Source organism: Humulus lupulus, chromosome 7 (assembly GCF_963169125.1).
Source record: "Humulus lupulus chromosome 7, drHumLupu1.1, whole genome shotgun sequence".
NCBI lineage: Eukaryota > Viridiplantae > Streptophyta > Magnoliopsida > Rosales > Cannabaceae > Humulus > Humulus lupulus.
In genome coordinates, this window is record NC_084799.1 from 95,230,231 (window position 1) to 95,302,319 (window position 72,089).

General features: G+C 37.9%; 3 protein-coding genes and 1 pseudogene across 3 annotated transcripts; 2 read left to right on the plus strand and 2 right to left on the minus strand.

Annotated features, from left to right (window-relative positions):
* The first annotated feature begins 5,706 nt into the window (after nucleotides 1–5,706).
* LOC133791989 (uncharacterized mitochondrial protein AtMg00810-like) lies at nucleotides 5,707–6,021 on the plus strand. The gene has a single exon (XM_062229897.1). The coding sequence runs from the start codon at nucleotides 5,707–5,709 to the stop codon at nucleotides 6,019–6,021; it is 315 nt and encodes a 104-aa protein (XP_062085881.1).
* Nucleotides 6,022–8,368: 2,347 nt separating this feature from the next.
* Nucleotides 8,369–9,852, minus strand: LOC133789789 (uncharacterized; annotated as a pseudogene).
* A 226-nt stretch (nucleotides 9,853–10,078) lies between these two features.
* LOC133791990 (glutathione S-transferase T3-like) lies at nucleotides 10,079–11,113 on the minus strand. Its single transcript, XM_062229899.1, has 2 exons — nucleotides 10,255–11,113; nucleotides 10,079–10,131 (listed from the first exon to the last, which is right to left on the minus strand). Exons 1-2 carry the CDS (start codon nucleotides 11,111–11,113, stop codon nucleotides 10,079–10,081), a joined length of 912 nt encoding a protein of 303 aa, XP_062085883.1.
* Nucleotides 11,114–32,809: 21,696 nt separating this feature from the next.
* On the plus strand, nucleotides 32,810–36,897 carry LOC133789790 (putative respiratory burst oxidase homolog protein H). Its single transcript, XM_062227527.1, has 14 exons — nucleotides 32,810–33,288; nucleotides 33,405–33,570; nucleotides 33,683–33,731; nucleotides 33,837–33,950; nucleotides 34,057–34,869; nucleotides 34,990–35,085; nucleotides 35,175–35,290; nucleotides 35,367–35,469; nucleotides 35,578–35,669; nucleotides 35,753–35,912; nucleotides 36,004–36,144; nucleotides 36,250–36,378; nucleotides 36,462–36,540; nucleotides 36,639–36,897. The coding sequence occupies exons 1-14, from the start codon at nucleotides 32,919–32,921 to the stop codon at nucleotides 36,746–36,748; spliced, it is 2,538 nt and encodes an 845-aa protein (XP_062083511.1). The 5' UTR covers nucleotides 32,810–32,918; the 3' UTR covers nucleotides 36,749–36,897.
* The last annotated feature ends 35,192 nt before the right edge of the window (nucleotides 36,898–72,089 follow it).

The following is a 72,089-nucleotide window of genomic DNA, read 5'->3' on the forward strand; positions in this document are numbered from 1 at the left end:
CTCATGAGTCCCATATCCTAGGGTGCTGAGCCCCAGTATGATTTATTAATCATGTATTAGGGCAGTGAGCCCTAGTATTATTTATTAATCATGTATTAGGACCCTGAGCTCCAATATGATTTATTAATCATTTATTATGGCGATGAGCCCCAGTATGATTCATTAATCATGTATTTTGGGCATTGGGGCCTGGTATGCTTCATTGATCATTTATCTTGGGCTATTGGCCCCATATGACACTGTAGTCATTTATATGAATTGTATGCATGCATGAGTAGGGTTATTACTACTAGGCATGCTTATTATGATTTGGTAATATGTTATTAACTGCTTATGAGCATGGTTAAGTTTTCTTGCTGAATCTTGGCTCACGGGTGCTTTGTGGTACAGGTAAGGGGAAAAGAAAGCTGGACCATCCCTGAGTTGGAAAGCTTCGATGACGATGTGTACATATGCAGCTGCTCGACCACCGCGATCGGGGATTCTTAGAGGAACTAGGGTCAAACCCTATTTTTCTGCTTAGGTCGGCTGGTTGGAACTTTCAATTGTAATTAACCTTTTAAATGATAGTTTCGGATCCCATGTATGGAAGTAAACATTTTTAGTGAAACAGTTGTACCTTTTGAACAAAATTTGTAACCCTAAACTATTAATCACTTTTAGGTACACGATTATGGCCAAATGACTCATTTAGCAAGTTTAGCACTATTTAAAATACATATTGTAACGATCCCTGAGTAGTAGGGTGTTACACCAGTATTCTCTTTTATTCTTTAAATCACATATCTTTGTAAAACTTTCCAAAATTGACCTAGTCAACTCTAAAAATCCTAATTGATAATTAAATAAATTAATTGAGACATTCTAGATGATTTACTCAATGGTGATGCGGAGACCATGGATCCATGAAATCAAGCTCCAATAAGTTACGATGAATTTATTTACGAATAATTTCACTACCTTATTCATTCATCGTGACTCCACTATAGACTCGAAATTGAACTCTTAAATTCATATAACGTATTTTCCAAACTCCGTATTCACTTCACCCGGGATCAACCAAGCTGTACAACGATGTCAAGACAATGTACTGGTGGTCGGGGATGAAGAAAGACATAGCAGATTTTATAGCAAAATGCCTTAAATGTCAACAAGTTAAGGTCAAACATCAGAGACCCACTGGAACTTTGCAACCACTGGAGATTTCTGAATGGAAATGGGAAGATATAGCGATGGACTTCGTGACGGGATTATCAAGGACCACCAAGCAGCATGACTCTGTTTAGGTAATAGTACATAGACTCACAAAATCTGCTCACTTCTTGCCAGTAAGAATAGTTTATAACGCTGAGCAGTACGCAGAGCTTTACGTGGCGGAGATAGTGAGACTGCATGGAGTTCCAAAGACGATAGTCTCTGATAGAGGATCGGTTTTCACATCAAAGTTTTGGGAAGATCTACAATGTGCAATGGGCACTAAGTTAAAACGAAGTACGACATTTCACCCTCAAACCGATGGTCAGTCAGAACGTACCATACAAATATTAGAAGGTATGCTGAGGGCATGTGCTTTAGACTTCTCAAGATCATGGAGCAAGTATCTTCCATTAATAGAATTCTCTTACAACAATAGTGATCAGGCAACGATCGATAGGCATGGCACCTGATGAGATGCTATATTGACGGAAATTTCGATCACCACTTCATTGGGATGAGGTTGGTGAAAGACGATATTTAGGACCCGAGGCCATAAGAGAAGCAATTGAGGCAGTAGAAAAGATAAGACAACGAATGGTTTCCGCTCAAAGTCGCTAGAAAATCTATGCCACTGCTAAAAGGAAAACTGTTGGGTTTTCAGTAGGCGATCAAGTCTTTCTCAAAGTTTCTCCGATGAAGGGGATTATGCGTTTCAGAAAGAAAGGAAAGTTAAGCCCGAGGTTGATAGGTCCTTTTGAGATATTGGACAAGGTAGGGCATGTATCATATCGGTTGGTTTTACCACCATCATTAGCTGAAATGCATAACGTTTTTCATGTATCGATGTTGAGAAAATACTTATTAGATCCATCCCATGTGCTCGACTAAAAGGCTCTAGAGTTAAAACAAGATTTCAATTATGAGGAACGGCCATTACGCGTTCTAGAGCGGGGAACTAAGGAGTTAAGGTCCAAAAGTGCCCCTATGGTTAAAACTTGTGAAGCAATAGCACCGAAAGAGAGGCTACATGGGAATTGGAGGAATATATGAGGGAGCGTTATCCCGGGGTAATTGGTAAGTAAATTTCGACGATGAAATTGTAGCGCCTCAGATTTTTACTTAGTTAGATAGTATTACCTTACTCTGTAGTATTTAAGTTTTCGTGGATATTGGTTCAAAGCCGGGAATTAGTTAGAAACTCGTAGAGCTAGTTATAGATTTTATAAGATTAGCCTATAGTTTAGAAATATTAATTTTATCATAAGGTTTGATTAATGAAGTTAGTCTTAGGAATATTATTTATTATAACCTAAGGTTTAGATAGAATAATTAAGAATGTGACTTTTGTCACATGTATGTTTATTAAAAATGTAAGGTTTTAGATGAATAAAAATAATCATTGATAAGTCTTGGAAGTCTAGAACCTTCCCTCAGATGCTAGGATCTCGTACTACTCAGTCAAAGTAGTTTAAACAACTTTAAGTGTGCTTAAAATGTGCAAAAACGTGGTTTAGTATATCAGTGTAAGCCGATATATCGCAACTATAAGGGTTGATATATCGCCTATGCTTTTATGGAAAAACACGTCGACTTTGCATGAACGAAACCACGGACTCTCGGGATTATGGTGCAAGCGATATATCGGCTCCAATGGCTATTTTTGAAATTTCGTAACTTTCGAATCTAGAAACATCCATCAACAACTTGGACTTGTTCCTGAACATTTTTGACCGAGTTATGGGCATCTGTTGAGCGAAAAATGTTATTTTTAATCATTTTTTTCATCGAAATATGAGTTATTTCCACTCCTTGAACTCTATAAATAGGACCTTGCACTCAGAGCCTTCAAGCTGTTATTTTCATTCTAGAGAGAAACACTAGGGTTTTGGGGTTTGAAAGGAGTTTTGGGGTTAAAGCTTTCAAATCTAAAGCTTTTCTAAACACTTGGGAAGTAAGCTTTTGTTTGATTTCAGTTTTTGAGGTATAGATCGATGCTCTAAGCTATCTAAGGTACTTTTAATCTTTAGGTTTAGTTCATTTCCATTCTTCTTATTATTTCCTTTTATTTCAAAACCTAACTCGTTATAATGACTTTTTGTTAGGTGTTCGATTTCTTTGAAACTCAAGGTTTTTGGTAAGTCTTTATTCTTATGGTTTAGATCTTCTCTTCATCTTCTTTTCTCTAGAAGACTTATGGTTTCTTTATGTTTGGTTTTAGGAGTTTCCAATCCTGCACTTGTCTTCAATATCCCAAATTTGGTAAGGAAAATTAGGTAGTTTAGTTTATGACTTAGTTTATGTTTTGTATGACCTAACATTTCAGGTACAATAAAGGGGTAAGTGTGTCTGGACCTAAGGTGTTCAATGATGTATGATGGACTTATGTCCGGTAGGCTCGGTTGCCAAAATTTTATGGCTGACCTAAGTTGATGTCCGGGGCTTAATTGCCACCCCTGTATAAGCACTTATATTTTTATTATATCTAACTTGTTATTATGACCTATAGCTATGATTATGACTTATGACCTATGACTTATGACCTATGACTTATGACTATGAACTATGATTTAGAATTATGACTTAGGTTATGATATGACCTAGGGTTTTATGATGTTTTAAGATTAGTATAAATAAGTTTTGTTATGACACTTGTGAAATTTATGACATGTTTGATTATATGACTGACTCTTGTTTGTATGTTCCTTATTGGGCTTAGAAGCTCACCCCTTATGATGTTGTTGATTTAAGCAATTAAGATAGAAAGGTCGGTGGCAAGTGGGACCTAGGAGCTACGTAATGTACTCGTGGGGACCATATAGTCGAGGAAGATCAAGCGCACCTATTTATTTTTATTAAAGAATGTTTTCTTTTAAAGTTTTATTTGATGTTGCTCATTTTAATATGCTAAAGACAATTATTTGATTTTTGTAAAACCATAGATCCATATACATATTTTTAAGTTTTCATTAAATAAAAAAAAAAAACAATGCTTATGATTATGATCCAACGCTGTGTTCTGGATAATTTATGAGAAATTAGGGTGTTATAGGACTTTTCCATACTATGACTGTTGAGGAATATAGGTATTTTATTACCATTGTAGATGATTGTTCCAGAAACACTTGGGTTTTCTTCCTCAAACACAAGTCTGAGGCCCAACAAGTCATTCCTTATTTCATTACTTTTGTCAAAACACAATTTAATGTTCAAATTAAGGTTGTTTGGTCTGATAATGCCAAGGAGCTGCAATTTCCTCACTTTTTTCTTTCCTTAAGCATTGTTCATTACCACTCTTGTGCTGAGAGGCCTCAACACAACTCTATTGTTGAACGAAAACACCAACACTTACTCAATGTTACTAGAGCACTTCTCTTCCAATCTCATATTCCTTTATCTCATTGGGGAGATTGCATTTTGACTGCCCCTTACCTCATAAATAGAATACCTATCCCAAATTTGCAACATAAATCCCCTTTTGAAATTCTTCACCATAAGCCACCTAATTATCAACATCTTAAGGCTTTTGGTTGTTTAGCATATGCCTCCACTTTTCCTAGCTATCGTTCGAAGTTTTCTTCTAAAGCTATTACATGTGTCTTCCTTGGCTATCCTGTAGGCATGAAAGCCTACAAACTTCTTGATCTCGACTCAAATCGCATTTTTTACTCATGTGATGTTCAGTTTCATGAATATTTGTTTCCATTTTTTACTCCTGAATTTTTCACTCCTTTGTTACCTTCTTGTGATATTCTACTGCATACTGACGTGCCTAACTCAACTAATGATCATCGTTATTCTACTGTTTTTTCTCTTGTTTCAACAGACGTTGTTCTTGTTACCACTTGGTCATCTAGGCCAATCTGCAAGCCCTCTTATCTTACAGATTATCATTGCAATCTTGCTACTAATGTGTCTTGTGATCCATCTCAGGTTCCTACTTGTGCACCTCGGTATCTTCTTGCCACTATTCTTGCTATCTCCAGCAATAATGAACCTGAATTTTATCATCAAGCAGCTGGTATTGTTGAATGGGATTTGGCTATGACTGAAGAGCTTGCTGCTCTTAAACGGAATCAAACTTGAACCATTGTTAGTATTCCTCCTGACAAGCATGTTGTGGGGTGCAAGTGGGTTAATAAAATCAAACATAATGTTGATGGTTCGATTGAGCATTATAAAGCCCGCTTAGTTGCTAAGGGCTATACTCCACGAGAAGGACTTGATTACAATGAAACTTTTGCTCTTGTTGCCAAACTTGTTACTATCAAGCTTATCCTTGCTCTTGATGTAGTTCATGGATGGTTTTTGCATCAACTTGACGTCAACAATGCATTTCTTTGTGGAGATTTGCGTGAGGAAGTGTTTATGACTCTACCTCAAAGGTATTGTCCTAAGGAGGAGTTACCATTAAGACCAACTTGTAAATTGAAAAAGTCCTTATATTGACTCAAACAAGCATCTCGACAATGGTTCAAAAATTTCTCAAGTGCTTTAAAAGAATAAGGTCTCATGCATTCTGCTGCAAACCATTCTCTATTCATCAAGCACTTTAATACAAGTTTCATTGCTCTTTTTGCGTATGTTGATGATGTTATTGTGGCAAGAAATAACTTACACGAAGTTGAGAACCTAAAGACAAGGTTGAATTCTCAGTTCAAGTTAAAAGATTTAGGTAATTTGAGATATTTCCTTGGCTTAGAAGTGGCTAGATCAGAAAGTGGGATTTTTATTTCTCAGCGCACATATACTCTTCAATTACTTGAGGCATTTGGCTGTCTTCAATGCAAGCCATCTAGTACACCTATGGAACCTAACTTAAATTGAGTTTAGAGAAGGGAGAGTTACTCACTGATGCTCAACAGTATAGAAGAATAATTGGAAAGTTACAATACCTTACCATCACAAGACCTAACTTGTCCTACTCAGTGAACAAGTTAAGTCAGTATTTATCATCACCAAGAGTTCCACATCTGAAGGCTGCCCAAAGAGTTATGCAATACATCAAGAGCAACCCTAGTTTAGAACTGATGTTTCCTACTAAATTTTAGTTGCAACTTCGGGCTTATGCTGATTCCGATTGGGGCTCTTATCAAGATACAAGGAAGTCTACCTCAAGTTTTTGTGTTTTTCTTGGTAGTTCCTTAATATTCTGGAAAAGCAAAAAGAAAAATATTGTTTCAAGATCATCAACTGAGGCCAAGTATAGAGTCATGGCTAATGTGACTTGTGAAGTAGTTTGGTTGATTTCTGTCTTAAAGGAACTTAATACTTAATCTGACACATTACAAAGTTGTTGATCTCTATTGTGATAATCAAGTGACTATTCATATTGCAGCCAATCTTGTTTTCCATGAGAGAACGAAATACATTGAAATTTATTTGTCACTTAGTAAGGGAGAAAATCCAAGCTGGAATATTGCATCCAAGGATCAAGTAGCAGACATATTCACAAAGGCCTTATTTTTGCAACAGTTCCAGACTTTAAAAGACAAGATGGGATTGAATAGCATATACAATTTATCTTGAGGGAGAGTTTCAGACCTTGAATTGTATTAAGGGTGAGTCAATTTAGTTAGTTAGTCAATCGGTTAGCTTAGCTTAGCTGTCATAATAGATGTTAGTTAAGGCTGATCAGCTAGATTAACTAGTTGATATTCTCTGTTAAATACTTATATTGAAGAACCATTCCATTCAAGAAAATACAGTCAGATCTTCTTCTCATATCTCTCTGATAATATTATATATGTGAAATTCATTACTAAATTGTACAATCAATATAAAATGGTGTTAGACATCATATGTTTCTTGTAGCAATGCTATTAAGTAAAGACTTCAATGGGCCATTCAATTAATTTTTTTTTTTAAGAATATAAAATCCCTTGTTCAATAATTTTTGCTAAAAAAATGCTTGGTAAATTTGTGAACGTTAAATTATTGGGAGAATTAAGTCTAAAGTTACAGCTTAAATTTGAAATAGTCAACCCATCATTAGTTTTAGTGGAAGATAATCTCACATCTCCTCTAATGAATTCTTTCAAATACTTGAAACGTTATACTTCAAAAATATCCACACCACAATTATGTTCGCATAAAGAATCATTGTGGTTGTTGTTATTTATTTTCTTCTATGAAACTTATCACCTGTAAGTGTTTCTTTTTTAATTAGGAGGTGTTTTTACTATATGATTTGAATTATTCAATGTATTATTAGATATTTCTGATAAAAAAAATTCAATTATTTTTATAACTATTTAATTTTTGATAATTTAATATAAGTATTAATCCTACAATCGTTGTTTTTATTTTATTCTCAAATAATTTTTTTTTTAAAAATAGAATAGAAGGTAAATAATAAATTTTATAAATAAAATATTTCTAATATTTAATTTTTGTTCATCGTATAATTGTTTTTGAAACATATCTGCGATAATAAAAGATATACGAATTATATATTTAATTAATTGATTATACCTATCAATATTAATAAAAGATTAACATATAGGTTATTACTGTATCTTTATTTATTTCTATCTATATGTTTCTTTTTGTAAATTGAGCTATATTATTTACCTTGTATTTTCATCTACATGACACTTTATCAAATATATTCAACTAGCTACCAATGCTATAAAAAAAATTCTTTACCATTAATTGCTAACTCGGAGGATTTCACAATGTACAATAATATCAAATTAATTAATCATGTGTATTGTCTAATTGTCACATTATGTGAATTATACGTGAGTTGATATATATTCAATGCATTAAAACTTACCACAACAAAGTTTATAATTAACTCATTTAGTGATCGGTGATTGGCCATAACTCACATGATTGATTGAGATTTGAGAATGGTATCTTATTTTTGTTATGATGAAGTGAATTAAGGCGGAGTGTACCTCCCTAATTGATGGACAAGTAAGAGCATCTCTAATGCAAACTACCCCAATATTGCCTAAAATATCTAAATCAACTAAAAAATATAATTTTTTATTTTCTCTCTCATCCACATTATTTTTGGCAACATATTTCTTAAAAATACTCTAATGCAAGCTACCCTAAAAATTGTCAACCATGGACCCCACATATTATTATTTAATATATCATTTTATAATTATAAATATTATCATACTAAATTTTTTAAATTCATATATTAATATAAATAAATAGTACATGATATTTAAATTAGACTAAATTTAAAAAAAAAACTTATAAAATGACATAATCGTAATTAATCAATCTAACATAATTAAAAAAAACTAATTAAAATAATTTCCAAATTTTGACCATATGTGTTCCACCAAGTCTGCTTGAAGATTGCGATGAATATTTCTATCACGAATTTCAGCATTTCTTTGCAGCATTGTCAGGAAGTCGGAAATAGGTCCATGCAATACTTCAACTGTTGGGGTGTCTGTAGGGCCGTCATCATAATTAAAATCAACCAAACTCTCATATGCATCTCTTTCATCCTCGACAATAATATTGTGCAATATGATGCATGCATACATAATATCTTTGAGAACATCTCTTTGCCAAAAACGTGCTGGTCCTCGTACAATAGCAAAACGAGATTGAAGTACTCCAAATGCTCGCTCAACATCTTTACGTACCGCTTCTTGGCATTGAGCAAATAATTTTCTTTTCTCTCCTTGAGGTAGTGGGATAGTTTTAACAAATGTACCCCACTCTGGATAGATACCATCTGCTAGATAATACCCCTTGTTGTATTGTGTGCCATTTATTGTAAACTCAACTCTTGGAGCTTGCCCTTGTAAGATTTCAGTGAATAATGGGGATTGATTTAACACGTTCAGATCATTATTGGATCCCGGAACACCAAAAAATGCATGCCATATCCAGAGATCTTGTGATGCAACTGCTTCGAGCATGATTGTTGGCCTGTCGTGATCACCTCGCGTGAATTGTCCTTTCCATGCAACTGGGCAATTTTTCCATTCCCAGTGCATACAATCAATGCTTCCCAACATGCCTGGAAAACCATGCACCTCCCCTATTTGAAGTAAGCGACGAATGTCCCCAGCATTGGGCCGTCTTAAATATTCGGTCCCAAAAATATCATTCACTCCTCGAATGAAATTGACTAGACATTAAATAGCGGTAGTTTCACCAATTCGAACATACTCATCAACATAATCGGCAAGCGCTCCATATGCCAACATTCGCATAGCAGCGGTGCACTTTTGTAATGGCGAAAGCCCCCTTCTACCGACTGCATCAAACCTCGTATGGAAATACTCTGAATGATTTTCTAGAGCTTGCACTATGCGTAGGAATACATGTCTACGCATTCTAAATCTTCTTCGAAATTGATATTCTATATACACCGGTTCATCAGAAAAGTAGTCATCGAACAAACGTTGGTGTCCTTCTACATGACCTCTATCAATGTGGGCTCTCTTTCTTCCTTGTCTTGTTGAGCTACCCCCATCCATGAGCGCTTTGAAATATTGATCATCATGATCGTCAGTACACTCTGCAATTATGATATCCTCTAGACTCATATTGTCGTATGGATTCGGAGAATTTGGCGAATCCATTGTTGAACTTAGAGTATATGATATTTGGGAATGAAAGATGAATGAAAGAGTAAAATGAAGGATTGAATGGAGAGTTGAGTAAAAGGAATATTGAAATTTGGTATTTATAGACATGGTAGCCGTTTTAATATATTGTCGTTAAAATATAGCCGTTTAAATATAGCCGTTAAAATATAGTCGTTAAAATATAGCTGTTAAAATATAGCCATTGAAATGTAGCCGTTAAAATGTAGCCGTTGAAATGTAGCCGTTGAAATATAGCCGTTGAAATGTAGCCGTTAAAATATAGTCGTTGAAATATAGCCGTTGAAATATAGTCGTTAACATATAGCCGTTAAAATGTAGTCGTTGAAATATAGTCGTTGAAATATAGCTGTTAAAATATAGCCGTTAACATAAAGGATAATTTATTTAAATAAAATAAAATACATAATAATGCGGTTGATAAAAATACATAGCAATTACAACTTCAGGATATTATTCTTAATATAAGTACACAAGTTTTCCTGATCTTTCTTTTGTTCATGAGTCATATGCAACGTGTCCATGATGAGATAATCCATGTATTTTGTCATCCTATTATCTTCTGCCTCTTTCTCCTTTATCGCCACCAATTTCTCCAATGCAGATACTTTCCGTTCACTAATCTCTATAAATGTAGCATGTGTGTCTTTTTTTTCCTTCCCTTTTCTCTTTGCTGCCTTTTGGCCAGTAGGGCGCACTTCACGTACTTCATCATCACTGATGTCTGCATTGGAAGAAGAAGTAAATGCCCCTGTATCTGACACCTTTGTTCTCTTACCACCTTTTGGTTGGTACATTGTATTCCATTTCGGCTCATCCTTTAGCAATCTCCAACAGTCCACAAGCAGAAAATTTGAGTTGGTATTTTCAGATTTGTACAATTGATGTGCATTCTCAAGAATTTGCTCATCAGACCAACCACTGTGATGTGCTAATTGAACTCGTTTATAACATCCATTTAATCGCGCCACCTTTTGATTCATCTTGTTCCAATGGTCTTTGCATTGCCTTCCAGTCCTTGCTTGCTCACCTTCTTGGTTGGTGTTGAAGTAATCTGCGATTCGAGCCCAGAAATGTGTAGAAGTCTGGTCATTCCCCACAATGGCATCCTTAGATGTATTAAGCCATCCACTTATCAGAAGTATAGTGCATTCCTTGCTCCATTTGACTTTACATTTATGCCTTGATTCATCTTCATTGTGTAGAACTACATTTTCCAACCCTTCAACACTATGTTCAGGTTGGGTTTCAGAGACAGATGTCGATGATGTTTCACGATTCAAATCAATACTAGACTTTTCCATACTTGGCCTATAATTTCTTGAAACCATTTCGGGTTGGTGTAGGGAAGGCATATGAAATGCATATGGTAGTGAATTTGTTGGTGTGAAGAATGGAGCTTGTTGAGGTGTCTCAATAGAGCCAAAATTTTGGTAAGGGTAGGAGGACATGGGATAATTTTGAGAATTTGGAAAACTTTGGTTAAATTGATAATATTGAAATTTTGGATTTTGATGATTAGTAGAAGGAGTATTTTGAAAATTTTGATTGAAATAAGAATATTGAAAATTTGGATTTTGGGGATTGGTATGTGGAGAAAATGATGAATTTTGAAAATTTAGATTTTGGGAGTTGGTATTTGGTATTTGGAGAATTTGGAAAATTTTGAGAATTTTGGGAATCCATTGGTAAAAAAATAAATTTTGTGATATTGATAATTTAGAAGAAAAATGTATGAAATGGTGTGAAAATTAAATGAAATAGATGAGTATTTATAGAAGAAATTTTTTTAATATATTACCATTTTTTACCACCGGATACATTTTCCTATATATAATATATTACCAACGGATACATTTTCGATATTACCGTTTAATATATTACCAACGGATACATTTTCTTATATGTAATATATATATGTATAATTAAAAAAATAAAAATAAAGATAGCACTGTTGCCTCTGTGAGACAACGGTTGCTTCATAATTGATAAGCTACTTTTGTCTCCAATTGTAAGCTATTTATATATAGCTACTCGGGAAGCCACCCGCACCGGAGCTGGCCTAATAACCAGACCGACACTTGTTACTTGTATATACCGTGTGTAGTGTAAAGTGCGAGCAAAGAGCATAATCTTAACCAAAATAAAATTAATAAGCGGCTAAGAAGAAAAAATAACTATAGTATAATCTGTTTATATGCCAGCCATGCACGCACACTCATCAAATTCTGTTGACTTTTATAACATAACATAACATAAATACCGAAGTATATTTAAATCTATAAATATATATATTTATACATATATATATATATATATATTTATACATATATATATATATATACATTTGTCTATCTGAAAGATGCCTTGCTAAAATTAAAGGGTATAAACGTGCAAACAACTCACTGGTCCAAAGAATTTGACCACATTATATATTATTTATATTTTCTCTTATTAAATACAACAGAAATCTTTTCTGTTGAGTATAATTCAAAAATATTACACATTACTATATCCTTTATGCTTCATGTGCCTCATTTTCCGTACATGAAATGCAATGTATGGTTCGCAGAAAAGTGAGAAATGTAAAAAGTCAAGTCAAATTAAATAATGTTAGTACTTTTTCTCATATTTTAAAGAGAAAAAAAAATACAAAAACAAAAAACAAAAAAATATAGTTAGGTTAGCTAATCAACACGTTAATGTCTTAATTATGGTATCCATTCATCAGCAAATTATTTATTTATATATTTTTTGATCATTCCATGCGGTGTGGGTAGAAGAAATTATTAAGGTAAGTATTTTAGAAGTAGGGAAAGGCTAATAATGAATGATAAGATGAAATTAAAGTACCTGTAAACACGATGAAAGTATTAAATTATATTGATGCAGAAAATTTTACTACATGATCAAGTTTTCGGGAAAATACTATTTTGACCCTTATATTTTATCTGAATATGTAATCGGTCTTTGCGTTTTATTAAATGATTTATATTTTGTTAAAATATTTTCAATTATAAAATTAATTATTAGGTCATTATAGATGCGGTGGGTTGACAGAAGTAAAGAAAGTAGTCGAGGAGCTGAAAAAAAAATATTATATTTGAAAATATTTTGACCAAAATTAAGTCTATAATACTATTTTAATCTATTTGTAAAATATGTGATTCAAATTGTTATTTAACAAAATACCAGAATCGATTGCTAATTAGAAAAACACAAGAGATAAACTGATGTCATCCGTTATAATATTTATGCTACATAATATTGTCATAATATTATCAGTCAATCTCATTTTTTAATAATTTTATATTAATAGGTCTAACATATTTCTAACTATTTATACAAATAAATTATATCCTTATACACAGCCTAAATTAATTGAAGAAAAATGGTTAGACTCACAAGAACTAATGCTTGTGGTAAAAATATGAGTTCGGTAATAACTAATTGTGAGATGTAAGGATATTTCTTAGTATGTGGGGAAAATCTTAAATAATAAATTGACAGTTACGGTGGTGTTTGGTAAAATTTTTGTTTTTTAATTTTTTAAACACAAAAATAAAATTATTTTTTTGTTTTGTTATTTGATTTTAAAAAAATAAAAATGTGTTTGGTAATCATTTTTATTTTTTATTTTTGAAAACAAAAAACACAAAATGCGTTTGGAAACTTTTATTTTTATTCAAAAAAATAAAGTTTCCCAAACCTTTTTATTTTACATTAACACCATATCCCACTTTCCCTAGAAACAAACATCTTCTGCATATAACATGTTCTAGTATTACATGATTGGCCTAATGTGCTGATGAACAATATTGATCATAACAACAATTAAACGACCAGTACCAATGCTAACAACCATGAAACACAGCAAGACCACGACCGCGATCATGAAGAACAATTCCGCGACATCCATTCGCTGACTCCACCCACACGTCGCTTCCTCTGTTGTTGGGTAATCGTGCCGGACGCCGGAGAGACATTGCCTGGGAGACGAGCAGCCACCGTTTGTCGTCGATTCATTGGGTAGCGAAATAGGAGCCCTCAACGAAAACTTCACGACCATGAGTAGGGAATTCAGTGCGTTGGTTCTTGCCGGCTCCACCTTCGACGGAGAATGAACGAAGAATGAAATTGAAAGACAAAGAAGAATGAGAAAGTGTGTACCAAATTATAGCACGAAGTAGAGAAGAAAGAGACGTCATGGAAGAGGAAGAAGAGAGAGAGTCGTAGATCGTGAAGAGTAATGTCGAGAAAAAAAAATCTGTTCAAATTTTATTTTGTTTTGAGAAATCTATTTTAAAAAATTTTAGAAGTAAGGAATTTTTGTTTTCAAAATTTAATACATTTTAATTAAAATTTTAAAAAATAAAAAGTAAAAATCGGTTACCGAACACAATTTTTAATTTTATTTTCAAAATTTTTATTAAATAAATAGAAAACTGATTTTTTAATGGTTACCCAACATGGCCTATATTATAATTGAAGATGTTATATCATGGATTATTGTTATCAGAAAATTTGTAATTTTGAGTGCTACACACACTAATGTAAATATGTCTTATATTAGTTAATTTATTATGTTGAGTTTATAATTATATTATATATACTGTTGTGTGGATACATGCATGTGTTTCTTTTAACATTAATACGTCTGTGTAGAAGAGAGAAGCATCTATGATGTGGAGTTTGGAGAAGGAAACCAAATTCTCAAAAAAAGGAGCAATGTATGTTTATTTATTTTTGTCTATATTTTTGCAGCAATATTAGATGAATAATTGTAGACACAAAAACTTGGTGAAGTTTTATTCTCGACAAATCCTAAAATATATTCTTTAATTACATTAAATCACTATTTCCATACATCTTCTAAGTATTTAGTACTATTTGAATAGTAAGACATGATTTTGGATTGGATGTTAATAAACTGCCTTCTTCGAGACAAGGCCAATCTCCCCATCAAACTAATTGCTCATTTCATTCATGATAAAAACCAGTAGTTACAATTATTCTATTTATATGTCTATGCAATTGACTCAAGTTCACAGCAGTTGGTTACAAACATCTCACTCACTCTCAGTGACCCAGCTTCAGCACGTAATCCCTCAGCCAGCCGGGTCTCACACGTCTGCGCCTGCTCCGAGCCGTCCCTGCCTCTACTCAGTCGAGTGCAGCTCCTTCTCCTCCGTTCGGCTTGCTACTTTCTTCAGGCACCTCTTCCCGAGCCGTTCCACTTTCTTCCAGCTGGGCTAGTTCTTTCTCTAGCCTTTTCCTTTGTTCTTGGGCTGCCTCCAAGTTGAGTTGTATTGGGCCTCTCTAACACTACTCCCCCCCCCCCCCTCGAAATCGACCTTGTCCTCAAGGTTGTCCAGCTTGTACATACTAATGAAGGTCTCAAAAATTTCCCAAGTGGCGTCTTCTGGGTTGCTCAAAGACCATTGGACTAAAACTTTCTTTGTCGGTGTATTGTTGATCATTTTGAACTCGAGTGGCAATGATAGCTAACGGAAGCATCACTGGTTTGTTAGCTACAGTCATGTCTGGTAAAGGGAAACAAGTTGGTGGAGGTGTGCCTTGATACGGTTTCAACGAGGAGACGTGAAACGTGGGATGAATCCGGCTACCTTGTGGCAGCTTCAAAGTGTATGCGACTGGACCAGCATATGCTAGAATTTCAAAAAGGCCAAAGTAACGGGGACTGAGTTGCACATTGAGCCGCTTAGCTGCCGTTGACTGTCGATATGGCTGGAGTTTCACCAACACGAAGTCACCCAGTTGAAACTCAATATCTCTGTGTTTTTTGTTAGCTTGCTAGCGCATCCGATGCTGTGCTTGCTGTAAATTGTGCTTGAGTTGCTGTAAAATTTCATCCCTTGTCACCAAATCATCTTCTACAGCTTGTATTGTTGTAGCTCCTCGTGTATACGAAGGAATGGTAGGTGGTGTGCGACCATAGACAGCTTGAAAAGGTGTTATACCAATGGTTGAATGGTAGCTGGTATTATAGTGGTACTCGGCCCAAGTTAAGAACTTACTCCACTGTTTTGGGTACTCGGTTGTGAATGCTCTGAGGTGCTGCTCAACATAGCGATTGGTGACTTCTGTTTGGCCATCCGTTTGAGGGTGGTACGCTGCACTCATTTTTAAGGTGGTGCCCATCAATTCAAACAACCTCTGCCAAAAAGCACTTGTGAATATAGGGTCTCTATCGGAGACAATGGTGCGGGGCATACCATGGAGACGGATCACCATATGGGAAAAAAGATCAGCCACCTTAGTCGCTGAATAATGGGTCGGTAGAGCGCCAAAATGAGCGTATTTTGTGAACCGATCGATCACTACCAATATATTCGTGACACCAAAGGAATTTGGCAGCCCCACAATAAATTTCATGGCCAAATCCTCCCAAACGCGTTCCGGTATTTCGAGAGGTTGTAGCAAACCATAAGGAGCTGTTGGAGAATACTTGATGGTTTGGCACACCAAACAGGCTAAGACAAATTTGCGCACATCTTTGCGCATACCAAGCCAAAAAAAACTTGCTCCTAACCGTAGAAATGTCCTGTCCGCCCCTGCATGACCCCCAAAAGGTGTTGCGTGAGATTGAGTAGTGACTGCTTGAGTGAGGAGTGTTGACTGACGAAAAGCTTGTTGCGAAAATAAAGCAGGCCATCTCGAATTGAATATTGTGTTGCATTTAATTGGCCATGTTGAAGCTGGTCATGAAGTATACGGATATCCGGGCAAGTTATGTTTTCTTGGCGGAGCTCTTCCAAAAAATCAAAGCGGCAAGTGCTCAAGCCTAAGTGGCACGACACTAAGGCAGCCTCGTGTTGGCGAAAGAGTGCATCTGCTGCTGAATTCGTTCTACCAGCCTTGTACTTAATGGAAAATTGAAATCCCACTAGTTTCCGAATGAAATGTTGCTGCTCGGGAGTTTTAATAACCTACGTGAGTAGTTCTCTCAAACTCTTGTGATCGGTGCGGATTGTAAAATGTCTACCCAAGAGATATTGGTGCCATTTAGACACCGCTTCCACGATGGCTCTCATCTCTCGGCTGTAGGTGGATGCTCCCATAAAGCGAGGCCCAAGTTTCTTGCTGAAATAAGCCAAGGGGTGTCCCTCTTGCATCAATACACCCCCAATGCCCACATTAGAAGCATTGGTTTCAATCACACACTCCTTAGTAAAATCTGGCAGCCGCAAAACAGGGATCTCGGTCATGGCTTGTTTTAAGAGGACAAAGGTCGTGGTTGTTGCCGGGGTCCAATGGAACTTGTCCCGCTTCAACATGTCAATCAATGGTGCCGCCACAGTCACGTAATGGGCCACAAACTGACGGTAATAGCCTGTAAGACCTAGAAATCCACGAAGTTGTTTCAAAGTAGTCGACTGTGGCCATTTAACCATGGCTGTAATCTTTGATGGATCGGCTTATAGCCCCTCTGAAGAAACCAAATGCCCCAAGTATTCTATATTTTTCTGGAAGAACTGACATTTGCTAGCCTTGGCAAAAAGCTGATGGTGATGCAGTGAGTGTAACACTTGCCGAAGGTGTGTAACGTGAGCCTCCTCTGTCTCGCTGTAAACCAGAATGTCATAAAAAAAACAATAACACAATCTCGTAAAAATGACCGAAAGACGTGGTTCATGGCGGCCTGAAACGCCGAAGGAGCGTTCGTAAGACCGAAGGGCATAACCACAAATTCATAATGGCCGTTGTGGGTGCAAAATGCCGTCTTGTGTATATCTCTAGGGTCCATACGGATTTGATGATAGCCTGCTCTAAGATCCAATTTAGAAAAAACCACCGCCTTCCCCAACTCATCAAGGAGTTCGTCAATGGTCGGAATAGGAAATATATCCTTGATGGTGATGCTATTGAGTGCTCTATAATCCACACAATAACACCAGGACCCATCCTTTTTCTTTACTAGTAGCACGGGTGAGGAATAGGGGCTGGTGCTAGCTTGAATAATGCCTGTTGTCCGCATTTCATTAACCAACTGCTCCATCTCATCTTTCTGAAAACAAGGGTACCTATAAGGCCGTACATTCACTGGAAACGATCCTGGCTGCAAGCGAATCTTGTGGTCCACTATTCTATAGGGCAGTAGCTGTTTGGGTTCATCAAACACATCAGAAAATTCAGAGAGAAGTCCCTTACCCAGCGATGGAAATGTAGCTTCTAGCTCGGCCAACTCAGGTGCCCTCTGGTTTGTGTCCTCCATTACAGCCATCAGTCTATACAGCCCACGGACCTCTCCATCACGCAAGAGTGTGGTGAACTGAGAATAGGATAATTGGTGCGGAGACATGTCCTGTGATCCGGCCAGCTTCACTACACTACCTTGCCAAGAAAACTCCATCATTAAGGCTTTATGGTCATGTATACAAGGGCCCAGAGTCTGTAACCATTGCATACTCAGCACAACATCGAGACCGTAGATTGGCAGGATGTATAAATCAACAACAAACAGATGCCCCTGCAAAACCAACTCAACATCCTGACACAGTTTCGAACATATCATAAAATTTCTGTTACCCATGTATACTTTGAACCGTTTCGTTTCCTTCCATGGCAAGCATAACTGAGTAGCCAAAGATTCCTGAATGAAATTGTTATTGCTGCCGGTATCAATCAGCACTGTGAGCTTTTCTTCCCCCTGTTTGGCCTGTATTCGAAAAATCCGAGGATTAGCTGAGTTTGATAAGGCATTCAAGCTAACCTCATCGACATTATTGTCTTCCCCATCAACCGTCTCTTCCTCCTCCGGTGAGAGTAGTGTACCGTTATCTTCATTCGTACCACATAAAACTAAAACCCAATTCTTACATTTGTGACCAAAACTGTATTTCTCATCGCAAGTGAAACAGAGGCCACACTCTCTTTTATCCCGCATCTCAGATGGAGTCAATCATTTAATGGGTAGAGGCGCCGCGGCTTGCTTAGCTCCCAGCAACGATTGGGTATTTGAGTGGGTTCCTGTAGGAATGCTGAAACCCGGTCCACTGATCGGTGACCCCAAATTCTTCCCCTGTTTAGGCAGCCACCCGGAACGAGTATTGCTCGCCCGTGAATGACTCACCATATCATCATTCTGATCTTCAAATAATTGTGCTTTGGCCATGGCATCCGCTAAATCACAAAGCCGAGAGATTAGTAATTCACGGCGAATCTCAAGCTTCAAACCCCACACAAAGAAGTTCAAATACATCTGCTCCAAAGCCCTAGTAACCTTCATCATAAGCTCCTCAAATTCAGCTCTGAATTGAGATACCCGCCCTGTCTGTGTGAGCTTAGCTATACTCCCCAGTGGATCATCATAAACTGAAGCTCCAAATCGCATCCATAAAGCACGAATGAATGAATCCCAATCTGCAAAACTGCCCCCCTTCTCCATCCACTGAAACCAAGTTGATGGTGTTCCATCCAAATGAAAAGCTACCACTGATAGCCTCAACGTAGTATCAACCCTATGAAGATCAAAAAATTTATTGATCTTATAAATCCAGTCATCTTCCTCACTGCCATCAAATCTCGGTACCTTAACCCTTAATGACTTGAGGATTGAATTCAACTCACGGTAATCGGTTTCGACATCTGAGCGTCTACCCACTGATCGAGTCGGCAATGGAGCTGTGCTGTTCTCACCGCCATGGCCTAGCGACGGTGGAGGCGAAATGTGCGACAGGCGCTCGTTGAGTTTCGCTTGGAGTTCCTCCATCTGCAGTGTGGCTCGTTGCTCCAGCTTCTGGTCCAATTCTTTGCTCACATTCTGGAAAAGTTGCACAATGTCTTCGTTCTTCATCCTGAGAAAAGATGAAGGCAATGAAAGCACCAATGTTAGTAAACTGCCTTCTTCGAGACAAGGCCATTCTCCCCAGCAAATTAATTGCTCATTTCATTCATGATAAAAACCAGTAATTACAATTATTCTACTTATATGTCTATGCAATTGACTCAAGTTCACAGCAGTTGGTTACAAACATCTCACTCACTCTCAGTGACCCAGCTTCAGCACGTAGTCCCTCAGCTAGCCGGGTCTCACACGTCCGCGCCTGGTCCGAGCCGTCCCTGCCTCTACTCGGTCGAGTGCAACTCCTTCTCCCCCATTCGGCTTGCTACTTTCTTCAGGCACCTCTTCCCGAGCCGCTCCACTTTCTTCCAGCTGGTCCAGTTCTTTCTCTAGCCTTTTCCTTTGTTCCTGGGCTGCCTCCAAGTTGAGTTGTATTGGGCCTATTGTCTGGGCCTCTCTAACATTGGATCTAGTATTTTTCTCATGTGTTTTTTTAATTAAAGTGGATAATATTGAACACATTAATCCCCATACAATTAGATACATCGGATTAAGAAATTTAAGATTATTTAAAAAAAAATCCACACACATATAGTACATTGTTAGTGTGATAAAAATTTACAATTTTATATCATCCTTTTTTTAATTTTATTATTAGTAAATGTTCCACTTAATCATTTTTTTAATAACATTTCATAATCCAATTCAATAACTTTTTATTGTACAAAAAAATAATAATAATATACCTATGGCATTTTTTGTCAAGGCATTATAACAAAGCACCCTTCATTAAATACTAAATATTTAAAAAAAATAATAATAAACAGGTAAAATAGTTATTTAAGAGAAGAATGAGAGACTAAAATAATATAAACCTTTCAATATATATGTAACGTCCCAAATTTTCTAATAAAGCTTAGGGTCCTGATTAGCGTGCCTAGAAGGCAATAAGTGATTTATTATGTTAATATGTGAATTTTATGAGTATGTGATTAGAAATGCATGTTTAGGTGAATTAAATATGCATGTGGGCTCCATTTGGTTGTTAGGGGCATGTTTGTAATTTTAGCCCGCTGAGGGCCAAACATGCAATATTTGTGTATATTGTGATCTTTACCACGTGTGAGTGGTGATATATTTGTGATGCATGAAACGAGACAGTCCTATGGAACGGTTTAGCTAGAAAGTCACAACGAGGTCAAATACCCGGCTCGGGAGGAGCCTAGGAGTATTTTTGGTATATAATATTTGTTTGGAATTATTGAGTAACGGGTAGTAATTTAGTAATGATTAAGACATGTCAGAATTAAATGGGGATTTATAGGAATACTCTGAGACATATCGGGATTTGGGTAAATGTTGGAATTGTCCTTGAGGTTAATATAGGAATTTTATTAGGAGAAGGGGCAAAGTGGTAATTTTTCCTTAAGAGTGGATCGACTTGGCTAAGGAGAAGTCTTTCACGTTACCCACACTTAGGCATATACTTGAGTTTTCTTTTGGAAGCTTTAGAGGAAACTAGAAGCTAGGAAAAGAAGGAGAAGAAAAGTTGATCTTCTTTGGGGTCAAGGAAGGTACTCAAGGCTTGGGTTTGGAAGGCTAGTAGCTTGGTACTGAGGGGATTAATTCAGAGACTTAATTAAGTTCAAAGGCAAGCTTTAAAACCTGATGATCAAATTGAATTCTGCTGAGTTTTGGTTAGAATTATAAGTTTATGCATGTGAGCTAAATTGTGAATTACTCTTGGTTATTTGGGTGAGTTTTGGGATTAGATCCTGTTGTGTATTGTTGTTGGGAACATTTTAGAACTACTGTGATAGTTAAATTGTGTTGTTGGATTGATTTTGAGTTTAATTGGCTGGGTTTTTGTTGTGGAAATGAGGGATTTTTTTGGGTTCGAAGGGGTCGAGTCGCGGCTCTGTTCCTGGTGAGCCGCGGCCCTCTAGAACAGATGAGGGGCCAAGAAGAAGGGTAGGTCGCGGTGCCCTTTTAGTTGGGCCACGACGCGTGTCTGAGATTTGGGGAGGCTGAGCCTCTTGTTGAGGCGGGCCATGGCACAAAGCCATGGGGCCATGACTCTTAGGTGGGTTTTTGGACCCCGAGAAGGTTTTTAGCTCGGGAACCCAAAAGTTAAGGCTCAGGATGGATTTTATCACTCGAATTGGTAGATTCCAAGGTCCCGGAGACTAGAATTATATCCCAAAGTTATTTAATGGATTAGAGCTTGATGGATGGATGTTGTTGATACATTGTGACTAGGTTTTCAGCGAGGCTCGGATTAGGGGACTGTGCTCAGGATATCGATGCTTGGGAAGCTTGGGACACAGGTAAGAAAATTGTTGTACCCGTAGAGCAGGGTGTGGCCCTATAGTTTGTATTGCAGGGCACGACCCTATGTGATTGTATTGCAAGGCGTAGCCCTACTGTTTATGTTTGTATTTGTTTAAGTATTTGTTGATTATATGCTATGTATTGCATATTTGTGAATGAACGGCGAAGGCTAAGAACGACAGGAAGTTGAGTACGGTAAAGGGTCGAGAATGGCGTTAAGCAGGTGGAGTGCAAGGCCGAGTACGACAAGGGCCGAGAGCAGCGTTGAGCATGCGGAGTGCAAGCCGCTAGGGTGAGACCCTTCTTAGATGCTTGAGTCATCCTCACGATGTAGACCGCGAACCCAGGGCCTAGTAGAGTGCCTAGGACGACATGGCCGCTAAGTGTTTAGCCTATTGGCTGCTTTATTATATGTTGACTGATAGATATGCATATGTTGAGTTTTCTTGTTGGGCTTTGGCTCACGGGTGCTCTATGGTGTAGGTAAAGGCAAGGGAAAGATCAACCAACCATGAGTACGGAGAGCATGAAGCGACGTGTACATGTTCGGCCTGCCTGGCTGCCACGACTAGGGCTATTTTTTGGAGATGTTATGTATTAATCTAAATTTTGTCGTTTAGTCGACCTTAATCGTATTTTTGAGTTGTAAATATTTCTAAACAGTATTTTGGGATCCCAAATGTATAACGCTTTATAATTCCAATGAATGACTACATTTTCAAATTATATGTCTTTTATTACAGTTTAGCCACACTTTTAACCTAAAACCTCGATTAGCGAGTTAATTGCATGTTTTAAACTCACTTAGTAACAGCTCTAATGAAGTAGGGCGTTACAACTTGGTATCAGAGCAAGCCAAGGTTTATGGTTCCTAGAGATTGAGCGAACATGTATGCTCGCTGCTAATGACAAGCTCGACTCAGGGTTGGTTGGTAATGATTGAATTATATGCTTGATTATGTGGTTAAGTCCCCTGTTTGCCTGATTATTTTATATAGAGCATGATGAATGTGTTAACATATGCATGATGCTAGGGCATGGCAACCTTGAGTGTTGTATGTTATTTGTGTATTGGGGACTGCTGTTTATCATCGGTTAATGTGAATTGGGAGATGGTTTTGGATGTTGTTATCATGCCTAATGAGCGGCGTCATTGATTGCAGGCATATTGTTGAGATGCCTCGACGATCAATCAGACTCCGTGGAAATAGGGTCGAGGATGACAACCAGGGTCAGAACCCTCCACCTGCCCCACAAAATTGGCAACAGTTGTTTGCCAAAATGGAAGCCAGACTGCACCGAACAGAAGAAGAGATTCGACAGCTGAGGCAACAGCCCTTCCTTAGGGCATTGGGTTGTAGGTTCAGCAGGTTGTGGCGCCAGTGCCAGTTCAGCCTGTTATGGAGAATAGGTGGGAACCTTTGTATGAGAGGTTCAGGAAGCAGCATCCTCCTACCTTTGAGGGTGGACCAGACCCACTGTGGGAAGAGTAGTGGATGAATATGATTTCTTCCATCCTGGATTTCATGAGGGTGGAAGGGAACGAGAGGGTAGCTTGTGCCAGCTACATGTTCAGAGAGGATGCTTGCATCTGGTGGGATGTGGTAACTTAGAGAAGGAACGTTGTAGCTATGACTTGGGAAGAGTTCAGACACATTTTCAACGAGAAGTATTACAGTGTTGTAGTCTGAGCTGCGAAGGTTGACAAGTTTACCAACCTGACTCAGAACCGGATGACAGTTACTGAGTATGCCTTGAGGTTCGATCGATTGGCAAAGTTCGCGCCAGATTTGGTGCCGACTGATGCGGCAAGAAGGGATCAGTTTGTGCGGGGATTGAATGTTATGATCGCCCGTGATGTTAAGATAACCTTGGATCCAGGGACAACCACTTATGCACAGGTAGTGGACAAGGCCCTTACAACTGAGGGGGTCGAGGATCAAATATGGAGGGAGGGTGCTACTAGGTGCGATGCTAGGAGGACGGTGCCTCCTTTCATTGGAGCTAGTCTGGGGTAGTGGCCCCAGTGAGTAGAAGAGAAAGGCCCTAGATTCTTTCGTCCCTCCTAGCTCGAATAGGAGGGCACGGGGTGCTTTTAGTGGCCGTTAGGGTGGAGGTGACAACTGGAGGAGTTTCCCAATGTGTCCTCAATGCAGACGACGACATCACGGAGAGTGCAGGATCAGGTACTGCTTTATTTGTGGGAGTGCCAACCATTTGAAGAAGGACTGCCCACAACCCAGGAAAGAGGAGCCGAAGCAGAGTGACAGCCTTGCTCCTGCCAGAGTATTTACCTTGACCCAGACTGAGACTGAGGCTGAGGCTAGCCCCTCAGTTGTGATAGGTCAGATTTCTAGTGCTGGTTCTTCTTTTACTGCATTGATTGATTCGGGGGTTACTCACTCATTTGTATCTGCTAGAATAATAGACCAGTTGTGTAGACCTAGTGATTTGTCTGCTAGGGGATTTCAGACTTTATTGCCGACTGGGGAACTGGTAGTCTCTAAGAGATGGGTTAGAGCATTGCAAGTAGAGATAGACAGTAGAGAGTTTTCTATTAATTTGATTGAGTTGGTGATGGATGACTTCGATATGATCCTAGGGATTGATTGGTTATCAAAGTATGGGGCGACGATTGATTGCAAGCGCAGGATGGTGACTTTTGAACCAGAAGGGGGGTACCCTTTGTATTTGTGGGGACAGTTAGTAGCCTGCGAGTACCTATGATTTTGGCACTGAAGGCTAGATACTTGATGCAGGTAGGTTGCATAGGATTCCTAGCGAACATTGTGGATACCTCTAGAGTGGTGCCGGTGGGATCGAGTGAGACTAGATTGGTATGTGAGTTTCGAGATTTGTTTCCAGCAGACTTTCCAGTGTCGCCACCACAGCGGGAGATTGATTTTGTTATAGAGTTGGTGCTAGGGGTGGAGCTAGTATCTAGGACACCTTATAGAATGACTCCAGCAGAGTTGAAGGAATTGAAGATTCAGTTGCAGGAGTTATTGGATTTTGGGTTCATCAGACCAAGTTTCTCGCCATGGGGTGCTCCAGTTTTGTTCGTCAAGAAGAAGGATGGATCTTTAAGGATGTGTATTGATTACAGGGAGCTGAACAAGTTGACCATTAAGAAAAAGTACCCATTACCTAGGATTGATGACTTGTTTGACCAGCTACAGGGGAAGACAGTGTTCTCTAAGATTGAACTTCGGTCAGGCTACCACCAGTTAAGAATTAAAGAGGAGGACATACCAAAGACCGTTTTCCACACGAGATATGGACACTATGAATTCCTGATTATGTCCTTTAGATTAACCAACGCCCTAGCAGATTTCATGGATTTAATGAATAGGGTCTTCAAGGACTATTTGGAATTGACGACATACTGGTGTACTCTCAGTCAAAAACAGAGCATGAGCAGCATTTACGCCTAGTATTGTAGCGGTTGAGAGAGCATAGGTTATATGTTAACTTCAACAAGTGTGAGTTTTGGCTACAGCAAGTCACGTTTCTGGGCCATATTGTCAGTAATGAGGGGATTCTGGTTGACCCAAGCAAGATTGAGGCAGTGAGAGATTGGCCTAGACCGAGAAGTGTACTAGAAGTTAGGAGCTTTTTGGGATTGGCAGGGTATTATCGGCAATTCATTGAGGGGTTCTCTAGGATAACCACACTGTTGACTGAATTGACGCAAAAGAAGATTAAGTATGTGTGGACAGGCTGGTGTGAGAATAGTTTCAAGGAGTTGAAGCGGTGACTGATCATCGCTCTTGTATTGAGTCTGTCGTCAGACAATGAGAAATTTGTGGTTTATAGTGATGCTTCTAGACAGGTTTTAGGGTGTGTGCTGATGCAAGCCAGAAAGGTGATAACCTATGCATCAAAACAGCTAAAGGAGTATGAGTAGAGATATCCCACGCATGATCTGGAGTTGGCAGCGGTGGTATTTGCACTTAAGGTTTGGAGATATTATCTGTATGGTGAGAAGTGCGAAATATACATCGACATAAGAGTTTGAAGTACTTCTTTACTCAGAGAGATCTGAATATGCGGCAGAGATGGTGGTTAGAACTGGTAAAGGATTATGATTATGATATCCTATACCATTCTAGGATGGCTAATGTAGTGGGCGATGCATTGATTCGGAAGGCCCCAGGACAATTGTTCAGTTCGAGGCAGATATCTGGTAAGTTAGCTGAGGAGATGACTAGAGCGAGTATATAGTTGGTGGTTGGTCGGTTAGCCAACATCACTCTTCAGTCTACACTCCTTGAGAGGATCAAGGAAGCACAAGGGGAGGATCCCCAGTTGAGAAGGCACAGAGAGAGTGTCTTAGTCGGAGCGGCTAGGGACTTCTCTATTTTGGAGATGGGACTATTGAAGTACAAGGGTCGGATCTGTGTTCCGATGGATTCTGATATTCGACGAGAGATCTTGGATGAATCTCATACCACTCCCTATTCTTTACATCCAGGTACAACGAAGATGTACCAAGATTTGAGAACCTTGTATTGGTGGTCGGGAATGAAGAGGGACATGGTGGACTATGTGGCTAAGTGCTTAACTTTTCAGCAGGTAAAGGCTGAACATCAGAGGCCAGCAGGGTTATTGCAGTCTCTAGGGATTCCAGAGTGGAAGTGGGAGGATATCACCATGGACTTCGTGGTTGGTTTACCGAAGACCGTGGGACAACATGATTCAGTGTGGGTGATTGTGGATAGGTATACGAAGTCTGCCCACTTTTTCCCAGTTAGGAAAATTTATATTGTGGAGCAGTATTCTGAATTGTATGTGAAGGAAATTGTTCGACTTCATGGGGCTCCGAGGTCGATAGTATCCGACAGGGATCCCACCTTCACCTCCAAGTTTTGGGAGAGCCTGTAGAAGGCTATGGGCATGCAGTTGCAGTTAAGTACCGCTTATCATCCTCAGACGGATGGACAGTCTGAGAGGAGGATTCAGATACTGGAAGATACACTACGAGCTTGTGTGTTGGATTATGGGGGATCTTGGAGTAAGTATCTCCCTTTGATTGAGTTTTCGTACAACAACAGTTATCAGGTGACTATCAGCGTGGCTCCGTATTAGATGTTATATGGGAGGAAGTGCAGATCACCTATCCATTAGGATGAGATGGGTGATAGGAGATACTTGGGTCCTAAGATGGTTCAGAGGACCAATGAGGCGATTGAAAAGATTAGAGCTCGAATGCTTGCCTCCCAAAGTCGCCAGAAGAGTTACTCGGACTTGAAACGCAGATGCGTAGAGTTTCAAGTCGATGACCACGTGTTTCTCAGGGTTTCTCCCTTGAGAGGAGTGAAACGGTTTGGAGTTCGGGGCAAGCTGAGCCCTAGGTTTGTTGGCCCCTTTGAGATTCTAGAATGGGTTGGAGAGGTAGCTTAAAGATTGACGATGCCTCCAGCTCTATCAGGGGTTCATGATGTATTTCACGTGTCCATGCTCCGGAAGTACGTATCAGATTCTACGCATGTACTGAGTTATGAGAACTTGGAACTGGACTAGGGTTTGTCTTATGAGGAGAAGTCGGTTCAGATTCTCGAGCGAAAGGATAAAGTCTTGCGGAGCAAGACCATCACCTTGGTGAAAGTGTTGAGGAGGAACAACAAGGTTGAGGAGACGACATGGGAACTTGAGTCAGATATGCAGGAGCGGTATCCCGAGTTATTCAGGTAATTTCGAGGACGAAATTTCTGTAAGGAGAGGATAGTTGTAGCGTCCCAAATTTGCTAATAAGGCTTAGGGCCTTGATTAGCGTGGCTGGAGGGCAATAAGTGATTTATTATGTTAATATGTGAATTTGATGAGTATGTGATTAGAAATGCATGTTTAGGTGAATTAAATATGCATGTGGGCCCCATTTGGTTGTTAGGGGAATGTTTGTAATTTTAGCCCGCTAAGGACCATAAATGCAATATTTGTGTATATTGTGATCTTTACAACGTGTGAGTGGTGATATATTTGTGATGCACGAACCAAGACAGTCCTAGGGAATGGTTTAGCTAGAAAGTCACAACGAGGTCAAATACCCGGCTCGAGAGGAGCCTAGGGGTATTTTTGGTATATAATATTTGTTTGGAATTATTGAGTAACGGGTAGTAATTTAGTAATGATTAAGACATGTCAGAATTAAATGGGGATTTATAGGAATACTCTGAGACATATCGGGATTTGGGTAAATGTCGGAATTTCCCTTGAGGTTAGTATAGGAATTTTATTAGGAGAAGGGGCAAAGTTGTAATTTGGACTTAAGAGTGGATAGACTTGGCTAAGGAGAAGTCTTTCACGTTACCCACACTTAGGCATATACTTGAGTTTTCTTTTGGAAGCTTTAGAGGAAACTAGAAGCTAGGAAAAGAAGGAGAAGAAAAGTTTATCTTCTTTGGGGTCAAGGAAGGAGCTCAAGGCTTGGGTTTGGAAGGCTAGTAGCTTGGAACTCAGGGGATTAATTCAGAGACTTAATTAAGTTCAAAGGTAAGCTTTAAAACCTGATGATCAAATTGAATTCCGCTGAGTTTTGGTTATAATTATAAGTTTATGCATGTGAGCTAAATTGTGAATTACTCTTGGTTATTTGGGTGAGTTTTGGGATTAGATCCTGTTGGGTATTGTTGTTGGGAACATTTTAGAACTACTGTGATAGTTAAATTGTGTTGTTGGATTGATTTTGAGTTAAATTGGCTAGGTTTTGGTTGTGGAAATGAGGGATTTTCTGGGTTCGAAGGGGACGGGTCGTGGCTTTATTCCTGGTGAGTCGCAGCCCTCTTGAACAGATGGGGGGCCAAGAAGAAGGGCGGGCCACGGCGCCCCTTTGGTTGGGCCGCGGCGCGTGTCTGAGATTAGGGGAGGCTGAGCCTCTTGTTGAGGTGGGCCACGGCACAAGGCCATGGGGTCGCGACTCTTAGGGGGGTTTTTGGACCCCGAGAAGGTTTCTGGCTCGGGAACCCAAAAGTTAAGGCTCGGAATGGATTTTATCACTCGGATTGGTAGAATCCAAGGTCCCAGAGACTACAATTATATGTCAAAGTTATTTAATGGATTAGAGCTTGATGGATGGATGTTGTTGATACGTTGTGACTAAGTTTTCAGCGAGGCTCGGATTAGGGGACTGTGCTCAAGATATTGGTGCTTGGGAAGCTTGGGACACAGGTAAGAAAAGTGTGTTACCCGTAGAATAGGGCGTGGCCCTATAGTTTGTATTGCAGGGCACGACCCTATGTGATTGTATTGCAAGGCGTAGCCCTACTGTTTATGTTTGTATTTGTTTAAGTATTTGTTGATTATATGTTATGTATTGCATATTTGTGAATGAACGGTGAAGGCCGGGAACGGCAAAGGCTAAAAACGGCAAGAAGCCAAGTATGGCAAGGGGCCGGGAATGGCGTTAAGCACGTGGAGTGCAAGGCCGAGTACGGCAAGGGGCGGGAGCAGCGTTGAGCACACGAAGTGCAAGCCGCTAGGGTGAGACCCTTCTTGGATGCTTGAGTCATCCTCACGGTGTACACTGCGAACCCAGGGCCTGGTAGAGTGCCTGGGATGGCATGGCCGCTAAGTGTTTAGCATGTTGGCTGTTTTATTATATGCTGACTGATATATATGCATATGTTGATTATTTGTGTTGAGTTTTCTTGTTGGGCTTCGGCTCACGGGTGCTCTATGGTGCAGGTAAGGGCAAGGGAAAGGTCGACCAACCATGAGTACGTAAAGCGTAAAGCGACGTGTACATGTTCGACCTGCCTGGCTACCACAGCCATGGGTATTTTTGGGAGATGTTATGTATTATTCTAAATTTTGTCGTTTAGTCGACCTTAATCGTATTTTTGAGTTGTAAATATTTCTAAACATTATTTTGGGATCCCAAATGTATAACACTTTATAATTCCAATGAATGACTACATTTTCAAATTATATGTCTTTTGTTACAATTTAGCCACACTTTTAACCTAAAATCTCGATTAGCGAGTTAATTACACGTTTTAAACTCACTCAGTAACGATTTTAAAGAAGTAAGGCGTTACAATATATATATATATATATTTAGCATATTTTGTGTTACAATAATTTGTTTCTTAGCTATTTTAAACTATACCAAAGCTTGTGCCACCTTTTCTGATCAGGCAAGAAGTTAGTCATCATCAACAATACTTTATAATGAACAAAAAGTTAATTAAGCTTCATCTATAAGGCACCAATAATGATAATAATATAATGATATTATTAATTACTAAGTAAGAAGCATTAATCACTGCCTTCTATATATATTCCAATGAGTAGATCTACATTAAAATAAATATATTTTTTCTTAAATACACAATTTTTTTCCTTTTTTACAGTTCCAATCTTTTTTTTTTCAAAAATATGCACTCAAATTTTCAAAAATATAATTTTCAAAGTTTCATAATTATGAAAATACGGTTTTAGAAAAAATAATTAAAAATAACTCACTGGACCAACAAAAAAAAACTAAAAAATAACAAAAACACTACTACAAAAACAGTCTTTTATGACACTTTTTTAGGGCACTCAAACTAGCCCTAAAAACAGCTATTGAATTTTTAGGACACTCATTGAAAGTCCTTAAAGAAATTCTTTTAAGACACGCGGTGCAAGCCCTAAAAATGATGTGTGTCCTAAAAGTTTGAATTTTTTTTTTTTTAACAAAAAGTTTCTAGACTTTCTAGGAGACTCATTGAGAGTCCTTAAAAACACATTTTAGGACTCGCAATGAGCGTCCTAAAAACATATATGGGTCCTAAAAAACCTAAATAGAAAATTTAAGTGTAATATGAGTGGTGACTTTTAAGGGCTCACTTTGGGTGTCCTAAAAGAGTATTAAGGGCTCCCAAAGCGTGTCTTAAAAACTTTTAAGTAAAAAATGAAAAAAAATTCAATCATTTTCGAATTGGGCTATATTAGGGCATCATTTCTCATCAGCACACACAAAGGAAGAAGAAAAAAATGAGCCGCCTCTTTCCCTCTAGAACTCTCTCCCGCTTGTGTTAGTACGAGGCCCCGACCGCCGCCCTACTGTCGTCCCCCATCGACATGTGCCGTCTCATTGGACACAAAAGGTCGCCGACCTTCGACCCCGGCGATCCCAGCCCCTCACGCGATGCCCTCCGCTGCCTATATGTTTCTCAAACACTTCTGAGTGTTTTTCGACAGCCTCGAGCCACCTCGACCCAAACGACCACCACCAGTGCATTCCTTATGCTTTGGGCATCAAAACCAACTAATGGATTGAACTCAATGTCCATCAGAATTGGAAGTCGACATTCGTCGGAATCCATGGAGGTCCGAGAAATCATAGCTCAAATCCAGCCATTCTAGGCCTTTCCAAGAAGAATCACCACCACCATGGCACTCCCTGAAACTTGGGCTTCGATTCCCAGTCATCATTTTCCCGAACCACCACCGTGGGGTGGTAGCGCCATCGTTAACGTCGGAGCTCCGACGTGAGCTTTGGCTATCAATTAATTTTTTTAAAATTAAAAATAAAACTTTTTAGGACTCGCACATTATTTTAGGACTCACAAAACATTCTTTTAGGACTCGCATTGAAAACTTTAGTTTTTAAGACTCAAATAGAGGACTCGTACCCCGTGAGTCCTAAATACTTTTTTAGGGATCGCTAGTGAAATAATATATCTCTTCTATATAAAAACTATGTAGATAACGGAAATTCTTAGTTTTAACAGTTTGTTATTTTTTCAGTTAACTTTAACAAAATATTCTTATATTTAACATAATATTCTTATATTTAACGGTAGATTGTAAACATGACTTAAACTTAAATAAATAATTAATTAAACAAATTAAAATAAAAATATTTTTGAGATATTTTACAATAATAATTATTTAAAAGTAATAAAATCATATATTTTATAACTTAAATAAAATTTAATTAAACATAAATTCAATATTGTATTAAACATATAATATATAATATTTTATTATCACTGCCAAATTCAAAAATTAGAACAAACATAAACTTAAACAAAAATAATTAAACTAAATAATTAAAATATGATATTTTGAAGATATTTTATGATAGTTTAAATAATTAAATCATATCTATTCAAAAATAATAAATGCATACTTTTTTTTATTTTATAAATTTGTGTGATAGTTTGTTTATCTTTTTCTTGATAAAATTCATCAAAGGATATTGTGAGATACATTAGAAACTAAAAATAGTTGATGCACGCATACTAATATCTATACTATGACTTTTTCTATTGTTATTTTATTTCAATTATTAATTTCTTTTTAAATAGTATTGTATTTTATATATATGTCATGTAAATTGTAAATGTAAAAATTTCCTTAAGATCATAAAATTCAAAAAAAAAAATGACTGTAAAAAACATTTTTTTTAGCGAAAACCAGTATTTAATAAAAAAAAACCCCTAAAATTAAAGAGAATAACTACAAATAAAAACACCTCTTATAAAACCCCAAGTGGGAAATTTTCTTTCGTTTTTCTTAATCTATTTTTGAGATTTGACTCATTGTTTTTTAATATTATTCGGTTCACTGCAGCCACGTTCATTTTATTATAATTATATTATTCTTTTACGTGTTTAGTTGTAATTTTGTATTCTTCTTCAAAGAAAAACGATATAATTTATTTAAGTTCTGGCCTCGCGATATTATAGTAAGTGGACTAATCAACCAATCACTCGCAATATACTCTCGTCGTTTTCCAGTTTTAAGTGTCGTTTTTACTATTATTAGATTAAGCAATAGACGAGCCTGAGCCTGAGCCCGAGCCTGAGTTATATAACTCTTTCCCTCCTTCAACACCAGTTTGACCATTTCATCTCCCTCTCTATCTCTCCTTTCTCCTTCATCTCTACATTCCCAACTGATCATAAGCTCTTTTTCAATCACTAAAGATCCAAAAGCTTCGATCGTTCTTTCTTTTTTGGGGGCAAGAAAAACAGAGCGATAGAGAGTCGGAAACAGAGGGTGGTGGTGTAATGAACAACAACATCAACCTAGAAAAAGTGAGCCAAGAAGAATCAACGAAATGGATTCTGGAGAGAATTGAAATCGACCAAATGGGGGATTTACCCGTTGACCAATCAGAGACCACACCCCCCCAATGCTCAAATGGGATTTGCTTGACCAAGATTAATAGTTCTGGGAGGAAGAAAAATGTGGTTCAGGGTAAGCCACCTAAGATCGGAAGAATGACTTCTGGAGCTTCCAGGGGCCTCAAAAGTCTTCGTTTTCTTGACAGAACTCTTACTGGGAAGGAAAATGATGCCTGGAGATCAATTGAGAAGCGTTTTTATCAGCATGCAGTGAATGGCAAACTCTGCCGAGAAAAATTTGGCGTCTGTATAGGTAAAATATATGTATATATATACATAAATATGTTTCCCATCAATCTTTATCTTTATATAGGTATATATGCTTATGGGTTAAGGAGTTTGAGAGGTTTGGAAAATGGGATTTTGTAGGAATGGGAGGGGACTCAAAGGATTTTGCAGGAGAGTTATTTGATACTTTGGCTAGGCGTAGAAGTATATCTGCAAAAGATGGGATAAATCAAGATGTTTTAAGAAAATTTTGGGAGGATATGACTAATCAAGACCTTGAATCCAGATTGCAGATATTCTTTGACATGTAAGCATTGCTACTCTCTCTCTCTTTCCTATTGCTTTTCTCCTTTTGTTTTACTTGTGGTCCAAGGAAATGGTTTGATCCAACAGTGAAATATGGTGAAAAATATTATTAGGTGTGACAAGAATGGAGATGGGAAGCTTTCAGAGGAAGAGGTTAAGGAGGTGAGAGCAATGAACCAAAAGTACTGTTCTTTTTCTCTTCTGGTTTATTTTGCATTTTTTTTTTCTTTTTTATGTGTCTGAGTTCTTATTCTGAAAAAAATGAAGGTTATAGTTTTAAGTGCTTCGGCAAACAAGTTGGCGAATCTTAAACAGCAAGCCTCAGCATATGCATCTTTAATCATGGAAGAGCTTGATCCTGACCATCTTGGTTATATAGAGGTGAATTGTTGTTGATATTTTTTTTCTCTTTTATTTTTCAAATCTGTTTGTTCTTTTTTTTTCTTTCCCTTCATCTTCTTAATATTTTCTTTCCTATTTTTCACAGATGTGGCAGCTAGAAACTCTACTTCGGGGAATGGTGAACTCGAACACCGAAGATACTAGCAAACTTTCGAAGAAAACTCAAACTCTCACAAGAGCCATGATTCCCAGAAGATACAGAACACCTTTGAGCAAGTTCCTTTCCACAAGTGAGGAACTCATCTATGAAAACTGGAAGAGAATATGGGTTATTGGTTTGTGGTTAACCATCAACCTGGTCCTCTTTCTTTGGAAGTACTATCAATATAAGAATAAAGGAGCTTTCCAAATCATGGGTCGATGTCTGTGCTTTGCCAAAGGGGCTGCTGAGACTCTCAAGTTCAATATGGCTCTCATTCTCGTCCCAGTTTGTAGGAGAACTCTCACAAAGCTAAGATCATCATTTCTCAGTAGGATATTTCCTTTTGATGACAACATCAACTTCCACAAGTTGATTGCAGTTGCAATAGCTTCAATGACTTTTGTACATGTAACAATGCATTTGACCTGTGATTTTCCGAGATTGATTTCGTGTCCAAAACAAAAGTTTATTAATATTTTGGGCCAAGATTTCAATTTCAATCAGCCAACATACCTGGACTTGCTCAAAAGTATTCCAGGCATAACTGGGATTCTAATGATCCTTCTAATGGCTTTCTCCTTTACTCTAGCAACACACTCGTTTAGGAGAAGTATCGTCAAATTGCCATGGCAATTCCACCATTTGGCAGGGTTCAATTCCTTCTGGTATGCACATCATTTGCTGGCTCTCGTGTATGTACTCTTTGTCATACATGGCTACTTTCTATATCTCACCCATGACTGGCACAAAAAGACGGTATGTATGCTATATCTGTAATGAGCATGATTTAGTGACACCAATTGTTAAATTCTTAATACAGACAAATGAGGCTTGAAGTGATACTGAAATTATTTTCATTCTTCTCGCTCTGTGCAGACTTGGATGTATATCATTGTCCCGGTCTTATTCTATGCAACCGAAAGGACTTATTCAATCATCAATGAAAGCAACCACCGAGTGAATGTTATTAAGGTTAGGAGAACCATCTTTTTCAGTATCTACTTCTTAAGGTTCCCATAATATTTTTCCTTTAATCTTCTCATATTCCTTGAACATTGTAGGCAATAATATACACAGGGAATGTACTAGCTTTATACATGAGCAAACCTCCAGGATTCAAGTATAAAAGTGGAATGTACCTTTTTGTCAAGTGTCCAGATATATCAAGTTTTGAATGGTATAAACTACACTGCATATATTTAGAAAAACTATCCTGTCATGAACTAAATTTAACTCAGAGGTGTTATTTTCAGGCATCCTTTCTCCATCACCTCCGCGCCTGGAGATGACTACTTGAGCGTCCACATAAGGACCTTAGGAGATTGGACTACAGAGCTTAAAAACAGATTTACACAGGTGATATGCATATTAAGTTTTGTTATTGCCTAAATCAGATCATTTGTTTGGAGTATACCTCAGATATTGTGTATCCTATAGCTTAAGCATTACCATTAATGAATGCAGGCATGTCAGCCAGAAAATACTCAAGCAAGGAGAGGAAACCTCGTTCGGATGGAAACCAAAGCCATCTCAGACTACAAATGTCCACAACCAGAGTAAGCACCAAGAATCTCAGACTTAAAAACACTAAATTTTACTATTTGGTACCTTACCAATCATCTCCTCTTTCTGATATCAGGTATCCAAGAATCCTCATAAAGGGACCCTATGGAGCACCAGCTCAGAATTTCAAGAAATATGACATCCTCTTGCTCATAGGTCTTGGAATCGGAGCAACTCCTTTCATCAGCATTCTCAAAGATCTTTTAAACAACATCAGGACAAATGATCTGGAATGTGTGAGTCAAAATGGCAAATCAATCAGATATATCTTATGTTGGAAATGTGTTAGGCTATGTTGTATTGACTTGAGAAAGTTAACTAATGCAGGGATCATCAACAGGCGGTATTTCGTTAGATTCAAATAAAAAATGTCCTAAAAGAGCGTACTTCTATTGGGTAACAAGGGAACAAGGATCCTTTGAATGGTTTAAAGGTGTCATGGATGATATCGCCGAGTACGACCAAGATGTATGTTTCAAAACTCAACACACTACTTTTTCTTCCTCTCAAGTAAGGATAAATAAACTCTAATTAACTTACGACATTTTCTATGTGGTACTAAAATATTTGCAGCGCATCATAGAAATGCACAACTACTTGACTAGTGTATATGAAGAAGGAGATGCAAGGTCTGCTCTTATTGCCATGGTTCAGCAGCTGCAACATGCTAAGAATGGAGTTGATGTTGTCTCAGAAAGCCGGGTAATCATCAAGCTCAAACCAGTAGTACTTAAGTCATTAATCATTGTCATTATGTATCTTTTCTAACATGTAAATTTAAACAGATTAAAACACATTTTGCAAGACCGAATTGGCGAAAAGTGTTTTCGCAGTTGGCAACTAAGCATGAAGCCTCTCGAATTGGTAAGCCAAATAATTTAGTTTAAAGAGCATTGGTTGATGCTAAGAAAATCATTAAGGAAAATAAGTTTGTTTTTGTTGTTTTGATGTTGTTATTGCAGGAGTTTTCTATTGTGGAAGTGCTACACTTACCAAACCACTGAAGAAACTTTGCCAAGAGTTTAGCTTAAATTCATCAACTCGCTTCCACTTTCACAAGGAGAATTTCTAGATTAACTATCATTAACACTCAAGCTTTTGTAAAAAAGAACAAAAAAAGTTTAATATTTGTCAATTACCACTGTATATTCAGAAAGTGAGACAATACAAGTAGAAAATGTGTAAAATTTTGAAGCCAAATATTAACTGCAATTATAGTCACTTGGCCCGTGAAGTAGTACTTCCATTTGGGTTGCGTTTCGTAAATGACAAAGCTCTTTCAAGAAAAAGCAGTCATAGAAGTTAATAAATTTTGACAAAACATTTACGAGAATAATCTAAGAACGGACCTGATTGGTATAGAATTCAAAACCACCATAAAAAGTGTGGGTCCCGTAATAATGCTTGATTGGTTATTTATTTTTGGAGTAATTTAAAAACTAATTCTAAATACATATCCTAACGATATTTTCACGTTTTCAAATGCTACATCCCAAAATTTGTAAACATATTCTCTGCTCATTTTTTCTCTTTCACTTCATCAGTCGAAGACAGCAAGAAGCAGAAGCTCCTTGAATGCTAGTCTACCACCTCCACTCCGCCACCAGAATCCAAAGCCATACCCATGCTGACATTGTTGTAGGTAAACCCACTTTTCTCTCTTATACTAACTTCGATAGCTCTCTCTCACCTTTATTAATATCACAACTCAAAACTCACTGACAACAATACTCTTTTCCTCTCTCACTTTCTTCTCTTTCTCCCTCTCTCCCAATGTTATATAATTTCATAAATAAAATTATTGAGAATCAGTAGAATATATGAATATTGTACTTTGAACTCTTGGTATTGAAATGATATAAAATAATTTTCAATGTCAACATTGATATAATAATGATTTATTCTGTGCAAATATGAAATTAAATAGACTTTTGATCTTTCTTAATATGTAGGTTTCAAGTTCCACACTTGGCAATATGATATTGTGTAGTTTGCATATATAATATTTGATTATATGATTATGTGAACAATTTGTTTATATAGTAAATTTTCATCTTGATGCTTTGTAAAAGCTCATGGATATGCTTTATGGGTCATTATGTTGTATATTGTTCCTACTTCATATATTTATGTATATATAAATATTTATATGTCTGTTTATGAATTTTGCTTATAACTCATGTTTGTAAATTAATCAATTTGACTATTAGTAGTTGCTGATTTTGATCATATTCTTTTATAGTTCTCACTCGAAGCATGTTCTATTTTAGATATTAAGAGTAAAAAACAAACATGTCTTCTCTGTAATTGTAATTGCAATATGCAATACTAAGATAAAAAGCTAATAAGATAGTGTTTACCTACTATTGCACATTTCGCATTTTGTATTCTAAATTGAACAAGAGCATGATTCTCAATGAGTGTTAGGCAGAGTGATGTGGTTTAGTGGAGGTAGAGATTGTCTTATGTGGCTTGGTGAGTTGCTTGATGTTCGAGAGTTCATTGAAAACAATATTGAGCAATGTATTCATGTCTAAATACTTGGAACAGATCTATGTAAACAAATTCATAACATAATTAGTATTATAAATAAATCTGAGCCCATATTTCTAATGCATAGCTCATAAAAAGGAGCTTTGTAGATTGATATTGGAGACAACTTGGATTAAGGTTTGTGTATAATGAGGTATAATATAGCGTGTATTTAAAATTTTAATACTATCATAAAAAAGATTATAGCATTTGAAATTTATAGCTTCATTCCTTGGTATGATTAGTGTCTTTGCTACCATACACATTAAGATAAAAACATGTTTGACAAGACTTATATCATTAAGCCTAAGAAAAGGCTCTCAACTAGTGTTTTTCTTTAATCTTGACAAATTTCGACTAGAGAGTGTTGGGAAAACTTATATAAGATCTTTATTTATTTTCATGTAGATATAATATTAAACAAATTAATATGAGATAACCTAGAACATGTTTTTAAAATTGAATTCAAAGAGAAACAAAGACAAGAATATTTACATTATATGCAACGGAATGAAAGAGTTATTCCTTCAGTTTCTCTAACTCTTGTATCCTCTCTGTCGCAGAGTATTATCAAGAAACTGAATCGATCTTCTATTTTCTTCACAGTCTTCCAATGTATCCTTAGAATCACTTAGACTAGTGTGGGCAATTCTCAACACATGAGATAGATATAGAGAGAAGAAGAGAAAATAACAAAGATGCTTAGAAAATGACTTGTGTTTAGAGATAATCTAAAACAATCAGAAAATCTGACTTGTGACTTGTCAAACTTTATGTTTTGACTTCTCTCTAAGCACTCCTATTATAGACTCAATTAGACCATTTTATTTAATTAAAAAATCAATAAAATAATAGCCATTTTAAAGCCCTAGGTCGAAATTATCATGGACTTTAGGCCCGTGAAATTTCCCATTTGATTATAAGCCCATTGAACTTAAAATCAAGGCATCTATTATTTTCTATTGATTTAATTAATTAAATAATTATTTAAATCCTTTATCAAATTAATTATTTATAATTTGAACCTTTGATTTAAATTTATTTATTAATTTAGATACAAATTTATCTTAATTAATAAATCTGCCATAATTTCTCTTTTCTTCTCAAAATTACACAACTCTATGAAACTATCCAAAATTGACCTGATCAACTTTGATAATTCTAATTGATAATTAAATCAATTAATTGAGACCATCTAGATGATTTTATCCAAGGTACAATGGGGACCATGGGCCTATGAAATCAAGCTCCAATAATTGATCATAAATCTAACAAATAAATTTACTAACTTATTAATTCCTCGTGACTCCACTATAGACTCGGAATTGCACTCTTGAATTCATAGAATGCTCTATAACAAATATGGATGCGCTATTAATTATCCATTGTTACAACCAAAATTTTCACTCAATCCTCTATATATGGTCTACAATGAGATAGGACTAAAATACCGTTTTACCCCTCATTGTATTTTATCCTTAAAACACTTAGTTCCTTATAAATGATATTTCAGTAAACTAATTTAATTACTGAAATGAGATCTCTATCATTTAACACCTTGAACGAAACTAAAAGGAAACCATCGTTTCACTTCTACATTAGAAGCTATAGATGTTCATATCTATGATTAACACTCCCACTCAATTATACTACCGAGTTCCCAAGATGTAAGTATGGGCTAGTCCGTAGGGTAAGCTGGTAACGAATAAGTCAAAGAACTCAAATAATACAATCCGTTAGAATACTAACCACTCAGAATTGAGATTGAATTGACCTATGATGAACTACATGATATGACTAGAATAGATAATAACGGTATGTTTACTTATCTTATCAACTGTCAATATCGGTCCAGTCTGATGTAACAAATACATCCGATCTTATCTACTTTGCTAATGTTCTGGAAAGAACATAACACTGTAATGTGTAAGTAGATCATATCGTAGATTGGCAAGTCAATGTAAATCCTGTGCACTGACTAATCTTAGGACTAACTTATTTTGAACATATAATCATATTTATATTCCACTGTGATTACGTCACTATAAATACGATTAGCTATATGCTCGGGATTTAATAGAAGTTTATATTAAACAAATAATCATGAAAATAAAACATGTGAGCAAAGTTATTGACCAAGTCAAAAAATGATTTCAATTCTTTTATTGATAATAAAATGAGATTACAAAGAATTTGAGTTTTAATTAGGGCATAAAACCCCAACAAACTCCCATTTTCACTAATTGAAACTAATTCCTTAATTCTACTAATCTCATTTCCTTGATATGCTTATCAAATGTAGCTTCTGGTAGTGTCTTTGTAAACGGATCCCCAAAATTGTCTTCAGTTGCAATCTTCATAACCTTTACATCTCCCTTGGCCACATATTCTTGAATAATGTGATACTTCCTTTCTATATGCTTACTCCTCTTGTGACTTCGAGGTTCTTTCGAGTTGGCCATCGCTTCTGTATTGTCACAAAACAACACAAGCGATTTATCCATTTCTGGAATAACACCAAGATCCGAATAGAACTTCTTTAGCCAGACTATTTCCTTAGTTGCTTCAGACGCGGCTATGTACTCAGCCTCCATGATGGAATCTGAGATTGCAGACTGTTTTACACTTCTCCAAATCACAGCTCCACCCCCAAGAGTAAACACCATTCCAGAAGTAGACTTCCTGTCATCGACATCAGTCTGAAAATCTGAATCGATGTAGCCTACAGGGTTCAGAACACCACCCTTGTAGACTAACATATAATCCCTAGTTCGCCTTAAATACTTCAGGATATGCTTAACTGCTATCCAATGTTCCAGTCCTAGGTTTGACTAATACCTGCTCACTATTCCCACTGCATAGCAGATATCTGGTCTAGTACACAACATGGCATACATCAGACTTCCAACTACAGATGCGCAATGAACTTTTCTCATTGCATCTTCCTCTCCAGGAGTCTGGGGAGACTGCTTCTTTGAAAGATGAATTCCATGGCGAGACGGTAGACGCCCTTTCTTGGAAGTTGTCATTGAGAAACGTTCAAGCACTTTATCTATGTAAGCTGCTTGAGATAGAGCTAAGAGTCTGTTCTTTCTATCCCTGATGATCTGGATACCTAGAACATAACTTGCTTCACCCAAATCATTCATCTGGAATTGAGTGCTTAGCCAATTCTTCACATCTGATAATTTCTTAACATTATTTCCAATGAGTAAGATATCATCTACATAAAGAACCAGGAATACCACTATTTGATTTGCCTTCAGTTGGTAAACACAGGGCTCATCAATATTTTGTTCAAAGCCATATGTTTTGATTATTTCATCAAACCTAAGATTCCAGGAACGAGAATCTTGCTTAAGTCCATAGATGGACCTATTCAACTTGCAAACTTTTCCTTCTTTTCCAGCTACTTTAAATCCTTCTGGCTGATCCATATAAATGACTTTGTCAAGCTTTCCATTAAGAAAAGATGTCTTGACGTCCATTTTCCAGATCTCATAGTTGAGAGCGGCTGCTATGGATAGGAGGATGCGAATGGACTTGAGTATGGCTATCGGACTAAAAGTTTCGTCATAGTCCACGCCTTCTCTTTGGGTATAACCCTTTGCCACTAATCGAGCTTTATAAGTCTTGATATTTCCATCAACACCTTGTTTCTTCTTGTAGATCCACTTGCACCCAATGGCCCTAAAGTCACTAGGTGCTTCCACAAGATCCCAGACGGAATTTGAGTACATGGACTCCATTTCCTGTTTCATGGCTTCGAACCATAGTACCTTTTCAGGGCTATCCATTGCCTGTTTGAAAGACAACGGATCATCATCACTAGTGTCACCAACAACCATATTGGTTTCACCATCCAAACCATAGCGAACTGGGTTTCTAGAAACCCTCCCACTATGATGAGGCTCTGTGACTGTTTGCTTAGGAACAGTGGTATTGTCTTCATTTAAATCGACTTGCATCGGTTGGACATGAAGAGTGGGAATTTTATCATCAACTTATGTTGATAACGATGGAACATTGGTTGGAGTCAATTCTTTAACCATCTCCTCTAAAACTACTTTGTTGCGAGGTTTAAAGTTCTAGACATAGTCATTTTCCAGAAAAGTAGCATTTGTATAAGTAAACACTTTCTTTTCTGAATGACTATAGAAAAGTCCACCCCGAGTACCTTTAGGGTAGCCAACAAACATGCAAACTTCAGTTCGCGGTTCTAGCTTTCCCTCCTTTTTCCATAGGATGTGAGCGGAACACTCCCAGATTTTATAATGGCATAAACTAGGTTCACGATCATTCCTGTGTTCTAAAGGTGTTTTGGGGATTGATTTAGACGGCACGACATTGAGAATGTCGTTCACGATTTCAATTGCATGTCCCCGGAACGAAGTTGGTAGAGTTGAGTAACTAAGCATGCATCTAACCATTTCCAATAAAGTTCTGTTCCGGCATTCCGCTACACCATTTTGTTGCGGAGTACCTGGGGCAGTAAGTTGTGATAAAATCCCAAATTAGTTAAATGATATTGGAACTGTATATCCAAATATTCTCCACCCCTATCAGATCTCAAGGTCTTTAATGTTTTATCTAATTGGTTCTGAGCCAATGCTAGGAATTCCTGAAACTTTGAAAATGTTTCGAATTTCCTATGCATTAGGTAAAGACATGAGTATCTAGAGCAATCGTCAATGAAAGTGACAAAATACTCAAAACCACCCCTGGCTTGTACATTCAAAGGTCCACAAACATCTGAATGCACAAGACCAAGTGGTTCTTTGGCCCCTATCACCCTTTGCAGAGAATGGACGCTTGGTCAGTTTGCCTTCTAGACAAGATTCACAGATAGGTAATTCACCTAAGGTGAGTTCCCTCAAAGGTTCGTCATTTGTAAGTCTTTGAATCCTATCATAGCCAATGTGACCTAGTCTTAAATGCCATAAATACATCATATTATCGTTATCAGTCTTTTGACGTTTATTGGTCCAAGGTTTAGCTACTTTGAATAAATCATTGTTAAGAGCAAGGGGTTCATTAGGTCGCAGAATATAAAGCTCGTTATCCAAACATGCAATACACAATTGTGATCCATTGAAAGAAATAGATATATTAGAACTTGTGAAAGTCATAACAAATCGTTCTAATTGCAACATGGAAACTGAAATTAAATTTCTACTAAAATTCGGAATAAAAAATACATCTTTTAAAATTAAAAATTTATTTATGAACTTCAGATGAGATCTTCCTCTATCTTGGACCGCAACGAACGCTCCGTTCCCAACTATAAGCTTTAAGCCGCCTTCGTTCACTTCCTCCCATGATTCAAGAAGCTGTAAAGAGTTACAAACATGGTTAGTAAATCCAGAATCAATAATCCAAATAGAGTTATCATTCTCTAAAACACATGTTTCCAAGATAAATGAACTATAATCATTACCTTTGTTTTTATCTGCTAGAAACTTGGGGCAATCCTGTTTCCAATGTCCCTTCTCTTTGCAGTGAAAACACTTACCTTTACCTTTCTTGTTTTTCTTGTTCTTCCCCTTAGGTGTCTGTGCACTTTGTTGTGCACTCGCCTTTGCAGGTTTGGGGTTGTTGTTTTGTCCACCTTTCCTCTTGTTTCCATCTTTCGAAGACGAAACTTGGTTAGCTTCAACCTTAGTTGGATCATCAGCAGTAGTAGTAGTTGTCTTCTTTTCTCCTCCCTTACTTGGTCCACCCATGATAGACTCAAAAGTCTGAAGCTCATTCATGAGTTGCATTAGACCATAGTTGAGTTTATTCAACACATAGTTGGTGGTGAATGGAAGGAAAGCTGGAGAAAGAGTGTTAAGGATTAAGCCAACTTAAGTTTCCTCATCTATTATGGCTCCATGCAGTTAAGCTTCCTGAAAGTAGTTTGTCATCTTGATCAGGTGATCATGGGTATGTTGAGAAGGTTCCAATCGAGCATTGGCATATTTCTTGGTGGCCTCAAAACGAGTCTGCGCTGACTTGGCACCAAACATGTCTTGGAGCTGATCCATGATTTCGTAGGCTGTCTCGACATTCTCCATCTTTGTCTTGAGAGTGTCGACCATACTAGTACCGCACCTTGTTGTTAGCTACCTGCCAACACTCATACTTGTCCCTCACAGACTTGGTAGCTCCTTTAGCTGGAACTTCCAGGGATTCCTCAGTCATGACGAACTTGGAGTTGTCACCAATCAACACAATGTTGATATTTTTCTTCCATTTAAGGAAGTTTTCTCCTGTGAGTTTCTCCATCGAAAGTTGAGAAAGGATGGGAGTAGACATAGCCATAACTTAAAACTACAAATTACCAATAAAATAGAAATCAATCACATTTGCTCAATAAAACTTTTATTCACACATATTTTAAGAAATAACACAACATATACCAAAAATATGTAAGATATGAGAAAAAAATACCAAAAACAATCATATATTTATTTCTTTATGTTTTTAACTAATCTATGATATCATTGTCCCGGTTGGCGAGAGTCAAAATACCACTAGTTAAATAGAGTTGTAAACTCATTTAATAATGGACACCACTATTAACAACCTACTATTCGATCAAAATAAGAAAACAAAATCTCTTATTTTATGAGCTAGACTTACGGTTTCAATAATCATAGATTTAGTCCTAGTAGTCACCGCAGGGGTGAGTCTAGTAGAATTTGACCTATAATTATCTATATTTCGAAATCTAACCTTGTCAAAATAACTAATGAACACCTTCCATAGGGGGACGAATCAAAGCGCCTCGAGGCCCCATTAAGCTATTGACTATATAAAACCTACGGTGGAGATCGAATATAAATCTTAAAAAAAAGCTCATTATTAAAATTAAAAATAGTATTTTTATTATTTATTTTTAGAAAATTAATGACTATGGTTTTCCAAAAATAAAAATAAACAAATTAAAATTTTTAAAACCAAAGTCCCATAATTTCCTATTAATTCTAAAGTGTCACATTGAAACAAATTCAATTAATTTAGAATTAATTTGTTACTAATCAATATTTAGGTTTAACTAATATAATGAACCTATACAATTAAGTCCAACTCAGGTAAATGGGCCTTAACAATTGGGCTTGTATGGAGGAGGGCTGGGTTCAGTATGTCGTTCCCACTACAAAAGCCCTCTATCTTCCATACAAGGTCCAAAAGACAGGAATTTAAACCTTCATTTTATTAATTGTTATTAATTGATTAGGCCCACTATAGTCATGCAAAGCAAATGGGCCTTCACAAGTGGAATCACCCACAAGAGAGGAATTTAAACTTTACATTTTCTAATGGGCCCAAATAAAACCTATCATTTTATGAATATTTTATTTGACAAAAATACCACATATCTAACAAACATATGTCTCACTATATGCATCTAAGCCCAATTGCACAAATACCACATATAGTGTAAACATACATGTTATAATTGGATGGGCCTTATCATGTTACTATATGAGCAATTCTTATGAATTTATGCAAAAATACCACAATTAATTTCATTTGCAAAAATAACACAATTAATTATCTAGATTTTTTAAAAAATTCAAATTAATTAAATTTTTATAAATAAATAAGTCAATTTAAATGAAATTTATCAAAAATTAACAATAGTTAATTTAAATTTCATTTATCAACAATCAACTTGGTTTTAGGTTAATTTGAAAAAAAAAACATATTAATTTAATTTAAAAATGATTTATCAACAATTAACCAAAGTTAATTTAAATCCTATTTATTAAAAAAAATATTATATTAATTGGCAGGAAAAAAATGATATTTTTCAAAATTTAACCAATTTTAAATTTTAAAATCAATATCTTAACTATTTCCAAAAAAATCTTGTGTTGTTACAACTATTAGCTAATATTTTAACCATTAAAAAAATATAAATAGTTATAACAATCCTAAAATATCTCAAAATAGTTAAACAAATTCAAATATCCATAAAAATATCTAACTAATAATATTCAAATTTCAAATAATTTAAATATTAAAAACTATAGAATAAAAATATATTTATATTTTCAAATAAATATTTAATGAAAATATCAAGAATTTAAAAGAAAATATCTTAAATATCTGATATTTTAATTATAATATTTTAATATATTAAAAGATTTAAAATTAATTTGTTAGTATATTTTTAAATTTGAATTTGAATCTTTGTAGAAAATATCTAATTATTTAAATCTCAACTAACAAAAATATCTTATTTAAAAAAAACAATTTTAAATACAAAATCAAAATTGATATTTTTGGCTTTGATTATAAATAATAAATTTCCACAAATCTTATTTTTCTTTAATTTTTTTTTTTTATGAATAGTACCACTGAGGTACTGTTCATCGAGTGCTGGTGGCTAGGCGTGCGTGCGCAGCTGCAGGGGTTTGCCCGCGCGCATGGCAACCAGTGCAAAAAAATTTCAAAATTTTTTTTGAGCAATTTTTCAAACCAAAACTATTTTCTAATTAATTTTTAACATGTTTTTACACAAAATAAAGCATATATAAAAATTAATAGCATAGAAAACACAACAAAATAACCTAAAAATTGCTAATAATCACATAAAATCGATATGCTTCATAAAAACATGAAAACCATCCAATTATTCAAACATATCAAATAATCTAATTTTAAACATGTTCATGCATGTAATTAAAGATTACCAAAGGCTCTGAGACCAGATGTTAGGAAAAACTTATACAGGATCTTTATTTATTTTCATGTAGATATAATATTAAACAAATTAATATAAGATAATGTAACGCCCTGGATAGCCAAGACCGCTACACTGTGTGTTTATAAAGATGTAAGACTCGCTAATCAAGTCATTTAGTTAAAACGTGATACTGAACCCACTAATGTGCTAGGGTTAAAAGGTTTTAGTCTCAAAAGTGTTCTATATAACAAAACATTTGATACATGGGATCCCAAAAAGGAACAACGTTTGAAAGTCAGTTTACAAAATTTCCAAAGTTTAAACAACCATTAGCCGTTCTAAGGCAAAACAGACATTTCTGGTTCCCCTGTTCCTGTCTTCCCCTCAACCGTGGCGGCTGAGCAGCTGGTCATGTACATTCAGCTCACAGAGCTCTCCAAGTCAGGGCTGATCAAGTTTGCCCTTGCCTTTACCTGCACCACGTAGCACCCGTGAGCCAAGGCCCAACAAGAAAACATAATATGCTTCACAAACAATCAATAACAGACAAATAATCCTTTAAGCATGATCAAACACTTATCATTCCACATTAATCACATAGCACGTATTTAGAACCAAAGATGCAACTAAACATTAATAACAATCAAGTTACATGATTATTAGGGCCGACAACTTAGGTCGCACCCTGTGTTTACCCCACTGACTCCGACCCGCTTAAACTGAGCTCAGTGCATAATAGGTTGTCCTCGGCTACCAGTGGCAGAGCCGCGCCCTGTGCGCTAGTGTAACCTTGGCACTCTTAGGCCATTGGTTTACTGTTTACATGGCATAATACCATCCTTTCAAAGCATACATATTAGGGAACCCTTAGTCCCATTACAATTACACAACTAGGTGCAGTTTTCTTACCTTTAATTTCCACGTTCACTGTCTACAAGCGACGTCTCTCGAGCGCGATCCGCTTCCCGAGCCCTAGCTTAACACCTAATCACAACCAAGGTAATGGATTCCATTAATATTCAAATAAAGGTTTCTGGGTACAATGCTAGCTTCCGGGACATCGAATTCCACCAAGCACGGTGATGAAATCTATCCCGAGCATCCTATGTTAGGTTCCCGCGCTTAAAATCCCCAAAAGATAAAAAAATGCACCTAAGGGTTGCGGCCCCTGAAACCTAGCCGCGGCCCGCCCCTGGAACAAAAACCAAGCCCCTTAGAAGGCAGACATGTGCCGTGGCCCTGCCCTGTGGCACCGCGGCGCTCCCCTTCGGCAGAGCCTCCCTGGCTCCTTTGCTTCGTAGGGCCGCAACGCTCTAGAACAGAGCTGCGACCCAACCCCTCGTGCCCAGAAAACCCACCATTTCCAACACCCTAACCTTATTCAAAATCATCCCAAAGCACCCTAATTCCAAAATCCATTAATCACAAGACTTTTAGCATGATCCTAACAACATAATCCAACAGAAAACCTAATTTAAAACTCATTAAAATCCCATTTTGATTTCTGAAAACCCAGGTACTTAAGAGCACAAAAACCAGCAATGGAACACCAGAGTTCAGCCATTAATTCATGGATTCATGCTTACCTCCATAGCAAAATCACTTCTCTAAGCAGAATCCAAGCCAACTCCCAAGCTTTCCACCATAATTCAACCTTAGATTAAGAAACTAGGAACCCTTAGATTTCAACTCTTAAACCTTGTAATCAACTAGTCAAAACGATATTCAGTGCTTACCTTAGTTTATGGTTGAATTCCTAGGCTGAAACTGAGCTATTTCCTCAAAACTCAAGCCCAAATCACTGGATTCCCAGCTCAGTTCCCTTAGATTTCAGTGGTTTCCTTAAGAAGAGAAGAGATGGAAAAGAGGGGCAACATGGGTCGGTTTGGGTTTTCTGTTCCACTGACCTCTATTTTACTTAGTTAATTAAATCAATCTTGAGGACTCGGGGTACCGGAAACGTCCCCGAGGGTAGAACGGTAAAATTCCCCAAAATTCCCGCCTAAGCTTCCTAACCTCAAATTTATCTCCATAACCCGGTAACCCAAATAATCATCTAATACCCAAATTACCCCTTGACTTACCCCAAGTCAAATATTAAGCCCCGTTGTGACTTCCCGCTAACTAGCTCCCTAGGATCGCCTCGAGTCGCACGCTGCAGCTTTACCCACATAATAATGTGGTTCTCACAAATATAACATACAACCACATTTACATTCATATAATCATACGAGCATGCTTGTCATTTAATCATGCATTAAATCAATAAATTCACACGTAAACCAATTATGCCCTCCCGGCACACTAATCAAGGCCCTTAAGCCATATTAGTGATTTTGGGTCGTTATAGATAACCTAGAACATGTTTCTAAAATTGAATTCAAAGAGAAACAAAGACAAGAATACTTACATTATACGCAGTGGAATGAAAGAGTCCTTCCTTCAGTGTATCTTCTCTGTCGCAGAGTATTATCAAGAAACTGAACCGATCTTCAATTTTCTTCACAGTCTTCCAATGTATCCTTAGAATCACCTAGACTAGTGTGGGAAATTCTCAACACATGAGATAGATATAGAGAGAAGAAGAGAAAATAACAAAGAGGCTTAGAAAAGGACTTGTGTTTAGAGAGAATCTAAAACTATCAGAAAATCTGACTTGTGACTTGTCAAACTTTATGTTTTGACTTCTCTCTAAGCACTCCTTTTATTGACTCAATTAGGTCATTTAATTTAATTTAAAAATCAATAAAATAATAGCCATTTTAAAGCCCTAGGTCAAAATTATCATGGGCTTTAGGCCCGTGAAAATTCCCATTTGATTATAAGCCTGATAAGGTCATTTTTATATTAATATTTGATAAGTTTTCCATGCTTAGATGGTGTTATGATAGCATTTTTAGTAGTTTTAACTTAGTTTCGTGACTCTACAATATATTTTGTACATTGCATTTTATGATGATAAATCTGACATTTTGATGGCAAGTGTAGTTAAAATGAAGTTTTAGGAGTATTCCAGGCTTTCGGGATTGAAATGTTGAAGTGGCGGCAGTGTACAAGATTTCTAAGGTTGAGAATTGAAGAAATTGAAGATAGGCCGCTGCCCAAAAAATTCAGGCCGCGGCCCTTTAATTGAAATTGACGTTTCAGATTTTCTGTTCCAGACAGGCCGCTGCTCAGATTTTTCAAGCCGCTGCCTGCGTGACCAATTTCTGCACATATTTTGTTCTAGGCCGCGGCTTGCATTTTCCAGGCCGCGGCCTGCAACGTCGTTTTTAGATTTTTAATTACTTTTTAATTAGAATTCAATTGAGACTATAAAAGATTATTAGGGTTAATTTTAGAGGAGGTTTTTATTACGGTTTAGGAGAGAAAAAGACTCAGAAAGGGCTGGAGAGAAGACTACAACACTATTGTTCATCAATCTAATTTATTTTCTTCTCTTAATCTCTTTAATTTTAATTATAATTATATTATTTGTGATTATGATTACTATTATGGAGTAGGTTCTTTTTAGGTTAAGGGCTCTCAATATTAAATTGTTTCTATTTTTCCAATTGAATGTTATGAATTTTGTGATTTCTTGTTAGGTGGCCAACTAATTAAGGCTTTACATTATTCAATTGCCATCTTAGAATTACTACTCACCTAATAGTTTAGGATTCTAAGTGTAAGTGATAAATTGCAATTGATAGTGATGTCAAAAGAATTGTTGATTGTGATGGAAAATAGAACCTAGGTTAAATGAATTATATGCTTCATTAATTTATTGCCTAGATTATCTTGCTTCCATAGGACTTAATGCTTTATCTAAGTTAAATAGATTGTATGCTTCATAGATTTATTGCTTAGATAAAAGAGTTAATTATTGAGCGCTTCGCCTTGGTTACTTATAATAGGGAGACTGGGATAATTGACTGCTTCAGCATTATCTGCGGGGTTAATAGTTTAATTGAGAAATTTGAATAATATTTATTATTAGTGATTAAGAATGATTTTTAAGGGTGGAGATTGACCTTTAACTATTTCTTAATATTGTAATATCAATTTTTAATTTCTTTCTAGGTTATGTTATTTAATTTTGAGTTTGAAATCTAAACCCCCCTTATAAGTTTTAGTGTTAATTATTGAATAATAAATTGAATAGTAGTCCTCGTGGGTTCGACCCTTATTTATCACTATACTGAAATAGTTGGTATAAGGAATTAATAAAATAATTAAATTTTATACGGCATACGACAACCATCAAATTTTTGGCGCCGTGCCGGGGACTATTTTATTTAATTTGTTATTCATTTTTTTTTCTCTTTTTACTAACTTGGTCTATTAGTTGTGGTTGATGTTTTTAGGGCTTGCATTGAACTTGGTTTGAGACATGGAAATGTACTATCAACACTGTTATGATCCTCAAATGAATAGATATGACTCCTATTCTAGCAATTACAATTCACAATGGGAGGAGTATTCTCATACTTTCTATGGTGGAAATCAATATGTTGAACCAAATTACTACTCTCAATCAGAATATAATGAGTTCACCCCACAATATTCAGATCCATCAATTGGAGATCTCATCAATGCATTGCATGCCAGCACTCTCCAACCTCAACAGATATCAGAGCAGGCTTATGTGCCTTTTCCTCAACAACCTCCTATAGGATTAGGAGCCATTAATTTCAGATATGCTAAAAACATTACTGGTTTTAACTATGCAGACCTAAGTTATTCTTCAGAGTACAAAAGCGTCCCTCAAGAATTTGGAGAGTACTTTGGGAAAAATTGTTACATCATTGAATAATCTTAAGGTTGAGAATATTGGAGAATTACCCACAGAATTAGAGAGTAATCCAATAGAGAATGATGGTACCCTAACTCTTCAAAGTGGTCCACAACTTGACATGCCACCTCATCGAGATAACATTTGATCCAATTCCAACTCAAGAAGTCAACAATTCAACCCCAGAAGCATCTTCTCCACCGGAGATCGAAACTTTTACGTCAGTTGGTCCATCATCACAGAACATGTTACACAAACCAACTGTCAGATCCTATGTTCCTATTCCTCCTTTTCCGAACAAATTGACAAAATTTAAGAATGAGGAGGAAAATAAGGTGATCCTTAAAATCAATATTTCGCTCCATACAACCATTAAGCAAGTACCACCATATGATAAGCTTCCTAAAGAGTTGTCCACAAATAAAAGAAAGTTGAAAGGTGATAAAAAGATAAGTGTGGGGGAGAATGTTTCTGTTATTCTCCAAAGGAAGTTGCTACCCAAGTGTCAAGACCTTGGGATGTTTATAAATCCATACACTATCAGTAAAAGCGGGTTTGATCATTGTATGATAGATTTAGGAGCACCTATTGATGTTATGTCTTATTCTATTTTTGCTTCTTTAAATCTAGGGTTATCAAAAGAAACTAGTGCTATTATTCGATTAGCTAATTGCACTAATGCTTATCGCCTAAGGGTAGTTGAAGATGTTTTGGTGCAGGTTCAATTTGGTAGGCCATTCCTACTGATTACAAGTACAAAGATGGATGTCAAAGCATGTGTACTTACAATAGAATTTGATGGTGAAGTTATACAGTTTGATAAGTTTAATTCTATTGATAAGTATAAGAGGAAGAAGGTTCTGTTAAATGACCCACCATAACAATCATGACCGCATCATTCAGTCGAGCTAACGACGTTAAACAAAGCGTACTTGAGGGAGTTTTCTTTTCCTTATCTTTTGTTTTATTTTCATTGAGGACAATGTACTGTTTAAGTGTGGGGGAAGGGAACAATTTCATTTTGTCTGTTGTTGGTTTTATTTTATTTTTTCTGTTATTTTTTCTATTTTCGTATTTTTTTTAGTATTTTTGTGTGTGTGTTTTCTTGTGTTGGTCTTGTTGAAAGCATTAGTCGATGATAAAACTTTGAATTGTGCCTAAAGTGATGTTAGACAATGAGGAATTTTGTATGATTTGTGTGCTTGACTCCTATGTGAATTGCTATTTTGATTTATGTTGTTTTTCACTCTATGCACGATTGAATTCACCACTTAAATGTATTGGAAAAGATTTATGCTTGTTAAAAAAATAATTTGAAGTCCTAACCACTCTAGAAATCATTGATCAATTGTTTGAGGCGAAATCATAAGTACACATGATTAGGAAGATGATTAAGGCAGTTTTTTGGATCGTTTGAGCCGTTCAAGCCAACCTATTATATGATAATCCCTGGTTTCCCATGTTTGATCCATGACGACTGTTGCTTTTCTTCTATGAACCGAAAATTTTGACCCTATACCTCATTGAAAAAAATATATATTTATTTTTTGTAACCCATTGCACCATGGTTATATATATGATTTTTTATTTTGTGGGATGATTTGAAAGAAAAAAAAAAGAAATACTTATGGGTTATTTGTTTGGTTGTAATTTTTTTATGATCTCTATTTCTCTCCTTGGAATATTATGAAAAAAAAAAGAGCAAAAAATAAAATAAAATAAAATAAAATGATTTGCAATGGAAAAAAAAATTCTTATATGCAAATTTTGCAAAAGTATAAGCATGGGGGAAATAGTGAGATCATTATGGAAAGAAGAGTAAGAAAAAAATAGATATTTCTTGAATGGTATGGGAAAATTTGGGGCAAGTTCAAAGAATGAAATTGATGTATGCCATGGTGTTATTTGAGCTTAAATGTATCTTTCTCAACTACCCTTAAACTTAGCCTTACATTACAAGCCTATAAAGACCTTTTGATTTTTTATCATTGTGTGTTTATAATAGTGGAGAATGATTGGTTAATGTCTATGGAGTGGATGCTTTGTGTTGACCCTTGATTTGGCCAACGACACGGAGTCAAATGTACGACAATTAAGAATTTAATCCAATGGAAAAGAAGAAAATACCAAGGATTTATAGTGGTTCAGCCCCAAAGAGTGGTAATGACGTACGTCCACTTAGTGCTATTATTAATATTGAATCTCAAAGCCGTGATCAAAGAACTAGGGTTCTTGAGTTTCACAAACCTTGGAAGAAATACAATGAAATGATGGATAATTGCACAATAGTTCTCTTTCTCTCTCTATCTTAGCAAAAAGATTCCAGGATCAAAAGTCCTTTCCTTGAGCTATTTCATGCATATTTATAGGCTCAAGGAGGGTTACATGGGCCAACGAGCCATATCTTTACTTAATAACTGTGTATCAAGGTAATAATGAGGAAATATTCAATGCAATTATTATAAGATTACAACTTTAGAAGTAAATAAAACAAACTATACGACCAGACTGGTCGTATCTAATAATTAAGCCTGACGAAGTGATGTGCCTTTGGTCGATAGTCGAACAACACTTCTGCCACGTGTCAACCACGTGTGAGAAATCCCTGCCACGTCATCAACAACTGTTTTTTGGGTAAACATTTGCCCCCCAAGTTTATTTATTGCGACCAGCAATAAGTAAACTTAGGAAACTGACCCTTCGAATACCCCATGAAATCTGTCAGAGCCGCCCGTGATTTCTTGAAAAAAGTGATCAATCATGTCCAATCAAGTCTTTTCGGTTTCCCAATAACTTGTCTGACGGCTATTACACTTCCCCATGCTTTGAAAAAGGTAATTCATGATTACTTCTTCTACCGTGTCGTAGTCACTATAAGTAATACCCCAAATCCACATTTTCACTTTTCACTTGTCATCTCATCTCCAAGAACTTCCGTCTTCAGAGCCCAGAAATTCCTAGGAACTCACATTCGGACGCTCGAAAGCTTTCGTGTTCAGACTTCGTGTTTAGACTCCGTTCTTCATCTAAGTAAGTTTCACGAACTTCTTAGACGTTTGAGTTGCCATGCAAAACTGTTTCATACTTATTTTTATCTCTGAACCTTTGCATGCTCTTGGCTGAAACTGTTATGGGGATTGTATGTATATCAATAGATGCTTGATAGGGTAGTGAAGTAACGTTTCGTAGGAGTTAGGAGCCAGTTTGGTAGTTGAGATTGTAGATTTAGGGCGTAAAATCGAAGTAAAAATTTGATTTTTAGGCTAGTTGAAAAACTGGGTTTTTCCCGCCCCTTCGGAGTCGAAAAAGCTTTTTTTCTTGAAAAACTTTTTCTTTCGCTTTTCAATCTGTTTTTCAAACTGCTCGTATAAAACTTAGTGTTTTTGCTAGAATGCTGCTGACCGTATAAAATCTTAACTTTTGTACGCGAGCAACGATATTCTAACTCTCAACACATATTTTTAGGCTTTACGTTCTCACCTCCCCCTTTCTCTGTTCGCAGCTTTTAATGCAAGATCCGTGGGGAGGTGAAAGGCCTATCGATGACGAATTGCTTGCCTAATTACTTGAAGACAAGGAGCAACCGTCGCTGTTGATACCAGAAATTCCTTTTTCTTGAACCCCACCCAATAGACCTCAGCCAAACCTTCTAGCCATGGGTAGAGTAAAATCCACTGCCCTGAAAAAGAAACCTTCCAACCCTTCAAATCATCCTGCTCCTCAGGCTGGAATTCCCTCGACTAGTGGTCGGGAAAGAAATATCCCTGACCCTAACATTTAAACTCGCGCTCAGCCTCGAAACGCCGTTCAACCAGACGTTGAATTGTACGTCGCCCCTTCTAGTCGAGTTACGATTAGGATGATCGCTAATTACTTTAAAAAATACGGACTTCCTAGGGTGACCTTAGTCCAACCCACCAAAGACCAACGGGCGAACTTGCCTGGAGGTGCTTTCACTGCCTGGTCGAGATATCACATCGAGGCAGGAGCGATCTTGCCTCTTCATCCTTTCTTCCAGGGAGTGGCCAATTATTTCGGGGTAGCTCCTTTTCAAATAACTCCCAACGGATATAGAATGCTTGCTGCACTCAATATCCTCTATAGCCATAAGAAATGGCCCGTCCCCACATCACATGAGGTCAACTACCTGTTCGACCTAAAATCTAACCCCAACCAGGAAAACAGGCTGCACTTTCTTGACTGACACAACTTATATCTCGAACGTGGGGAAGTACCATCTGGAGTACTTTCTGACCACTGACATGGTCGTGAACAACTTGGCCTTCACACGAGGAGGTAAAGTCTTTGTACCACTAGTCGTTTATCTTCCTTCAATTTTTTGTTGCATTTCCCTTAGAATTTAATGCATTTTAGGCCCATGGTTGCGACCAGAGCCTACTCCAGACATGGTGATTCGATCAGCCCTCCTGGCCAGCATGACCGACATAGAGAAAAGTGTCAAACAGCTGGTCACAGAGGCCAATTTGAGACTGGTTGGCCTTTTGGCCCTTCACCAGGATGTGAGGGAGTCAACAGCGGGGAGTGCCACTGGTGGAGAGGTTCCCGAGTAGCACTCAGACATGTCACAACCCCCTTCGAGGAGGGAAACTGGAGTGATAATCAGGGAACCCTCCAGCACCCCGCGCGCTGTTGCTCCCCCCGCCCCAACGGGAAAGGGAAAAAAAGAAAGCCATCGAACCTCTCGAGCCCCTCGACGAATGTGCGGATGAGAACGGTACTGATCTCTCGCTCTTAGATAGTTTGCCAATTCCCTGTCACTTGTTAGACAGGGACGACAATTTTAAGTACGCTCCCAATTTAGATTCAGACTTCTTCATGCCAGAGAGTGAGTGTAACACTAGTAGAGTATATAATGTAGCGACCAGTAATGATATCTCAGGTATTTCACTTACAATTTTCTTTGTTTCTTTTCCTAACATAACATACTCAATCGTTTATACTATATCACTATTTGTGTATTTTCTTTTCTTATAGACATGGACTCCGAGAATGTGTTCGACATATACAGTGCCCCGAGGTTCCTAAAGCTCCCTCAAGGAAGAAGAAAACGAGCAAGCGGCATCTCGGGGAAAGCAGTAAAGTGCCTCAGGCCAAGAAAACCCGTACTGCAGTCCCTCCAGCAGACAGACCTTCAACAAATATAACACCACCTCCTTCTCCTCTCGAGCCGCAAACTCCCCCCACTCTTGTTGGGTCGACACCTTCTCCACCGGCCCCAACCGACCAGACTCAGCAGGATGCTCCTGCTTCCATAGGGGGCAACATATCGAGTCGCGCCTTAAGATCGGTCAAAGACAGGGTGGCCAAAATTTTGAAGCATGAACGTTGCCGAGAGGCGATGGCTGGGACGGAGACGATGGACGTCGACCAGATCTTAACCCGTACATTAAATGAGTTTGCCAGTGTAAGTTATATTTTTTTGTGGAGACAGCCCTTTTATACTCTACAGTCAGTTTAACTCTTTCTCTGATCGCAGGCAATGCTGACCCTTACTGTCGGCCGGCTCCGCTTGGGTGCTATCATCGAGCAGTCTAGGGCTTCTGAACAATGGCACGTTGAAGAACTCAAAGCTACCGAAGCGAAATACACTGAACAGCTTGAGGTAGTGCTTGAGGAGAATAACAAACTGACTGAGGAGTTGAGGGATAAGTAGACTGCTCTGGATAAGGCCGTCGAGCAAAGAGACAACTTCAAGGAGTCTAACCACGTCAACTACCATGAGGCTAAAAATCTCTAGGAGGACTTGACCGCGAGCAGACAGGAGACCGCAACATTGGAGGGTCGGATCGAGAAGCTTTAAAAAGCTAACGCCAGTAATTTGGAAAGGTACAAGAATGCCACGGTTAAGTGTTTCTACGACTTCTGGAAACACAACCAAGAGGCTGATTTCAGCTATCTTCCCGAGTGCGCAAGGCATGCTGAGATAGCCCGCTGCGTTGCTCGATTGGCGGAAGAAGAGAGAGCAAGGGTACCTACCTCGCCCGAAATCTCCTTGGCCACTGGCGTGGATGGGGCAGACAATGAAGCTGCAACTATCGTCGACCAGGGCACCCCTCAAGATCCTCCTGCCTCGTAGTCTGCTATTTTTCTTTCTCTTTAATCTTTTAAGTACACGACCTACGGGTCGTGATGTAAAGACACTTATTTCCTAGTTGAATATTTATTGCTGCACGGGCAACTTTTACTTTTAATTGAACAATTACATCCGAGCAGTGACTGCTCGCGGTGTAAAAGGATCCATTTTGATATTATAATATATTTGCATCTTATTATAACATCTGCTCGTATGACCGAACTTAGCATAGTACTTTAACAAAATACAAATTTTGAAAAATACTCTAAGTACCCTAGCATGCTTTCACTTATTTTGCTCATGTGTTTACATAACTTTTGATATGCTTTGCTTACTAGATACCTTATGTGCCCCCCAAGTGATCGAGGAGCTTTAGGTCCTTGGTCACTTTCCTTGACCAAAACCTGTTCAAACAATACTGCTCGTAGCAAAATAATTAAAATTGTAATACAGAAAAACAACACACGTAATGAGAAAATACTTGTATAAAATACAATAATTGGCAAGAATGACTGGCTGTGCACAGTCCCTTATATTTATCATAATAAATGGACAAAAAGTGTCTATACGAGTGATCAAAAATATCTTACACTTATAAGCGATTAGTCACATTAAATGACCAACCCTTTTTCATAACTTGTAAAAAGTAAAATTAATACAAGCCAATCCTTTAAGAAGGATTGTTCATTGATAGTACTTGCGCAGGTGTTCTCCATTCCAATAGCGAGGAATGAGATCTCCATTTAGGCGAGCAAGTTTGTAGGTGCTTGGATGGAGGACTTCTTCAATCTGGTAAGGCCCTTCCCAATTAGGTCCAAGTACTCCAGCAGCTTGGTCGCGGGTGTTTAGGAAAACTCTTCGAAGTACTAGATCTCCGACATTGAATTTCCTTTCTCACACTTTAGAATTGAAATACAGGGCGACTTTTTGCTGGTACGTAGCTACTCGGAGTTGGGCTTGTTCACGTTTCTCATCGATCGAGTCCAGGGATTCTATCAATAGCTGGCTGTTCGAACCTTGATTGTACGTTATTCTGCGATGCGAAGGCGGATCTAACTCAATAGGCAACATAGCCTCATACCCATAAGCTAAAGAGAATGGAGCATGGCCTGTTGCTGTTGGTGGGAAGTTCTGTACGACCAAAGACTTCAGGCAATTTCTCTGGCCACACCCCCTTAGCTTCTTCCAGTCTTTTCTTCAGAGTATCCTTTAGCGTTTTGTTGACTGCTTCGACTTGTCCATTTTCTTGGGGATGAGAGACTGAAGAAAAGCTCTTGATAATACCATGCCGTTCGCAAAAATCCGTGAATAAATCACTATCAAACTGGGTGTCGTTATCCGAGACGATTTTCCTTGGCAATCCATAGCGACAAACGATGTTTTTGATCACGAAATCCAGCACCTTCTTGGTCTTTATGGTTGCGAGCGACTCAACTTTAGCCCATTTAGTGAAGTATTCGACGGCAACCACAACATACTTGACGCCGCCCTTTCCTGTGGGCAAATATTCGATTAGATCTATGCCCCAAACTACAAATGGCCACGGACTTTGCATCTATTTAAGCTCATTAGGGCTGCTCGTGGGATTTTGGAGAACCTCTGGCACTTGTCGCACCTCCGTATGAACTCCATCGAGTCTTCATTCATTGTGGGCTAGAAGTATCCTTGCCTCAGGATCTTTTTTGACAAGCTTTGCCCCCCAGCGTGGTCTCCACAAAAGCCTTCGTGTACCTCTTTCATCAATTCTTTGGCCTTCTCTTTTGAAATACATCTGAGGAGTGGCATTGAGTATCCCCTTCAGTATAAGATTCCATCGACCAGGATATACCTAGCAGCCTGCCGCTGAAGGGTCCTAGCTTTGTTTCTGTCCGTTGGTAACACACCTTGCGTCAGATACTCTATATATGGTGCCATCCATGTATCCGCCATCTTGATCACCATAGTGGTCTCCTCTGCTCGGATGCTTGGTATAGACAGCCGCTCAACCGGTACTATATTCAGAGTATCAGCATCCTTCGCACTTGCTAACTTGGCCAAAGCATCAGCATTGGAATTTTGGTCGCGAGGTACTTGCAGGAGGTTGTATTTGTCGAACTGAGCCAATAGATCTTTTGTTTTGTTTAAATAGGCCACCATCTTTAAACCTCGCACCTGGTATTCTCCCATGACTTGATTCACCACCAGCTGAGAATCACTGTAGATGTCGAGCACTTTTATACTCATGTCCCTGGCTAACCGCAACCCATCGAGTAATGCTTCATACTCGGCTTCGTTGTTAGAAGCAGTGAAGTCAAACTTGTTTGCGCAGTGAAATCGATGCCCTTCTGGCGTTATCAATATCACTCCTGCTCTGGCGTGGCACTTGTTAGAAGAACCATCTATAAATAATTTCCACGATGGAGCTTGGTTTTGAGACTCAGGTTCATTACGCTCTTCAGTCTACTCACTATCTGTAAGTTCAGTGAACTCTGCAATGAAGTCAGCCAGGGCTTCCCCTTTTCATCGCTGCTCGCGGCAAGTAAGATATATCAAACTGCCCAAGTTCGACTGCCCATTTTAACAATCTACCCGCAGCCTCTGGTTTTTGCAGGACTTGCCGTAGAGGCTGGTCGGTCAAAACCGCGATTGGGTGAGCCTAAAAGTAAGGCCGCAACTTCCTGGAGGCCAAAATTAAGTAATAGGCTAACTTTTCAATGGGTGGGTACTGCAGCTCTACTCCAATTAGCCTCTTGCTTACATAATAAACAACCTTCTATACTCCTTCTTCCTCCCTCACTAAAACAACATTAGCAGAATATTCCGTGATGGCCAGGTAGATGAACAAAGTTTCCTTATCAACCGGTTTCGATAGGACCGGTGGTTGCGTCATATGAGTTTTCAATGCTTGAAAAGCCTGCTCACACTCCTCCATCCATTCAAACTTTTTGTTGCCTCTAAGTAGATTAAAAAATGGAACGCACTTATCTGTTGACTTCGAAATGAATCTGAGAGTGACAATTCTTTTGGTTAAACTTTGAACATCCTTAATCTTTGCTGGCGATTTCATATCAATCAGGGCTTTAATTTTCTCGGGATTGGCTTCAATTCCTCTCGAGTTAACTATAAATCCCAAGAACTTCCCTGACCCTACTCCAAAGGAGCATTTAAGGGGATTCAACTTCATCTGATATTTGTTCCAGACGTTGGAGCACTCCTGCAAATACTTTATATGCCCTTCTGCCTTCTTCCACTTGACCAGCATGTTGTCGACGTAGACCTCCATGTTTGTGCTGATCAGTTCTTTTAAACATGTGGTTGAATAGTCGCTGGTAAGTCGCACCAGCATTTTTCAAACCGAAAGGCATTACTTTGTAACAGTAAAGCCCTGTATCAGTCTGAAATCTAGTGTGATCCTCATCAAGGGGATGTATACTAATCTGATTATACCTGGAGTATGCATCCATGAATGAGAGAATCTCATGCCCTGCAGTGGCATCGACCAGCTGGTCGATTCTTGGGAGTGGGAAACAATCTTTGGGGCAGGCTTTATTAAAGTCTGTGAAATCCATGCACGTGCACCACTTGCCATTTGGCTTGGGAACTAGCACGGGATTAGAGACCCACGATGGATAAAACACCACCTTGATGAATCCATTCTCCTTCAGCTTTTCGACTTATTCTTTTAAGGCCTTTGATCTATCTTTGTCGAGCAACCTTCTTTTCTGTTGCACCGGTGGAAAACTCTTGCGATGTTCAGGACATGGCTAATGACTGCAGGGTCTATTCCAACCATGTCTTTGTGTGACCAGGCAAAGACTTCCTGGTTCCTCCTTAAAAAATCCACCAGTGCTTGTTTTGTTGTTGTCTCTAAGTTTTTACCGACTTTTACAACCCTGGTCGGATTTTCTTCATCGAGTTGGACCTCTTCAAGGTCCTCAATGGGTCTAATTTCTTCCTCAAAATCCCCAAAGCAAGAATCCAAGTCTCTATCCTCACTTTTGGCAACGCCTTATTTGGTGACATTATCACCTGAGTGGGCCTGAGCATCAATTGCCACTTACAACTCTTTTCCGGGAACATCTCTCTATACACCCTTCTTTGCCTTGGTGATCGAGGCATTGTAGCACTCCCTTATTTCCCGCTGATTTCCCAATACGCATCCTACCCATGCGTCTGTCGGGAATTTCATGGCAAGGTGCCATATTGAAGTGACGGCCCGTAGGTCGACAAGAATTGGCCTCCCAATTACAACATTGTATGTTGAAGGACAATCAACTACTATGAAAGTAGTGAGTAATGTCCTATTAGCAGGTGCAGTACCTGCTATAACTGGAAGCCTAATCAACCTTGTTGGGGCGAGCCTTTCACCAGAAAAACCATAAATGGTTTGATTGCATGGCTCCAGGTCTTTGACGGACAACTTCATTCTTTCCAGCGAAGACTTGTACAAGATGTTGACCGAACTTCCTATGTCGACCAATACCCTCTTCACCATCATGTTGGCAATCTATACGTCTACGACCAGCAGATCGGAATGTGGGAATCGCACGTGCTGGGCATCGTCTTCAGATAAGGTTATCAATTCCTCCTCTGTTCGAGTCTTTTTCGGTGATCGATCCTCCACACTCATCATCTCGATGTCCTGGTCGTGGCGTAGGGTTTGAGCATATCGTTCCCTTGCCTTCCCACTATCTCCTGCAAGATGTGGGCCTCCGCAGATGGTGAGTAAAGTGCCTGCCACAGGAGCTGGCTATAGAGGTGGTGAGCGTTGGCGTGCAAGCGCCTGCTCGTTGCCACCTTGAGCCTCTCGCTAAGACCCTCCTGCAGCTTGCACATATCTTCTAAAATGTCCCTGCCTGATCAGGAACTCAATCTCGTCTTTCATCTGGTTACATTCACTGGTGTCGTGCCCATAGTCATTGTGAAAATGACAAAACTTTTTCGTATCTCTCTTGGAGATATCTTTCCTTATAGCTGCGGATTGTTTGTAAGGCACGCTTGAGCTGGTTTCCTGGTAGACTCCAGCTCAGCTTTCAACAAGGGTCGTGTAGTTGGTGAATCTTGGCTCGTGTCGATTGCCTTTGGGGCATTTACTCTCAGAAGTTGAGGGTTCATTTTTCGCTCGTTTTCCACCATTCCTACAACTACCATTCCCATTGCCCTTGCCGTTGCCATTGGGCTTTTCCGACTCGTTGGCGGCTTTGGAGGGTTCTTCCTTGGGCCCCTTGTCTTTTGTTGGTGATTTCCCTTCATTGGCAATCGTGTTTTCGAGCTTGATATATCGATCAGCCCGATCCAAAAACTCTTGAGTACTTCTTACCCCATTCTTTCTGAGGCTACTCCAGAGGGGTGAATGACGCCTAACCCCAGCAGTTAGATCCATCATCTTACCCTCATCGCCCACTGTCTTGGCTGCTGCACGCATGAAGCGTTGGACATATTCTTTCAAGGGCTCTCCCTCTTTCTGGCGTATCTCGACCAGCTGGTTGTCCTCTGTGGGGTGTACGCGACCCGCGTAGAACTGTCCGTAAAATTCCTTCCCGAACATTTCCCAAGATACTATACTAGCAGGAGGGAACTTAAAGAACCACTCTTGGGCAGTGTCAGACAGTGTCGCTGGAAAGATTCGGCAACGGGCATCTTCCGACACTTTATGTATATCCATTTGTTTCTCAAACTTATTAACATGAGATACTTGGTCTCTGTACCCGTCAAAGTTCGGCAATGTTGGCATCTTGAACTTACTGGGGGTTTCAGCCGCAGCAATCCTTTGTACAAAGGGAGTGTCCCTCCTCCTATCGTACTTGATATGGGACGTTCGTCCCCCGACCAGTTGTTGTATCATTTGGTTCAGAGCATCAATCTGAGCCTGAACAGCTTCTGGGACTGCTGGGGTCGCCGGTGCCAGGGGAGCGTACTCGTCGTGCCTCTCACGGAGGTCGTTAAGTACGTCCCTTAAATCATCGTCTCTATGTCTCTGTTCGCTAACTCCTAGTCGACTAAAGACGTTCTGCTGCCTGGGTTGCCCCCAACGATGTGGCTAGCTGGCCTATTTTCTCTAGGTGGGGGGCTTCTGCCTCCACCTCTTTCATCATTTCTTCGACCAGCATTTCTTCTACCAGAATCAGCTTCATTATAGTCATGGCCATCTCTGAATTATGGCTGACTACGGCGTGACCGGCTGTTCACACTATTTCCCCCTCGGGCTGGCATTTCCTGAGCGTCAGGGGGAGGCCTGCACTGGTCGTTGGGTCCCTGTGCATTGTTATGCCATGGGGGCCCCTGATGGAGAGCCTGACTCGGTGTTCCTCCTGTTGGCAGAAGGACGCTGCCCCCTGCTCGGTAGATTTGGCTCTTCATCTCCTGGGCATCTAGGGCTACGGGGCGGCTGCCTTGCCCTATTCTGCCTCGGGCGCTGGGGATTTCCTCGACCAGCTTGAGATGGAGGCTGCTGCTCAGGATCCCTAGGTGGGACATCATCCTGAGCCGCAGGCAGCTGCTCTGGCCTTTGAGAGCTTGCTGGCTGTAACGGAGGGCTTGGAATGGGACCTCTTTGAGGTGGTGCATTCAGTGGCTGATATGGCTGGGAGGTTGGCACAGCCTGACTCCGAGCCAATTGGATGGCCGCTTCAAGGGCGGCCATGGAATCCCTCTACCGACGATCCATTTCTGCCTGCCACTCACTCAGCTCCTAGCGCTGGCGTTCTATTTCTCTTTGCTGCAGCGCCATTGTCTCAGCAACATTCTCCTGATTGGCCCTCAGATTAGCCAACTCATCTTGCAACACTCCTAGCATTGCCCTCAGTGTTTCAGAATCTAACTCCTCCTCATCAAATTGCAAATGCGGTTCATTCTCAGCCACATTTGGGGGAGGAGGTTGGGATGGTGCAACGCCAGCAGCCTGTCCAGTCTTCTTGGATGTTTTCGCCATTAGATTTTCTCATAGTTTTTTTGTCAAAATCTCAATGAAAGCACCAGAATGTTGACCCTTGATTTGGCCAACGACACGGAGTCAAATGTACGACAAAATATAAAACGACAATTAAGAATTTAATCCAATGGAAAAGAAGAAAACACCAAGGATTTATAGTGGTTCGGCCCCAAAGAGTGGTAATGACCTACGTCCACTTAGTGCTATTATTAATATTGAATCTCAAAGCCGTGATCAAAGAACTATGGTTCTTGAGTTTCACAAACCTTGGAAGAAATACAACGAAAAGATGGATAATTGCACTATAGTTCTCTTTCTCTCTCTCTATCTTAGCAAAAAGATTCCAGGATCAAAAGTCCTTTCCTTAAGCTATTTCATGCATATTTATAGGCTCAAGGAGGGTTTCATGGGCCAATGGGCCATATCTTTCCTTAATAACCACGTATCAAGGTAATAATAAGGAAATATTCAATGCAATTATTATAAGATTACAACTTTAGAAGTAAATAAAACAAACTATATGACCAGACTGGTCATATATAATAATTAAGCCTGACGAAGTGATGTGCCTCTGGTCGATAGTCGAACAGCACTTATGCCACGTGTCAACCACGTGTGAGAAATGTTGGGTTTTATGCCCTTATAAAACCATGTCGGACATGTAGCACGATTTCATATTATCAATAAAAGTAGTAGAAATCATTTAGTTTGACAATTGTGTTGCTTGCTTGTTTTATTACACGATTATTGAAATAATACAAACATTTATAAAATCCCGAACATATGGATAGTTATAATTATAGTGACTAGGTCACAGTGGATTATAGTTGTAATTATATGTTCAAAAGAACGAGTCCAAAGATTAAATCAGTGCATTGGATTTTCACTGATTAGGCAATCTACGATATGATCTACTTACATTCAGGGTGTGATGTCTTGTCCAAGGCTTCGACCAAGTAGATTTAGTTACATCGGACTAGGACCGATATTGATTATTGATTGATAAATAAGTATCGTTGTTATCAAATCTAATCAATGTCACAACGATGACCATATATTAAGTCGATCTTAATTCTGAGTGATAATATTCTGCCAATTATATTATTTAAATCTTTTGAATTGTTCGTTACCAGCTTACCCTACGGTCTAGCCCATACTTACATCTTGGAGATTTATTAGTGTAATTGAGTGGGAGTATTATTCATAGATACGAAATCTATAACTTTTGTATGAGAAGTGAAAAGATGATTTCCTTAATTGCTTTGTTCAAAAGGTTAAATGATTGAGATCTCATTTCTGTGATTAAGTTCACGGAAATATCATTTATAAGGAACTTAGATAGAGTTAAGGATAAAATACTAATGAGGGGTAAAACGGTAATTTGCACCCAGCTCGTTAGTAAGTCATCGATAGAGGATTAACTGATTGTAATGGTTATAACAATGGATAACGTATTTATGGTTTTGAAAATACGTTCTATGAATTCAAGAGTTCGATTCCGAGTCTATAGTGGAGTCACGAGGAATTAATAAGGTAGTGAAATTATTCGTAAATAAATTCATGGTAATTTGTTGGAGCTTGATTTCATGGATCTATGGTCCTCGCATCACCTTTGAGTAAATCATCTAGAATGTCTCAATTAATTGATTTAATTATCAATTAGGATTTTTAAAGTTGACTAGGTCAATTTTGGAAAATTTATAGAGATATGAGATTTAGAGAATGAAAGAGAATCTTTGGGTAAATGTATTAATATTGATAAATTAGTATCAATATAAATAAATAATATTAAATCAAGTTTCAAATTATAATTAGTTAATTTGAATAAGGATTTAATTAATTAATTAAAAATAAATAAAAGGTTTTGAATTTAGACCCAATTGGGATTTAAATTCAAAACAAAGAGATTGGGCCCAAGTCCATTTATGGCAGCCCAAGGCTTTTATTTTTGTTTATTATTTTTAATTAATTTAAATTTAAATAAATCCCATTAAGTTGCCTATATAAGGAATATGATATCTAGGGTTTTGATAAGCAAGTCAGTCTCAGTTGATTTGGGTAATTGAAAACCTAGACACTCTAATCCTTTCTTAGCCACAATCTCTTCTTCTTTTCTAGATCTCTATCTCATGTGTTGAGAACCAGCCCACACTAGTTCTAGGTTGATCAAAGGCTTGGTGAGGAAGACTGTGTTGCTGATCTTGTTCAATCTCTTGATAATACTCTGCTACAGAAATGAATCAAGGGTTAGAGAGATTGAAGGAAGGAGTTGTTCCAGTTCCGCTGCATAATGTAAGTTTTTACTTTACTCTATATTTGTATCAATTTCATAGGAGAATGTTCTAGGAATTTGCATGTTTGTTTGATAATATGTAAATTGCATGAAAATAAATAAAAATCCTGCAATGAGTTTGTCCAACAAGAAATCCCTGCCATGTCATCAGCAGCCATTTTTTGGGTAAACACTTTGTATTGAAAAACATTTTGGTATGTAGGGACTGATTTAAAAGAAAATGATTTGGCAAGTATGGATTAAATTTGATGCATTTGAGTTGGTGTTGTGATTAAGTGCTTAGTAAATTATTTTTGAAAATCAAATGGTAAATTACATATGGAGTTGAAATTCTAAAGAGTATGAAAATATGAATTGTTTTGGCATTACTTATTTGTGTGATTCTCAGAGACATTCAAGCTTTTGACAAGACCTTTGTTTAGTGAGTCTAGATTAGTTTGTTTTATTTTCATTTTTAGTTTTTATTTATTTTAGAGTTTTGCTAAGGGACTAGCAATATTCAAGTGTGGGGGAATTTGATAAGGTCATTTTTATATTAATATTTGATAAGTTTTTGCATGCTTAGATGGTGTTATGATAGCATTTTTAGTAGTTTTAACTTAGTTTCGTGACTCTACAATATATTTTGTACATTGCATTTTATGATGATAAATCTGACATTTTGATGGCAAGTGTAGTTAAAATGAAGTTTTAGGAGTATTCCAGGCTTTCGGGATTGAAATGTTGAAGTGGCAGCAGCGTAAAAGATTTCTAAGGTTGAGAATTGAAGAAATTGAAGATAGGTCGCAGCCCAAAAAATTCAGGCCGCGGCCCTTTAATTGAAATTGACGTTTTAGACTTTCTGTTCTTGATAGGCCGTTGCTCAGTCTTTTCAGGTCGCTGCTCAGTTTTTTCAGGCCGCTGCCTGCGTGACCAATTTCTGCACATATTTTGTTCTAGGTTGTGGCTCGCATTTTCCAGGCCACGGCCTGCGATGTTGTTTTCAAAATTTTAATTACTTTTTAATTAGAATTCAATTGAGACTATAAAAGATTATTAGGGTTAGTTTTAGAGGAGGTTTTTATTACGGTTTAGGAGAGAAAAAGACTCTGAAAGGGCTGGAGAGAAGGCTATAACACTATTGTTCATCAATCTAATTTCTTTTCTTCTCTTAATCTCTTTAATTTTAATTTTAATTATGTTTGTGATTATGATTACTATTATGGAGTAGGTTCTTTTTAGGTTAAGGGTTAATTCAAAACCCAAGACATGAATTCTTGATTGTTGATAATGAGCATTATTCTTTAATTTCTCTCAATATTAAATTATTTCTATTTTTCCAATTCAATGTTATGAATTTTGTGATTTCTTGCTAGGTGGCCAACTAATTAAGGTTTTACATTATTCAATTGTCATCTTAGAATTACTACTCACCTAATAGTTTAGGATTCTAAGTGTAAGTAATAAATTGCAATTGATAGTGATGTCAAAAGAATTGTTGATTGTGATGGAAAATAGAACCTAGGTTAAATGAATTATATGCTTTATTAATTTATTGCCTAGATTAACTTGTTTCCATAGGACTTAATGCTTTATCTAAGTTAAATAGATTGTATGCTTCATAGATTTATTGCTTAGATAAAAGAGTTAATTATTGAGCGCTTCGCCTTGGTTACTTATAATAGGGAGACTTGGATAATTGACTGCTTAAGCATTATCTGCGGGGTTAATAGTTTAATTGAGAAATTTGAATAATATTTATTATTAGTGATTAAGAATAATTGTTGAGGGTGGAGATTAACCTTTAACTGTTTCTTAATATTGTAATATCAATTTTTAATTGCTTTCTTGTTTATGTTATTTAATTTTGAGTTTGAAATCTAAACCCCCCTTATAAGTTTTAGTGTTAATTATTGAATAATAAATTGAATAGTAGTCCTCGTGGGTTCGACCCTTATTTATCACTATACTGAAATAGTTGGTATAAGGAATTAATAAAATAATTAAATTTGATACGGCATACGACAACTATCAAAGCCCATTGAACTTAATATCAATGCCTATATTATTTTCTATTGATTTAATTAATTAAATAATTGTTTAAATATTTTATCAAATTAATTATTTATAATTTGAACCTTTGATTTAAATTTATTTATTAATTTAGATACCAATTTTTCTTAATTAATAAATATGCCATAATTTTTCTTTTTTTCTGAAAATTACACAACTCTGTGAAACTATCCAAAATTGACCTGGTCAGCTTTGATAATTCTAATTGATAATTAAATCAATTAATTGAGACTATCTAGATGATTTTATCCAAGGTACAATGGGGACCATGGGCCTATGAAATCAAGCTCCAATAAGTTATCATAAATCTACCAAATAAATTTACTAACTTATTAATTCCTCATGACTCTACTATAGACTCGGAATTGCACTCTTGAATTCATAGAACGCTCTATAACAAATATAGATGCGCTATTAATTATCCATTGTTACAACCACAATTGTCACTCAATCCTCTATAGATGGTCTACAATGAGATAAGACTAAAATACTATTTTACCCCTCATTGTATTTTATCCTTAAAACACTTAGTTCCTTGTAAATGATATTTCAGTAAACTAATTTAATTACTGAAATGAGATCTCTATCATTTAACACCTTGAACGAAACTAAAAGGAAACCATCGCTTCACTTCTTCATTAGAAGCTATAGATGTTCATATCTATGATTAACACTCCCACTCAATTATACTACCGAGTTCCCAAGATGTAAGTATGGGCTAGTCCGTAGGGTAAGCTGGTAACAAACAAGTCAAAGAACTCAAATAATACAACCAGTTAGAATACTAACCACTCAGAATTGAGTTTGAATTAACCTATGGTCAACTATATGATATGACTAGAATAGATAATAACGGTATGTTTACTTATCTTATCAACTGTCAATATCGGTCCTGTCCGATGTAACAAATACATCTGATGTTATCTACTTTGCTAATGTTCTAGAAAGAACATAACACTGTAATGTGTAAGTAGATCATATCGTAGATTGGCAAGTCAGTGTAAATCATGTGCACTGACTAATCTTAGGATTAACTTATTTTGAACATATAATCATATTTATATTCTGTTATCCCAAAAATTTGAAAAGAATGACGTGGCAGTAAAATAGGCACATGGCATGAGTTAGTGGGGTGATCTGGCTTAGTAATGGCCCAATACATCAGTTAAGGAATTGGACAGATAGTCAAACCAGATACACCCGACCGAAGAGAATATTTGGTCTGAGGGTTGCTTGGCTCAGACCCTAGTTTGAAGACCCTAATAATTGATTTGAAGCCAAGTCCAAGAAGTTGAAGGGGAGGTTTGGATTTTGGTTCAAAGGATAAAAGCATTAGGTCCGATCGGACCTAAGCTTAGGAGACCTCTTGCTAAGTTTGGCTCGAATATGTTCAAAGAGAATGACCAAGGCTCAAGTTTTACTCAAAGGGAAAGCCACATGATGGCCGATCGGGTATATTGTGGGCTTGAACGAAGTGAGGAGGAGGAAAGTATACCTCGGACCACCTTGGTCCGAGGAGAAGGTTTTGAGGTCCGATCGGACTGAGGTTGAAAAGGAGAGGCTCGGACCATTTTGGTCCGAGGAGAAGGGAACTATGTTCGATCGGACATACCCATAAGAGAGGTACCTTGGATCATTTGGGTCCAAGGTGATGGTATGTAAAAGAAGGCTCGGACCATTCTGGTCCGAGGAGAAGAGTCCAAGGTCCGATCGGACCTTGGTTGAACGAAGAAAGGCTCGGACCATTTTGGTCCGAGGAGAAGAAAGTTGTGTCCGATCGCACATGATGCCTATGGGGTGCTTTGGACCATCTTGGTCCGAGGAGGTGTCATGAAGAGATGGCTCGGACCACCTTGGTCCGAGGAGGAGAGTACAAGGTCCGATCGGACCTTGATTGAAGGTAAAGGGCTCGGGCTTGACCGAGTGAGATGCCAAAAAGGGTGGTTCAAACCACCTTAAGCCAAGGAGAGACCCATTGTGTCCGATCGGACACAATGAAGGGGTATACCTCGAATTTTCCCGAAGTAAGAATCAAAGTAAATATCCTCGGACCACCTTGGTCCGTGGAGAGCCAAATGTACATGACCTTTGGTCCGAGGAGAGCCATGCACATACCACCTTTGACCTACGAAAGGCTTGAAGAGTAATCAACATGCATGAGAGACTACGTCAAACTGCCCGAAACTACTTCAGTGAGAATTGGTCATAGCATCCGGGAATCTCTCACTCTTCACTCGAATTTAGGGATCAGTTGTATTTTAAACATTTATTTTGTAATATAAATATAAGGTAAATAATGAAATATCCCTATCTAAAGGGGATATCAGTTGAGAATCCCAGGTCTATAAATAGAGAGTTGGGAGGATCGTAAAAGGACTTTTGGCGAATTTAAGAGTTAACCTGTGTTCTAGAGAGAGAAAGTGTTTTTCCCTGAGAGAACCCCTTTTTGTATTCTGGAATATTTTGCACTGAAGAAACTCAGTTGACATGGTTCATCTGATCTTGAGGGTGAATAATGTAATAAAATCTCTAAGTGGATTAGGCTATTTCCGATTATCGGGGCTGAACCACTATAAAATCTCGTGTTATTTACTTTCATTGATAAAAACTGTCTGTTGTCGTTTATTATTCTCTTGAAGGCTTGTCGTACTTGACGTTCTTACGTCGTTGGCTAAATTCACAGTCAACATTTTGGTGCTTTCATTGAGAGCCTGAAGAGAAGATAGACAGTCCCTGAAGCAATATGGCGCCTAAGAACACCACCGCGGCCTCCAAGAGGGTAAGCACCTCCAGGGAGCATGCAAGATCGGAAGGCCCCAGCGTTCAAGATCGTGAGAATGAGCCCAGGGTCGTGCTTGAGGATGTAGCTCCTGAAGTTGAGGAGCTCCAGGAGACCATGAGCGCGTTCCAAGAGGAGTTGGCCCAGTTCAATGCTAGGTAGGAGGCCTTTGCTGAGGAAATGGCCAAGTAGAGACGAGAGATGGACGCTAGGAGCGAGGAGATCCGTCGAAAGCAAGAGGAGGCCGACAGGCGACATCGCGAAGCTGCACTTGCTCTGGAGGCAGCTACACAATTAACCCG

What these genes read in the sequence shown, in the direction of transcription:
- LOC133789790 (XM_062227527.1), top strand. Translation starts at nt 32,919, where the DNA reads ATGAACAACAACATCAACCTAGAAAAAGTGAGCCAAGAAGAATCAACG. An exon ending in ACCATCTTGGTTATATAGAG is followed by an intron (nt 33,951 to 34,056) that starts GTGAATTGTTGT and finishes TATTTTTCACAG; the next exon opens with ATGTGGCAGCTAGAAACTCT. An exon ending in TACAAATGTCCACAACCAGA is followed by an intron (nt 35,670 to 35,752) that starts GTAAGCACCAAG and finishes TTCTGATATCAG; the next exon opens with GTATCCAAGAATCCTCATAA.
- LOC133791989 (XM_062229897.1), top strand. Translation starts at nt 5,707, where the DNA reads ATGCATTCTGCTGCAAACCATTCTCTATTCATCAAGCACTTTAATACA.
- LOC133791990 (XM_062229899.1), bottom strand. Translation starts at nt 11,113, where the DNA reads ATGGTTTCAAGAAATTATAGGCCAAGTATGGAAAAGTCTAGTATTGAT. An exon ending in GAAAGATCAGGAAAACTTGT is followed by an intron (nt 10,132 to 10,254) that starts GTACTTATATTA and finishes ATATTTTAACAG; the next exon opens with CTATATTTCAACGACTATAT.